The sequence below is a fragment of the Hordeum vulgare genome, chromosome 3H (genome assembly GCF_904849725.1).
Source record: "Hordeum vulgare subsp. vulgare chromosome 3H, MorexV3_pseudomolecules_assembly, whole genome shotgun sequence".
NCBI classification, from domain to species: domain Eukaryota; kingdom Viridiplantae; phylum Streptophyta; class Magnoliopsida; order Poales; family Poaceae; genus Hordeum; species Hordeum vulgare.
Window position 1 is genome coordinate 9,375,501 of NC_058520.1, and position 71,295 is coordinate 9,446,795.

General features: G+C 45.6%; 6 protein-coding genes and 2 non-coding genes across 8 annotated transcripts in view; 5 read left to right on the plus strand and 3 right to left on the minus strand.

The window, feature by feature from the left end:
• Positions 1-1,221, minus strand: part of LOC123442471 (cytochrome c oxidase subunit 2-like) — a 3,227-nt gene extending 2,006 nt beyond the window's left edge. The window contains exon 1 of the mRNA XM_045118520.1: positions 663-1,221. Coding sequence (XP_044974455.1) covers positions 663-1,050 — 388 coding nt within the window. The 5' untranslated portion in view covers positions 1,051-1,221. The remainder of the gene's footprint in view (positions 1-662) is intronic.
• A 14,814-nt stretch (positions 1,222-16,035) lies between these two features.
• LOC123442472 (NADH-ubiquinone oxidoreductase chain 2-like) lies at positions 16,036-19,795 on the minus strand. Its single transcript, XM_045118521.1, has one exon. It carries the CDS (start codon positions 16,833-16,835, stop codon positions 16,242-16,244), a length of 594 nt encoding a protein of 197 aa, XP_044974456.1. The 5' UTR covers positions 16,836-19,795; the 3' UTR covers positions 16,036-16,241.
• Positions 19,796-21,229: 1,434 nt separating this feature from the next.
• On the plus strand, positions 21,230-22,345 carry LOC123442474 (NADH-ubiquinone oxidoreductase chain 3). The gene has a single exon (XM_045118525.1). The coding sequence runs from the start codon at positions 21,989-21,991 to the stop codon at positions 22,343-22,345; it is 357 nt and encodes a 118-aa protein (XP_044974460.1). The 5' UTR covers positions 21,230-21,988.
• A 44-nt stretch (positions 22,346-22,389) lies between these two features.
• On the plus strand, positions 22,390-22,794 carry LOC123442473 (ribosomal protein S12, mitochondrial). Its single transcript, XM_045118522.1, has one exon. The coding sequence runs from the start codon at positions 22,390-22,392 to the stop codon at positions 22,765-22,767; it is 378 nt and encodes a 125-aa protein (XP_044974457.1). The 3' UTR covers positions 22,768-22,794.
• A 5,499-nt stretch (positions 22,795-28,293) lies between these two features.
• On the plus strand, positions 28,294-32,983 carry LOC123441283 (uncharacterized tatC-like protein ymf16). The gene is made up of 2 exons (XM_045117766.1): positions 28,294-28,440; positions 32,369-32,983. The coding sequence occupies exons 1-2, from the start codon at positions 28,294-28,296 to the stop codon at positions 32,981-32,983; spliced, it is 762 nt and encodes a 253-aa protein (XP_044973701.1).
• Positions 32,984-52,340: 19,357 nt separating this feature from the next.
• Positions 52,341-52,411, plus strand: TRNAC-GCA. The gene has a single exon. It is a non-coding gene; the product is annotated as a tRNA-Cys (tRNA).
• Positions 52,412-53,548: 1,137 nt separating this feature from the next.
• On the plus strand, positions 53,549-55,877 carry LOC123441284 (NADH dehydrogenase [ubiquinone] iron-sulfur protein 2-like; the record flags this gene model as incomplete). The annotated part of the gene is made up of 2 exons (XM_045117767.1): positions 53,549-53,849; positions 55,549-55,877. Coding segments are annotated over 2 exons (564 nt in total), but the record flags the coding sequence as incomplete, so codon positions are not given.
• A 1,782-nt stretch (positions 55,878-57,659) lies between these two features.
• TRNAL-CAA lies at positions 57,660-57,740 on the minus strand. The gene has a single exon. It is a non-coding gene; the product is annotated as a tRNA-Leu (tRNA).
• Positions 57,741-71,295: the final 13,555 nt, after the last annotated feature.

The following is a 71,295-nucleotide window of genomic DNA, read 5'->3' on the forward strand; positions in this document are numbered from 1 at the left end:
CTTATCTAAAAAAAAAGGACGGAGTCTATCTAGATCATAGGATCACTGTATTCAGAGGTCAATTCTCTTTCTTTGACCTCCCACCGTTCATGACATCCCTTGCTTCTCGCAAGAACGGCTCCTCGGTGGAGGAGTAGAAGCGCTGGTCCCCTTCGGTCAAGTGCTTGTGCGTGCTCTTACCTACCGTAGGACCTCCGTCCCCGAAGCGAAGAAGGAGGAGCAGGAACAACAGGTTGTCCTCTCTTGGCCCAGTAGTTCCGCAACTACTACCGTGGTTGTTGCCAACGGGGATCCCCCATTCCGAAAGGTAACGGGACCAGCCCTTAGGTCCAAAGTTGTATGCCACTGCTGTGGTGCCGATAGATTCACTACTGAAGCGTCGTTATCGGACATTGCAGGCTTAGCATCTATTTTTCGTATATCGCTCCACCACACCGAGAAGAGGTATGTGTACCTCCAGCAATAACAAGAATGGAACCATAGGCTCCTATGCTGGGAGCATTTCGGGGTATAGGTCTAACCACCTCAACTCCCCGTTTCTGGCATGCTATAGTTCTTTTAGTCTCTCGACGACGGGAATGGGAGATGACCGGTAAGCCAGATGCTTCGCGAACCACCGGTACATTTCGTTGCACTTAAATCACCCTCGTTAAGAGGCGCACTCCGATACCATTGATGTCCAATAGCTTTGATAGTAATGGCTGGATCTACTAATACCCCGTCCATTGAGTATAACAGAGCAAACGATGGTATAGCAATGAACAAAAGAATGACACTTGGAAATATGGTCCGAATAATTTCGATAGTAGTTCCATGAACAATCCTTTGTGGGATTGGATTAGTTTGCTCGTTGAAATGCCATAAAGCGCGAACCAACATCCGTGATACGAAAACCAAAATAAGAATGAGGAAGAAAAAGATATCGTGATGTAAGTCAATGATTCCTTGCATCATAGGTGTTGCTGCGTCTTGAGATCCTAATTGCCATGGTTCCGCAGCATCACAAAGAGCGATTGTGAGGAATCGACATTCTAATGAACGAAGAATCATTGGAATTTCCCATCTTTTTCAGCTCTGCTCCCGAAAAGAGAAAGGAGACTGATCTTGACGTCGGCGTTGGTTTTTCCAACGAAACATTCTTTCACGAACTAAATGCTAGTTGCCTTGTAACGCATACACTGGATTGTCCCATCGACGAGGGCCAATGAGACTATTCTACGCGTTTTCTGAGGAGCAACATGAGACTTTCTTTTCCGTTGGTTTTTCTATTTTCTAACGAAAGTAAACTTGTTTTTAAAGTTTAGTTTCATGTAAGTTCGTGTCCCGCGGGAATAACTAGTTCTCTAATTGTTTCGGTTGAGGAATGCCCAGTTCTAGTTAAAGTTCCAGGCATCATAAGTAAGAAGACCTACCAGATGAAAACTATATAACGATCCCTCACAGGACAGACCCGGTAACCGAGTCGACTTCCCCTGGCATCACACTCCTCTTCAACGCCGGTTCTTACGAAAAGAAAGCAAGAAGCATGCCAGGTCAAAAACATGCAAGGATGACAAGACTTATTGAAATCTGGATAGCTTTTTTGCAAACAGCAAGAGGTCAATAAAAGTATCCGACCAGGGGTCTTGGTCTAGCCATTAGAGATAGAGACTAAGTTGAGCCAAGCAAAGCTTTGCTAAGAAAGCAGTCTCATGTTTTGGATAATCAGTTGTTCTCAGGTAGCCTAATTCTCCTTTCGAACTACGGAATTCGGGTTGGATATGGTGATAAGCCAAGCCTAAAACTACCATCGCTTAACCCGGTGAAGAAGAGCTTCCAATCGAATATGCTTAACAAACCCAGCCGTCGGGCTACGAGTGGGGATTTCTAGGGAGATTCAAGCTGTGGCTCCGCTAGCTTTAGTCGGCATAAGAACAAAGAACTAAATGGGTGTCCTTAGCCTTTTGTTAGCTTCGGTGGCCTGGAGTCTTCTACGGGGCATCTCTTCTTTATAGATGAGAAGTCGATTCAGAACACGCAAGAAAAGGGTTGATGGAACCATGCAAAGAGTGCTCATTAACTCACTAGCGTCCCAATAAAATCATTCCAAAGTACTTCTCCATTTCGGAACAAGCTCTTGGTGAAAAAGACTGGCGTGTAGTCCGAAAAGCGCCTATGGAAGATCTACTATTTTCCTTCGCACCAAGTCAATCTCCATGCATATATTCTGCCAGTTCTCATTCAATCTCTTTTCATCCGGGAAGCTTCCCCGCAACTCCAACTACCGGAAACATTAGCTCGAACATTCGAGTTAGAGATGAAAAGGACCGCCCTTCAGCTAGAACCCTCCCTTAAAGAAATGAAATTGAGTCAGTGACCCTATGAGAGAGGAAGAGTTCCGTTGTGTCCAGTCATCGTCTATTCAACTCAAAGAACTTCTAGTTTGATTAGCATAAAGAAAGTGCCAGCTAGGCCAGCCATTAGTACCATAGCTTTCCCAAGAAGGATAGGAGATGGATCAGACTCTTCAGCGGGAAAGAATGCGATCAAAGGACCCTATGAATACTACTAGCCGTAGCTGTGGTTGTGGCCAAGAAGCAGGCAGGGAAGGAGATGTCCTTCTTTAAAGGAATTTCGTCAGGGATCTATTCCTTGAATCAATAAAGAAAACTAAAAGTCTGGCAGTGCGAGAGGCCAATATGACTATCTATATCAGTTCTTCGCCTTGGTCTACTCCATCATGTAGTGAGTCGAGGTCTGTCCCTAAGGAGAAAGACGAAGCAAAACCCCAACGATTAGATTATAGGGTTGGACCCCATTTTTTCAAGAAGGAGCATGAAGGTGCCGAAAATAGGGCTTTTATCACGTTTGAGAGTTGTTCCCTCTTAGGGCTGAAAGTGGAAAGTCTTCGAGTATCGTCGTCCTTCTATTGATAGATTAAGGATTCGGATAGATTCAGAGAAGGCCAACTTATCTCGATCTGGTCATTCACCCGATATGGGAATACCTTTTAGGAAGGCAAGACTAGAAAAAAGTCCGATTGACCGAAGATGTGAAGAAATCGACTGCATTAGCCCTTCATAAGGGAATACCTGACTCAGTCAATTCTTTAGTTGACATCGAGACCAAGTCCCATTGACTCTCTTGGAGGAAGATCCGCCAAGGGGCGAAGCGGTCCAATTCAATGTTTTACTGTTACGCTAAGTAACTCTCCTGTTAGGAAATCGATCTAGCTGCTTATCCTATAGATAGAGAGTGTCGGCAATCACCTCCGCTATTTCAGCTGTTGTCGGCATAACAGCTTCGGTAGTATACCTACCTAAACAGATAATTCGTACCATGATTAGCAGACCCTTCTCAACTCCAGCGATTTCAAGCGGACCAGTCTCCAATTACCTTGCAAAGCGTTAGCGCTAGCCAGGTCAATAGTTCAAGTATCAATGAAAGTCTCTATTTCAGTAAAGTAGAAATGACAGCTGTTTAGGTAACAGAAAATGCCTGCTAGAGGTATGATTCCGATCTTTGCGCAAGCAATAATATATGCTATGGCACTTTTTGGCACAGCTCCTCTTTAATGCCAATTGGTGTGAGGGAGTTCGCTGGGGATGTGAACTGTTGAATCATGAGTCAAGATATCCATGCACAGTAAAGATCAATAGGTTGAAATCAGATAAAGGCAAATATGGCTTTGAGGAAGAATACGAACGGGATTCCACATTCATAGGCTATTAGGCAGGTTTGGATTCTCCTGGCAAAGGCAGATATTTCTATGCATTCCTCTGCCAAGTCCAGTTCCTCTCAGTCTCTCAATTGCATCGGCCAGGTCCTTCCGATAAAAGCTCATCCCTTCCTCCAAGAGCTATCCGTCTATTCGAAGGAATGAAAGCTCAACCGGAACAAACGCTAGATTCAAGTCCTTTGGTTGCCACCCACCACCAGTGGGAGAGGCAGAACAATGAATCAATTTCCTAGATCCAATGGTTTCTCGGGCGATCCCATTCCCATTTCCACCTATCGAAGCCCAACCAAGTGAGGCACTTCCACCGGATTCGTTCAAAGCTTTCCATCGGGTCAAACAAGCGACTCTCGTTCCTATGATTCACCCGGTACTCTCCACCTGTTGTGGATCCGAAGCTAGCCCACCTCATGTTCCCATCCATGGATCCAAGCTTTAAACTACTCATTCATCTTAGGCAAAGCACTAGTTGGAAGTGAAGAGGGACTATTAGCTAGCTTCTCTTGTTTCTTTACTTGTGGAATTCATCAGATGTAGCAGGAAATAATTACCAAGTGTGTACGCTTAATCCGTAGCTTGTTTTGGTTAGCTTTATCCTTGAAAGAATAAGCAGCTTCTTGTTTAGGGCGGGCTATCTTGACTCTTGAGCCTGAGAGGGAGAAGGCTTCCCGCGTGGACGGATTAGCAATCCCTAGTCTTCCATAACGCGTATTGGACTTATGTTTCCTCCTCCTCGAAGATGATGGATCTATGGTTACGACCATTCTTTATGGCTCTGTACCAATAGTACAGATTCGATTTAGGCTCTTTAAAGAATCACCCAACTGGTTTGATTTCTTTTTTGCAGTAATCAGAAAGTTAGCTCTTTTTCCAGACCTGTGGCCTTGGAGTTCATCCCCGTCCTCTGCCAGGTGAGAAGGAAGATGAGAGATACGTTCCTCTTCTTCAACTTTCTTCCAGGAAAGCCTTTCACCGAGCGAGCAGCTAAGCGAGTTCATCCGCATATGTTGTCGTTCAAGTAGGTCTTTGGTTGTAGTAGTGTAGGCATAGGAGAAGACTGATTCCTAGCCTTTCTATTTACTAAGGTCAGGAAGGGGGTAAAGGGGGATCGGGGGAAGGTGAAAAGTTCAAGTTCATTCCTCCCTCTAATTCCATCTCAGCCTATCCGCCACAGAACAGGGGCGAGCTCTTTCTTCTTGTTCTTGCGTGACATCTCGGTAAGGCTTTAGATATATAGGAACTAGGGAAAAGAACCTCTTGTCGTCCTTGTCGATCGAAAAAAAGTAGTAAAATAGAAAAAAGGATTCAAATCTGCGTACTACTCCCTAGCTTCTTGAAACCACCAATCCATTACGATGCCAGCAAAGAAAACCAACGCTTAAGACGCTATTGGAGACTCGCGTAGCTATTATTCGAAGCTTATTAATTTCTTTACTGCGTTCAAGGCATGACCGCGTGATAGGTGTCCTTTTCCCCCTACTCAAGAAGAAGAGTTACATGTGAGTTCCGATCGTGATATGACAAACAAATCTTACTTTTTCTTTCCCAAGCTGGCGCATAACCTCTGGACCGATAGGAAGATCGATGACCCGCATCCTACAACTTCAAAGAAGTATTTTTATCACACCCGAGCAATGGACCGGGGAAGGAGTTTCATTCATTTACGGAGTTTGGAAGCGAGGACGATCCAGGATCGACTGCTATCTGAAGAAGTGGAGTGGAATGGATCTGATTACCCATTGGCGTCTGCATTGACGCTTCTGACTAGCCCTACTCTGTGTCTTTTGCGTTTCCTTATTCATGTACTCATGTCTATTTCTATTTGTATGATACTGATATTGCAATCGATCTATCCCTTGGTCCTGCCAATCGAATTGTTAAGTATGTTTTTTCCCTTTCGAGAAATGGTGACAGTACCAAATGCCGAATTAGCGGCTGTACCAAATGGTCAATGCCTCTAGGGTTTCCCTTCTCTTCAGCTCTCTCCGGTTTCACCGATGTGTTGTGGCATGAAAAACAGTGTACATGCACGCTTAGACGCCCTTGCTTAAGGCATTCATCTATACTCTCCCCCGGGGGAAGCGAGCTATTCCTTCAATAATGCTTGATCCATCCTTTAGGGCACAAGTCATTCCCCGGAATAGATCCCTTCGGATAAATCTCTAAACTAGAATCCAGCAATAGTAGTTAAACTCGGAGACCCGTCCTGTAACCCTACTCCAGTCTCGCACATCCCATCCAGGCAAAGCAGTCTTGCCAAACGTTCTAATTGTTGAATTACTACTTGTAAATATGTATTTCCTTTAGCTCTACTCATTGAAGATTTCCTTCGTTATAGTAACTGACAGGTCCAGGTCAAGAAGGAGGTAAACAAGTATGTGTTCAAAATCCAGTTCAACTAAGCGCTACTCACTCATTGAAGTAAGAATTTATTTCTATGGAAAGGCAGAGGTAAACTCATGTAAGTCTGTCTGCCAGGCTAGAGCACCCAATGCTGTCTCCACCAACGGATGGCTTGGGAAAAGAAGTACAAGCGGCGATGGAAGTTGAGTAACTGTCTTGGAAATAGGTAAGTCGGGCACATATTCTAGTTCCGATTCTAGGCTATCTATAGAAGAATGGAGTGTTAGAAATTCTACTATTTAAGCTGTTGGTGCAGAGGTAAGCAAGTCAGTCTCGGGTGGGAAGTAAGCACTATCAACTCAGGCGGGTCTTCAGTCCAAAGAAAAAGAAAGCGGTGGTCTGTACTTGAAAATAGGACTCTACTTTTTGATTGAAATAGGACTGTACTAGCATCTGCAAAAGGCAAAGCATGACCTATCGTGTAGTACTTCGGGTGTCGATCCACAGGGAAAAAATGGGAGAACTGGTTGGTTTGCACAAGTTCAAATATCTTGGCCTAACCTAATTTGTAGAAACCTGCGGCCTAAATTAAAGACTAATTCTAAACTAAAGAAAATAGAAATCGCCTAAGGCGCGTGCGGCCAAGGTCTTCCATAGGAGCTCGAAGGAAGAGGTTCTGAATAACTATACAATTTATAAGATGCAGTGGATTAGCTAGACATTGAAAAGCTGCCACTCTGAGGGAATTTGTTTGCATAAGCTACAGGTGCTATAAAGCAATCATGTACTGAGTACAAAGCTATTCCATTATAGTGAGCAGTATCAAATACGTAACAAGCAATAGAAGCATCCTGGCAGGTGTATAGAACTAGCAAAGTGGTTTAGGAAAGGGCATATGAATAGGCAGTTTGGCAAGTGAGTAGTTTAGGTCCTTTAGACCAAAGAAAAGGCCGGGAGCATTTAGGTAGGCCTATCACTCAACCGGCGGCAGCCGATCGACTTATACTAACCGCGTTGGCAGAGCTACTCAATGACTCATTAGATCCACGAATTTCCCCATCTGCGCAGGGCTTCCGCAAGGTTCTCGGCCCTTCTTCCGTGCATTAACTCAATGGCCGTCTATGGATTATATGGTTCAGGTGGACGTGGTCAAGTGTTTCGATAGCATAGACCATCGGTTACTACTTGAACATTTGTCTAAGCTCTTAGGTACAGATAACGCTCCTCTCATTGACCTCATCAATTGCTTTCTCAAGACACCGATACTTTCTAAGAAAGGGAATGACTACTCAAACAGTGAAGTCGGCCTTCCACAAGGATCACCGATCTCGCCTGTTTTGATTCAATCATTCCTGCATCAACTCGACTTGCAATTCGATGCTATGGCCCAAGAGGAGAATGGGGATTCTACCAAGTACGTCTATTTCGCTCGCTACGCAGACGATATACTATTCGGCATTCCTATCGTAGGTGTTGGCGTCATGTCTAAAGTCTTCTTTCGAAGGCTGCAAGAAGTTCTTGACCGTATGTCCAGTAAGCTACGCTTGAAATTAACGTCTATTGTACTGCAACGATGGAGGGCTCCCGCAGTCGAGGAGGGCAAAGATAGGTTTGCAAACCAGATTATTGGCTGTTACATTCAGACACATGAAATGCTAGATGTTATATGCAGCAAGGTCAAAACTGGGCTTTTATTTGTCCCTATAGAAAGATTATTCACCAAGCGCCAGGAAAGCTTTAGCTTTGCCATAGAGTGACAGTCGGGGGGGAGCAGGAGAGAGGGAAAGAGGCAAATGAGAAAGAAGAAGGAGCAGGGTCGAGTGAAAGAATTGGTACATTGGGTTCCCCCCACCGAGCGGAGCCAAAGGAAAGACAAGGGTTGAGGTAATCGCTATGAGTGTTCAGGCTATTCCGCTTATGCTCGCGGATGCGGATAAGAAGCTATCAAAAGGGGATGATAGCAGCCACCCATATGGGCAGCTAGAAAGAGAACGAGGAAATGTGAATCACGATCCTTATTCGGTAGAGGAGTCGGGGGACATTGGTTCGAATCCAATTCGTGAATATCAGAAAGCATTGTTTCTCATTGAACTATATACGATACGCGCGCACGAGGAAGGGAGAAATTGATTGCGTTGCAGTCATTTTCCATCAGATTCTTACGGATGTAGTGAAAAGTAAATGTTTCAGTCAAAAGTAAGCTGCCGACTATGATGAATGCCAGCCCGATCTGTAGCTGATCTTTGATCCCGAGCTTGAGCTTCTCTTTGATGTCGGGTGAATTGAATTTCATATATGGAGAAATGTGTCGCTAGTCCAAGTCCGCTATAGAATTGTTTGTCTATCACTTCGGCAACGAAGGTCATTTCTTTAGAAGATCGATACTGGTAGTTGCTTGCGGTGTCTGAACAAGTTTCGAAAAAACTACTGTGTCTGCATTTTCCTAAAGATTGCTGTGAGGCTGCTAGTGATATCTTTCCAATAACTGACTCAGCAGGTTCAATTGAGGTATCATTCGATTGATATTTCGAACCGTGTAGTGGTTAGGATCCTCTTATTGCCGTCAAGGGCTATTTTGGTCGATTCCAACCAGAGAGTTATGAATAGAAATAGCAGACCTGATTCGAGACAACAGGAAGTTCCCGTTTGCAGATCTACATTTCTCAGGTTCAGGCTATTCGTGGAGTCGATCACCACCACTTGAGATAGACGATCAACTTCATTAAAGAAGCAGTCATCTCTATACAGGAAGCAGCATGTTTTCTATGGTCCTATGAAAAGGTTCCAGTGGGTTTCTCTTGCTGAATGGTGGTAAAACACCAGCTTTCATTCCTCACTGCAAGCTACTCCTTTTGCTGCTTTTTCTCACTCTTTGCCTGGGCCAACGATAGATTAGTCTCTGGGTCGGTCAAGTGATAAATTGGCGAGATTAGTTAAGGAAACTGGGACTTCTGATTGTTCGCGAGGGATGGCTGAATAACCTACTTTGCTTTCCATTTAGGGTAATAGGATGCCACTACTTGACCTTGCTTGCCCAGACACAAGATAACCTATAGTTTGGGTACTGCCCTTCGTGGTGCTTGCTTTCCTATAATCTGTAAAGCTTTAGCTTTCAGAGAAGAGATTTCAGTATCCGATTGCTTTTCTGACTAGAATTCTCTAGTTCACTTCACTTCTACGCAATGTCATTTCTTGATTCAAAGTACTTATTTTCTGATTGGAATTTCGATCTCTTGGCAACAGGTTTCGCTTCTGCTGAGGACAAATTGAACAAGCTACTTCTCAAACCAAGTCCGGGTGGGCTTTTGAATTCAGAGAAGGGAATTCCAGTTCTGATTCTAGTCTCTGTGCTCTGTTCAGTTCAGTTCAAGATGGGAAAGTATTGCTTGTTTCCTAGAATCCTAAAAGGGGTGCTTGTTTTCCTCGTCCGGGCTCTCCTCTCCCCTTTCTGTCCCAACCTTCATTCCTGCTTTTCCGCCAATTCACTAATTTCAATAGTTCAGATCCAGCACTTTGATGATATGAATGAAAACAAGAGATTTCATTCTTCATGGCATATTTCAAGACTAGGGTACCTGCATTCTAGGTCTAGGACTTGTTGCTTCGGATCAGTTCCCTTTAGAAGCTGTTTTCCTCTTCTTCAATCTCGAATCCCGAAGGGGAGGCTCTAGTTGCCAAGTAAGAAAAGATCTCGGTAGTTCAATTCATGCATGTGAAAGCTTATCTGCCAGATACAGATGATACTTGCCACTACTTGACCGAAACTGGGACTTGAGGAGGAATGAAATTCTAAGGGAAATCAATCAACTAATTGAAATAGTGATATCGGTATCGGAACTCTGGAGAAGGGCCCGGCCTAAGCGCCCTCTTGAGACTTGGACTCGAAAGAGGGAAAGATTAGTGGGTCAATAACCAAGTTCCCCGATTGGATTCCAGTATCTGATCAAGCCGAAGTAAGCAAGTTCCGGATTCGAGTTTCCTTTTCTGACTGGAATTCAAGTAGGATTCCACATCCACTCGGTATTCTAGCTGTACCAAGTCTTTTTCTTCACTCTTTAGAGGGAAAGTATGCTTTGGATTTGCTCAGTGATACAGGTATGCTTGCCAACCCTGCTGCATTGTCTTGATCTCTCCCTGGGATTCGGAACTTGGATCTGGGAAAGGAGGCTTAAGAAGAATATGACTCCATATTAGTAGTAGTATGTTGCACTAGACTCATATGATTAGGAAGCGATAGAAGTTATCGAAAGCAAAAAGGATAGGGGCAAGAAAAGGGTTTGAAAGTTCATTCTCACCCCTACAAACTTTCTTTTCTTCTTGGCGTACAGAATTCTCTGCCTTTAGTCACCCTTAGCGCGAACCATCTTCTTTTCGAAGGACGGAGTCGAGACTCCTATCTATTCGTAACACTTGCACGATGAACTATTCGTCCCACTATCTCCCTTTCCATGAGACCTACTATACCCCTTTTCTACCTATACCTGGCTAGACTCGTGTACCTCGATTTACGTACATTCACCTAATTTACTAACGTTATTGCCTGCAATCGAGCAAATACCAATAAGACATTGATCTCTAAGGAGCTGTTACGAAGTGTCGCAGTCGCTGCTAACGGTAGGATTTTCTATCACGTTTTTTTTCATTAACGTGCTTGCACCCACTAGTTTACTGCTTGCTTTAGCTTAGCTTTCCCGAAACCATCAACTCTTGCTTTTTGAGCAGGTTTTTACCAATCTGGTATCCGCTGCTGATCCATATTCTAAGATACCCGCTTTCTTTACGACAGTATCCTGTATGCTGACAAGATCCATGAAGTAAAAAGGAGGGATATGGACTCCATCCTATAAACTCAATATATAGAGGCTACTCCGGAAACAGGAAGAAACCACACTCAGCATACAACACCGACTCGTCTTAGACAGGCTTTTCTAAATACTCAATTATACTATTATGTACTTGACTTGCTAGGAATTGGATGAAACTATTAATGCATCCCATTATCTATTTCTTCATTCAGCTATGAGAGCTAGAAATTGATAGAATTTATCCATTCTACTTCCTCCACTTCTTTAAAAGCTTCTCCAATCACACTTATTACAATCTCACACACTTCTTCTTCTTCCTGACCTTGAGCGCAGCGCTGAAAATCCAGTATAGATTTCGTGATATATCAGGTATAGTGGTTTGAACCAGCTCATGCTTCAGTCCAAGTGTTTGCCGTACGCCTTCCTTAAAGGGCTTAGTTTAATCAGTAGTGGTCCTATCACGGGTGTCACATTCATTTTGACCTATCCGGGAGACCCTATTTGATTAAGAGATCCATGCGATGCCAGAATCCGTCACTAAAGCACCGTATTGAGAAATAGATACCCAGCTGAGGAGTAGATGAGGGGCAGTGAAATCCATCTAAAGAATGCCGTGGAAATGCTACTTGTTGAATATCAAAAATATAGGATATCGAAAGGTGATGCGAGCGCTAGCTCATCTTAGAAGTGAGGTGAAAGATTTCTTTGATTTCGCGATCGATCCTATTTTGCTGGTGAGAAATCAGAAAGGATTGGAAAAAGTACCAACTTCTTGTAATTCTGTATGCCAGCTCCTATCATATGTGCTAAGAGGACGTTAAGCGGCCTGGGACTCTTATTTATGATCTTGTTTAGGATTGGAAGAGCGGAAAAGCTAAGGTACATCAGCATGGGTTCTATTCTCGTCTTTCAAGTACCTACCCTGGTATCACCTATGTAGATTGGTGGGGCTTTAGGACGGACTCCAAAGTTGACTGTTGAATCTCAGTATGTATGGCCAAGGCTCACTCATTCAACCCGCGAGAAAAGCGAGTCTTGAACGAAGGAAGAATAGTTGCAGGATCCTGGGTTCGGTATGATCGTTCTTCCAATTCATACTAGCTACGATCTTTCCCTGCTTAGAGGATCCAGCAGTAAGGGACCTACCTATGGCCAGTAAAGAACCCACCTATGGCTGGCTCCTCGGACAGCTTTCGGAGCTTCTGCTTCACCGGTGTAACACAAGTGGTTCCTGGGCTTTAACTAACTAAGTGCTGGCAGTGATTTTAGGTTGGTTTCATGGTTTCTTCATTCTTGTAGCCTGTGTTGCATGTGTTTGCAGTAGCTTTGCAGATTCAGGACTATTGGCAACAGCCGCTGACCGTCTATCATCTTCCCAGTTCCCAGATACAAGATTCTAGGCTTTGAGCAATGCAAAATGCTTGATAGCCAGGAAGGCATTTCACTAGGGTTCCTTTGGTGGAACTAATTCTTTCTCTCTTTTCTTCATATCATAATTGAATTGATACCTGAATTCAAAGAAGAAATCAAGAGACAACGTTCCTGTTCCAGTTGGGGTCCAGACGGCTTTCATACACACGGATCTTTCCTTTCTTTTGGTCATGCGCAGGATTCAACTCAACTGAATACATTACATAACATATTTTTGATAGATCGATTCTTCTTGTCCGCAAGGGCAATAACGTTCTAAAGATGGGTACGATCGGTTGCACAACCATAACTCAAAATGGAGTATTTCTTGACTACTTATACAACTCTTTGGGGTCCAAAGATACTCTAAAATACTCATCAGGTTCGATACGATATTAATAGTGCTTAGCACTAACTTCCTTCGACCGGACACCACCACTGGCTTGTACTTAAGAATGGGTCTTGGCTGAAGGTATCGATATCCGGTGCGAATCAACTTGACACCATGGTTACGGTGAGGAAGGATCAAGTTTTATGCTCGCGCTTAGTGGGAAACCGTACAATTATCAACTCTGCCTCCGTTCCCCCTCTTTACCCCTATCTGAGCCCAATCGCGAAACCCACTCCTCAAATGATGGATTAGGTGAAATGAAACATGTACACGTCGTTCTTCAAATCCTTAGAAATCATATTAGAGTCTTGCTGGATCCATTAACACAAACAAGTGCAAGCGTTGGTCAAGTGAGTCCTTCTACAAAACAAATTACCCAAATCTTACAGAAATAGCATTCCCCTACCCTGTGTTAAGCATATAGCTAGCGTTTCTGGTGAACTTCACTTCACACCTAAAAAATCCCGATTGGAAAGAGAGAAACTTGACACGCTATAGTGACAGGCGAGGGCGAGCGAACCCTGTTAGCTACAATTCTATATCTTCTTTTTTGACCCCTTTGATTTGCCTTATCACTACAGCCACGGATTGAGCGAAAGCCGCCCAAATGAAGATCAGATCACGAAATCATTCTACGATCGATCGAGTTATTCTCTATATCTTTATATAAAATAAGAAGACAGAGAGACTCGGCTTCAAGATGGAGATTGACCATCTGCACCTGCTCATTCAATTATTCTATTCCGAGAAATCTGGACTACAATCTTCAGACAGAGGGTCCCTTCGATAAACTACTTGTCTCATTGGGAATACCCTCTTATGGAGAGCTAGATTCCGTAGTGGAGTTGACTTAGCTAAATTAGCAACTTATCGATCTGCTGTAGCTTTTCAAATCCACTCTAACCGAACTATGTTAATTATGGAATACCGCCTATCCTTAGAAAATAAGATTGTCCTTGTACTTGCTCTCTCATTCCTGGGAGTCCTTCAAGGGTATCAGATCTTGCTTGAAACTGGTTTTTCTTTCGCGCTTCCCCTAGCGCAGGCAGTAGTTTGATAGCGAGTTCACCTTCCTAGTAACGTTTGCTCATTTCATTCATTCTCATTCAAATCTACTTCTAAGGCATGTGAAGTACCAGTTGTGGACAGATCCCTTGGCAGAGTATCAACTTGAGATTCTTCTTTCACCCTCCAGGAGTTCGGTTCTTTTCTTTCTATATCAGAATACGACGTAGAGGCTGAGCCTGCCGATTGATCAGACTAGCCAACTAAGGGGCCATTCACTTCTATAGAAAAATAGGTGTACTGCGCGAAAGCTTCTCTTTATGAAAACCCCTCTGAGTCGTCTATAGCCGCCAAATCCCTTTTGATTCTGTTGTCAGAGGTGCCTTTCAATTTCATTGACCTTGGTACTGCATTTCATAGATACCTTCGCTATTACAGTAACGCAATTCTCCACTGAACCCATTGACCTAGGTACCGAGTCTGTTATGCGTACGTCTTTTCGGACTCTTTATTTGTTTGTGGACAACAAAAATGCAAACATGAGAAAAGGGGATCATTCCATTTTGAACACACCCATCTATCTCATCTGACCTCTCCGAATTCCCGAGTAACGAACCATGGGCTATAGATGGTTGGGACATATCATCATCCGGAGGGAGTGGTCTTAATACCGATGTCTTTCTTTAACCTTTGGGAGGTCGAACCACTGAACCTATTTCTTTGACCTTGGGACCGATAGGAAGAAGAAAAAAAAGCAAGGACGAGTGGAACGAAGGAGACTAGACTAGCGTTAGGAAGGACAAAGGAGACAGACAGAATTTACATCAGAAAAAGACAAAAGGACTTTTTGAAGTTTGAGTGAGGATAATTGTCTTAAATTTCGGAGAATCGGCTGAAAAAACGCGGAATTGTCTTCGCCTTTGTAAGCGAAAATGTCCAGTAAAGCCTATCTCGCTTTTAGCCTTCATGGTGAATGGCCCACCCTTTCTTTGAACCTTGTCAATGATCGAACGAACTTACAGATATGAACTGAGTGCCATTTGATGAGTAAGATCGAACAAGGGAGAGGGATATGGAAAGGATGAAGTAATGAAAGAGGAAGTCATTGCTAGTAGTAACGACTTGTCACGATCCATTCGTTCATATAGAATCCATGTCCTAGGTCTATCAAAAAACATTCTTTTCGCTAAGCGTATATAATAAAATATGATTTCTAAGGGGGTACTAACTAACAGCTGAGTCCTCTCCGAACCGCAGGAGATAGTTGCCCATCATACGGCTCACCAACTTCACTTGCCTCTAAGGGGGGCTCGCTCCGGGCAGGTTCGGATCACTTACTATACACGGCCCTACGAAGGGGTTAGGAGCGTTTTCAAGATGATTCTATCTTTGTCGAGACGAAAAAGGAACCCATCTTTTCGATTGAAAAATGTGAGTCTGTTTTGCCCACTTTATCCATCCCCCTCTATCAAAATGATCAAAAAGGCATTTCAAATGCTTCTTATTCCCGTGTTTGATCTTATCCATCTCTGCCCCGCTTCCATGTGGGCAGAGACCCCTGTAGAGAATGAAGAGGAGCCAAGGATCTTACTCTCAAGGGTGCTTCGATAGGCTCCACTCTCTCCCCTGAATAAGTCAGGCTCCGTTAGCCTCGGCTGAGATGGGGATAACTAGTCGACGATTGAAGCCCCCAACGTTCTGCCAGACACTGGACAGGGGTAAGCTCTGTAAATGTGTAGAGCCAAGTGTAGTGTGGTGTAGTAGTAGGCACTTCTAGGCCCCTTCCCGGCTACTGGATCACTCCAGTGCTTCGGGTACTACGGACCCTCTGCCATCCATTGCAGCAGAGCCGTTTCATGAGCGGGGGGGCTAAGCGCAGTTCTTTGAATCAAAGGTTTCATGAAATCGAAATCGATTCTTTTTTAGATATCTGGATAGATGGATGGATCTATCTTTCTATTCAGATATCTTTTGCAATCAGCCCCAAATCCTTGATTTGGCCAGGAAACAAAGCACTGCTTTGGGCCCAGGAAGCGAAGGGAATGAGCTCGGCTGCTTCTCCCCCACACTTCTTTATTTCTCCGTGCCCCTTCCGCATGCGCTTCGCGCGCCATTGGCGCTTTGCTCTCCTCTTATTTCTTCATTGGAGGGTTCGGATGGACTTCGCCGTTCTTTCCCAACGAAAATGGAAAGGGCTGTATCACATCGAGATGTCGATTCGTTTTCCGCCCCAAATGAGATGGGGAATTAGTCACCTCTGTCCCTTCATCTTTTTCAAAGGAATCGAGGCCCGGCCCGGCTCGCGTCGTTCCAACAACCAACGGGGAGCACCTCAGTATACGATCGCACGCAGTAACTGGGAGTCCTATTACACCTAAGGCCAACTTCCATTCACCAAACCCAGGTTCATCTCGTGTAGTGATTGTGGACTCGTACAAGGATATGGAGTCGACGGTTGATGTATCAGACTCGACCCTGTCTTTCGTAGCATGCATTCCCATCTGTGTTGCAACTGATTCGGTAAGCTACGTGTCCGGTGCACGGAAAACTGCCTTCGGTCTCCCAACCTTACTCATGGCAACCTTCCGGCCGCCCAACGACCTATAACGCTAGTCACTACTCCCACTGGGGCTAGGAAGTAAGCCCCACAACCCAAAGCGGCGAAGAACAAATAGAATTTGCTACAAAAGCCGGCTAACGGGGGTATTCCTGCGTATGAGAACATTGTAATGGAGAAGGTCATAGCCGAAATAGGATTCGTTTTGGCTAGAGCGCCCAAATCCGCTATATATTTGACACGGGTTTGCCGTAATGCTGGAACTATGGCGAATGCATCTATCGTCATTGATGCATAAATAAATATACCAATTAGTAGTGATTGAATTCCTTCTATGGTTCCACATGAGAAACCAGTACGAATATAACCTACATGTCCAATCGAACTATGAGCTAGAGGTCTTTTGACTTTCGTTTGGGCCATGGCGGCCAGTGCTCCTAAGATCATAGAAGCAATGCTGCAGAAAAAGAAGATTTGTTGTAATGTACCCCCATAGGAAGCAACAATAGAAACACGTGACATATTTGCAGAAATAGAGATTTTAGGCGCAATAGAAAGGAATGCTGTCACCGGGGTGGGTGAACCCTCATAGATATCAGGTGCCCACATATATAGAGTCAAAAGAGAGATTGAGTCCGAGGGAGAGGGGGGTTTTCTTGGGGCTCGAGAGATTGAATAGATAGGGCCCCACAAGTTGTTAATTCGCCGCTGGGGAATTCACACAAAAGGGAAGGACTTATTCTCAACGAAAAAAGTGCTCTCTGAACCGAACGTGAAAGTTGTTTTCCATCAGACGGCTGTTCACGTAACTCCACTCTCGGCTTGGATTATATATCCATTTGGTCCGCTCTCGGCCATTCCACACGCTGCCTAGCAGAGACGTGGTTATCTGAAGTGGATTCTATCTTTTGTAGTAGATGCCGAACCTGCTGCTCAGTGGGCGGGCGCAGCAGCTACATGGACCCCTTTCTTTATGTTGTTGCCAGCGCTTTCCCGGGCCGAGCCGGAATTCTTTATTAGAACGTCGGCAGGCAAAGCCCGAAGGAAGGCTGCTATCCCCTCGGCCTTCTTCCTTTTCGATGAAAAACAAATCGACATCTCAATCTCCGAAAGCGTTTTCCTTACCCAGCTAATATCCCCCCCTTCGTCGAGCCTTTCCTTTAGTGGTAAGGGATATGCACCTTATCTGAACGTCGGCAGGCATTCCGGAATTCTCCTTTTTTGGCCCCGGGTGAACATAGGCTCAAACATGATTGGAGGGGTCCTAGCTACGCCATGCGTTCAATAAAAAAAAAGCAAGCCTCTGGGAAGCTGCAGGGATTACAAAAAGAGGGTGCTTTCCTGTGTTGCACTGAAAAAAGGACAAAGGAGAAGACGCTCTTCGACTTTCTTTCTTCCTCCGCGCCCGCCTAAGCCCGGCCCGCGTTAGAGGGGAAGATTAGCAAAGCGGAAAAAGACAGAGGGAGGGGGAGCTGCATCTTATTCTCTTCGCGAGAACTTCAGGATCGGAGAAGCATTCGGAAGGGGCGAGGCCTTCATTTCGTTGGCAGAAGCAGAAACGATCCAATCCATTCGGGGCTTCGGGGAACCCAAAAACGAACTCTGTTTACTTTTTTCATAGATAGATGATATATATAGGAATAATATATACATCCCTTTACTTTAGATGTCTATGTATCTATTTTGGAATCATCTCCCGATTCTCTTTTTTTTCTAATTCGCACTGCTCTTTCTCTCTAAATTGCATCAAAGAAAATAGAGAGAGAGAGAGCAGATGGATCCTATCCCCTATAACGAACACTCATTCCTATCTATTGATAGAAAAGAAAGATCTTCGTCACGGACTTTGTCTTTGTTCTTTTTTTTTAGATTTGAGGAATTCCTCATATCCAAGGCAGCTCCCCACAAACACCCCACCCATATGACTATGCCCCCTTTTGAATCGACAGTAGATTGGGCTTCATAGCTACTTTCATTCTAAAGACGAATATTAGTCAATAGGCAGGCTTCTTTCAGTAGCAAACATATTCATTTTCACCGGGCTCCGCGCACCTTTGGTACTTCTGGAGGGCAAGCAGTTTTATAGTGACTTCTTTCTTAGGGTAGGGCGACGAATACTTCCAATTCCGGAAAGGTCATTGGGTCGCCTTTGGAAGCTAAAGCGAAAGTTGTAGAAAGCCGGGAGAAAAAGCGAAAGCTTGCTCGAAACGGCCTATACCCTAACCCTCGGAAGCGAAGACGCAAAGCGTCACTTTTTTGAAAAGGAAGGAGTTTTTTCTGACTGAATCCATCCATAAAGCCGCCAAGGAAACGAAGTTCGTTCCCTTTCATCAAGTGGGTAAGGTAGGCAAACCACTTAAGCTTTGCCTTAGACTGACGGAACAAAGCTAAGAAGTAGGCTGAATGGAAAAAGGAAAGGGACAAGGGCGGTCGTCGCTTGGCGCGAAGGCTGCTGGTTCGGTACGGTACTAAAGGTCCTCGGACTTCCAGGCGGTTTTTCTTTTGGGCTGCTGTGAACCCTTGGATCTCGCCAATACAGCCTCCTATGGTTTTCGTTACCGAGATATCTTTTCTTTTTTCCCAGGGATTTTTTGGGTAATCAGCTCCCATGCTGCAAACAGTCAAATCTGAACCTTGTCGCTCTTCTTTCCTCGTGGGCAGGAAGCACACCAGCAGCGTGCGTTGCGTGATTCCACTGTGTTTTTTGCACTTGACTGGGTGGACAGTTGACCGGAAGATAACTTCGATTCGCCCGGCCAGCAGGCGGGCGGCGTGCTTATCTTGTGTGACAACACTACAGAGCGAGTAGCTCTTCTAGTCGGGCAGCTGTGTGACAACACTCCTGAGAAAGCGGCGCTTTTGTGTAACATGCTATGGTCTCAACGCCCTTACGAGGTAGTGATGAGTTTCACGCGCTCTAAGCCCGGCCCGCGCGCAGTTAGGAGGATTGGCCGCTATCTGAGCGGTACCACCCACCCTACCCTACTACCTATAGGGGGCCGTCCGTCCTACAGCCGCCCGAAAAGGAACTGCAGTAATCTTGAATAGGGATCCTACAACGATAAAAAGAATCCCCATAAAAATACCACTAGATCGAGCACCAGTGATTTCGTATCCGGTCAAAATCTTGGCTAATTGATCGAAGTGGGTAGCTCCAGTAGACCCATAGATCATGGAACAAATAGGGTGGGTAGGCCCAACCACCACACTACACGTATAGACGCGAACCCCCCTCCTTACCGTACGTGCGACTCTCACCGCATACGGCTCGCACAAAGACTCCAAAATCCATCCCGAGCTTTTTATTCCACCTCTCCCTCCTCTCCAATCCTCGATCAAACTAGCCTTCCCCAGCAAGAAAACGTATCCGCTTTAGCAACAAAGCGCTCATCCCTTGCTTGTTCTTGAGCGCGCAAGGCGCTCAAGACGGTGATTCTTGCTTAAAAAAGGGCTAAAGCACTCCAGCTTCGAAGCTGGAGTTTGCAACTTCAAAACTACAGGTTTTAGCCCTCCTGCTGGGTGGGCGCTTCCTTCGTCTATCGTATGTCTCGCTTGGCTTCGTCCCGAACCAAGGAGGCATGATGACGGGCGCGTGCGTGTGCCGACTGCAGAGACTACAAGCCGACGCCGGAAGCGACTCGCTTCTATTCTCGATTGGATATAGATGGGGAATCTCTATAGATCGTCTTTTTTCGACAACCTCTCTAAAACGCATACGATAAAATTGCACTTCACGGCACGGCAAAAAAAAAAGAGCTTCGCTCGATTGGCCCTCCTAGGCTTCCGCCTACTTTCTCTTCTCTTAAGTCTACAACAAGTGGGAGAGGCAGGATTCGAACCTACGTAATTAATCGTGAAGAGAGTGCTAAAGGAGTCATTCAGAAGTGAGTGAAGGGGCGCAGAAAAAAGCTCATTTCTTTCATTCAGGAATGGACACTGGACCAGAATGAAATGTGGGAATATCGGGATTGGCAGATTTGTTATATTGAAATAAAAAAAAACTCAACACGACTAGTGAATTCAAATTAGAGTCACTTGCGGATTTCTTCAAATTGTTGTAGTGTAGTATTGTGGTTTTTCAGTAAAGACCCCGACCTATAAATATTCACAGCCCGGCTCATACGGGCGGACAATATTCACCCAGAGCCCCGTTGCGACCGCAATGCTGTTCTTGAAGGACCTTACCTTAGAGCAAAAAAAAGGGAATAGAAGTTAGGAAGACTACTGACGTAGGGCGGCGGGTGAGCTCAACCTCGAACCAAACAAGCAACGGATTGAGCAACTAGCGCGAAAGCCGTTGCGCGTTAGCGCATCCGTTTTCTTGCTCCATCGTTATTAGTTTCTATTCTCTCCCTGCACGAACCTCGGTCCAATCAATTTGTTTGGAATTGGGGTTAGGACCGGTTAGAACTCCCATTTCCCGATCGGAGGTTTGAGCTGCTATGGCAAGCTTTTTTTCCGAATAGTGGGTATGGGGAACCCACCGTACCAACACGATTGGCTGGTGTTGCTGATACCGGACCCGTTATAACCCCGATTGGAAGGGCAGGCCAGTCTGAGGCTCTGGGGATGCGAGGCCATTGAAAGTGAGTATCCCATATTCTATGACGGAGATAGAGCATTAATTGCAGTTTTCACCCCACCTTAACGACCGAGCGAGGGATGAAATCTTTCGACGACTAGGGAGGCGTCACCCGAGGCCGATTCCAGTGGATCACTATAGAATCTTCTAGAAGCAGGTTCTCCGGGCACTATGGTAGGACGTGGATCGATCATGACGAGAATGGACTTCTCCGTCATGTAATGGTTTAGAAGAGTCACGGTCCTGTTCCCCGCCGGGCTTTTTCCCTTCTCGACTAGACGAAGGAGATATTCATTCCATTCAGGCAGGTGAGGAAGGGCGGCGTCGGCTTGACCCTGTCTTCTCTCTTGGTCGGGTCGGAGGCTAAGTTTCTCATTCAGTGGTGAGGTGTTCATAGAAAGCAAGGTCTCGCCCAACGAGTGGAGGATTTGGTTTGGATGGGGTCTCGCTTGGACGCTGGGGAGATCCATAGATCTGGATAGAGTCTTTCTCGCTCAGTAAAGAAGAGTACGCGCGCTACGGCTTACGCAGTGGATCTTCGGGCAACCAACCCGGCACATCCAATTCCGATCAACAACTTGGAGGTATGGCTGAGTGGCTTAAGGCATTGGTTTGCTAAATCGACATACAAGAAGATTGTATCATGGGTTCGAATCCCATTTCCTCCGGCACGGAAGTAGAACGGGCGGGCGAAATTACGTGAGAGAAAGAACCTCAGATTGATGGAGTCCACCGTCGGACAGAATAGCTGCTTAGTGACTAGGAGCGGAGCGCCCCTTTCTTGTTCTTGGTGGCGTCTATAGCGAAGAAGACCTTCCCGAACGAGGGCCGTCCAGTCCCTGGCCGGCTCTCGGTTCTTGAGCAAGCTCCTCCACTGCAGGTAGGATGCTCATAGATGAAGAAAAGAGACTTTAGGCAAGTGGTTCTGGTAGCTCAGCTGGTTAGAGCAAAACAAGCAACGGATTGAGCAACTAGCGCGAAAGCCGTTGCGCGTTAGCGCATCCGTTTTCTTGCTGGACTGCAAATCCTTTTTTTCTTGTTTCAGTGGGAAGAGCAAGGGGCATTGCCCTTGAAATCCTTCAGTGGTTCGAATCCACATCTGAGCGTATTTTTTTCGGTATGCCGCTCCGCGAGCAAGGAGCGCCGCGAGGAGAGCGAGAGAACGAAGTGGGCTTTGGTGATGTCGGAATTTGCACCTATTTGTATCTATTTAGTGATCAGTCCGCTAGTTTCTTTGATTCCACTCGGTGTTCCTTTTCCATTTGCTTCCAATAGTTCGACCTATCCAGAAAAATTGTCGGCCTACGAATGTGGTTCCGATCCCTCCGGTGATGCCAGAAGTCGTTTCGATATACGATTTTATCCGGTTCCTATTTTATTTATTATCCCTGATCCGGAAGTCACCTTTTCTTTTCCTTGGGCAGTACCTCCTAACAAGATTGATCTGTTTGGATCTTGGTCCATGATGGCCTTTTTATTGATTTTGACGATTGGATCTCTCTATGAATGGAAAAGGGGTGCTTCGGATCGGGAGTAACCACTTTTGAAAGGGCAAAGGGGGGAAGGACATAGGAAAGAGGGATGCCTACAAAAAATCAATTGATTCGTCATGGTAGAGAAGAAAAACGGCGCACGGACCGTACTCGAGCTTCGGATCAATGTCCCCAGAAGCAAGGAGTATGCCTGCGTGTTTCGACGAGAACACCGAAAAAACCTAATTCAGCTCTACGTAAGATAGCAAAAGTACGGTTGAGCAATCGACATGATATATTTGCTCACATTCCAGGCGAAGGTCATAATTCGCAGGAACATTCTATAGTCTTAGTCAGAGGAGGTAGAGTGAAAGATTCGCCAGGTGTGAAATCCCATCGTATTCGAGGAGTCAAGGATTTGCTGGGAATTCCGGATCGTAGAAAGGGAAGATCTAAATATGGTGCAGAAAGACCTAAATCGAAATGAATGGAAGATGCCTCTGGAACTTTTTGGTTCTTTTTTGGGGGCGATATGGAAGCAGCTAGCTCCCTTTCCCTTATTACGTTACCATTTCTCTCCGCTATTCTTCGCTTAGAAGGGCTTGACTTACTTAACTTACCGCTTTCCCGAAACTAGCTAAAAAAGGGTCAGGTATACCTGCCTGATGAGATAGGGTTTTTTCTAAAGCGGGAGCTGCTGTCGGTATGGGCAATTTCTTAAGTTCTTTGATTGATTCCGTCCCCGAGTGCTACCAAAGTTCCTCTAATTCCTCAGCCAGATATTCCCCTTGCCAGACTTTCCCGATAGCGGAATCGATAGATGTTACCACGGAGCGGTACCTAGCAACCTTCATTCCTGCTTTTCCGTCTTGCCTTTGCTACTTGAGAGAATGCCTTTGACCGAGCAGCTCTTCCACTCATTTTATTAGCAATCAAACCTCTTCCCTTCAACTCGTACCGAAGGCTATGTCCCAGTAAGCATTTCCTCTGTTTCCTTGTTTCCCACCTCTGACCTTCCGCTATGACATGACCAGTCCACTAATAAGTCAGGTATCTCTGAAAAGTAAGACCGTCCTCTTCCCTTCGTCAATAGAAGAACTCCAACCATGCTTTCTTGAAATAGCAGTTATTGTCTTCCTGGTCAGCTTTCGACGAGTGACTCTTGGTTGCGGGGCCAGGGGGGGACCTACTATCTACTTAACCGCTAGGCAAAGAGGGAGGAGCCAGGAAGCGGGCGTTTAGTGAGGAAGAGACAAAAAAGCATTTAGTCGATAAAGATGAGTGCTTTCGATCGGCTTGTTGCACTAAAGCTGCGAGGGCCATTGCAGTTAGGATTGCAGCAGAAGACATTTTATCCATTCCTGCTTGAGTGCTTTCCTAAAGCAGCCTAAACAGGATCAATAGAATATCACACATGCGCCATTACTATGCCTCACGTTCTAGTTCTAAACGCAAGGAACTTACACATATTAGTATAAGAATAGGAAAGGACCTGGAGCGGTAGATCCGCTCATCCTGGCTTCGAATCCTAGTTCAGTTGCCACGGGAACCTTAGCGCCGCGTGTGTGTTGTCCTCCAAGAAAAAGAAAGAGGCATAGAAAGAGTGACAAAGCTCAATCCAAAACATGAAAGCGGAATCACAACTGTCTCACGAAAGAAGGGTCTCAAGCAGTGTGTTCATGGTCACTCCAAACATAGGATTTTCGGCATATACTCTTGAAGAGTAGCTTTCCCTTTCCGTGCGCAGAGGGGATAGATTAAGTATTCATCTGCTGGTAAAAGGCTTGAAGGTTTAGCGTAACCCAGAATAACCTGTTGGAGGAATAACCGCTGTTAGGTGCCTAGCCTTTAATGCTTGCAAAGTCGCTAGGCGGGGTGATAAGATGAAAAGTTATATGCATCTCAATAGGCCTACTTGCCTTAAAACTAGACCCCCTGGGGAAAAGCCCACTCCGTCCGTAAGACAAACTCAAGGAGGCTGACTTGACCAGGAAGCCAGTCTTGTAATAGTAAAAGCAACCTATCGCGCTGGGTCACCACTCCTTCCAGAGTAGCCCACAACCCATGATATGGTATATGGCTAGACTGTCTAGGGCTCCAGCTATACCTATATATAACTACCAACTGGGACAAACTTCGCCCTACGCGGAGTATATAATCGGCTACCGTATATTTAGCCCTTGACATATGACATATAAATGATATTGAACAAACCTAGAAAGACTCTGGTGATGGATAGAGGCGGATGCGCCGCCACTCTGCTTTAAACAACCGCTTATGTTCTTCGGCATCGCCTTTGCATAAAGGCGTGGTTAATCCTCTAAGATAGAAAACACCACAATTTTCCGGGGTCAAGTGCAGGTAGAAAGACATCCTTCGTTACCGCGCTGAAACAACAACAATTCCTGCAAAAAAAATTTGCTTTCCTATCAAGTAACGCCTTCTCCACTTGACTCCACTGGTCAAGAACTCTGGAGCTTCATCCGAGATCCTTCCCAAATGAACATCCTAGCCCAGTAACAATATTTATTTTATCTCTTCCGCCTAGAAAATAGAAAAAATTGCTAAATATCTTCTTGATGAAGACGATTTTCCTCATGTTTCTATCGTTGTGCTGTTCTACCCACAGCTTATCGATAATGAATTCCTTTCATTTCCTAGATCTCTTGTTTTTAGAAAACGAAAAGCAAGTAGAAAAGATAGGTGTAAAGCCTCCGATTCTCCTTTCGAGAACTTAAATGCAAAGATAAGGAGAAAAGCCTTTGCTTCTTCTTTCGATTGGATAGAATAGAAGCTCATACTCGACTTCAACAACAGGTTTGGTGCTGATGTGTCCAAATCCCATGCTCCTACGCCGGGTTGATTGATGTGTCAAAGACTAATGCTCCTTCTAAGGTTGATAAAGGTAAAGCAGTGGCCCAAGAACCCACTACATCTAAGCCCAAGTCCAAACAAAACTAGACCTGAATCAAGTTGTTTGCCTACCCGCCGTTATGTCTTAGCTAGGAATGAGCTGTGAACAAAATCGAAATAGTTGTTACTTGAGTCGATAATGACTTTGTGTCGGTTTGCTATTTTCTATAAATTGGACTGGTACCATGTATTGTAACATAAGCTTTTGTATAAGAGCTGAGATGTAGTTAAGATTACACTTGATCCTCTCTCTGTTTTGTTGCTTCCTTCCATTATCTACAACAACTGGTATCAACACTAGGAACCTTCACGGTCAGGGTTTATTTTATTAGACCACTATGAACACTTGTAATTGGTTCTTTCTACTTCAGGCATGGTTCTCTCTAGTTAGTGGAAGAGTGTACAACATAGGGATTGGTATCAGTCACACATTTAGGAAAGAAAGTGAAAGGGGTGGGCAAGAGCGGACAAGAAGGGAGAAGTGAACTACTGACTAAACCAGAACTCATACTAGCCCATTCCTTCCCAGAACTGCACCGACTACAAGATGTATGAACCTATCGATCCACTTGTAGGGCGGAGATTGTATTTCTCTTTCGAGCGTTCAAAGCTCCAAGTGCTAGAATCAATGGATGCATGCCCAGCTCCAAATACAGATGCAAAGCCTCCAGACGGTGTTGATTCGGGAAGTAGTTGCGGTCACGTTTTCTTCTGGTGGATGGTATCGATCAGCGTTTGAAGGAAGCTCTGTTTTCCTATCAGCATTAGTCAGCTTTCGAGTCCTTCAAGCGAGTGCCGCAGGGAAAGGAAGAGTATTTCATCATGGCTATTTATTTGGATAAGTTAGGACAGTTTCTCTAAGGCCAGCTGTTGAGTTAGTCGGTTCATAGGTTGTCGTAAAATATGGCTTTTGGAAGCCTGGACTCTGATTACCGATTATGAAAGCGAGGACTCTTTTTCTCTCTCCCCATTAACGGAAAACTATCTTAACCTCCTTCAGCAAGTTCGTTATCTACAAGTAAGTTAGAGAATTCCTGTTGTCAAGCTAGTTATCTTATACAAGACTTTTCTATAAGGCCTGCAAGCAGGTTCAGGTGGAAGCAGGAAAGTAACACCACCTGGTTTTCTCACGGGGATGCCCCTTCCTTTCTATTCTATATTTGGCTGGGAGCCTTCTTTTACGAATAAGCCATTCTCTACCTTTCATCTCCCTGAGTCACAATTGGTGGTAAATCTACGGTTTATGGTTCACATATTTGCCATCTGGAAGACTATTTCCTTTTGATCAGCTTCTCTACATGTCGAGAGACAGAAGTCAACCATAGCCATAGCACAGAAAGAGAAATGAAAATGCCCATTGTACAGAATGCAATTCCACTCCTGAATAGTAACCCTTGTTTGTGGCTTTTGAGTCACAATGAAAAGGAAGAAAGAAGACTTTTCTAAGCGGCATCGTCCTGATTCAAGCTATTGATCAACCTTCACTTTCACTTCCCGAAGGGCGTTCGAAGCACCCAATCAAGGGTACTTCTCTCTAGCTTACAGAAACAATCACTTAGGCTGACGATGAGAAGTTTCGCCCCATGGCGAGTAAGATGTTTTCCAATCCATGGGAATGAAAGACATAGATAGCGAGCGGGCTACCCACTCTAAACCCACGCCAATCCTTACCATTGGTAACTCTAATTACAAGCCTAATTTGGAACAGAATACCGGTATTTTCTTTTGATTCAAGCACACGAGTCCGATCTCCGGTTAGTCAGATCCATGCATCGAAGATGGGAGCTAGCCAGGAACTAGATATGGTATTCTCTTTACTGCGCGCGATAGCTTAGTAAACTCTTTCCTGATCTGTTCTATTGGGCTCACTTCTGCTTATTCGCGTAGAGAGGCATATTTCATTCGATTTGGCTTTAGTTAGTACTTTTTTAGGGCAAGAGTAGGATTCAGGGAAGGAAGTGCTTGCCTTTCACCTGCTGATTGATTCTTATCTAAAACGATTATGCTTGGTCCTATGTAAATAAATGTCACATGCTATGTTTTTCTATGGCCTAGAAACGGCTTTATCCACCTGTTGTAGGGAATGCCTCAACGCATGTGTCTACCCACTCTTTTGTCTAATATGCTGGAACTCTCTCTCACCTCGAAATGCCATTTATAGATAGTTAGAATGTGCTTGCTGATATCGAAACACTCCTGGGGACGCCTGACCAACTTGAGATGCTCTTGTAGAAAGAACTCTATTTTGATCTAATCACCGGAACAGCAGCTTTAGGGCAGTATCCCACAGCTGGCTAATAAATATGCCTTTGCAGTCGTTATGAGCGATATCTTGGCGTACCATTAAAGGGAGTCAGTGGGCACCGTAAGTAGTAATCGAGAACTTGATGAACATACCAACCAGTATGTGAATCCGTAAGTGGAGGTTTTTTAGGCTATATCTAGCTTTCCCTGCCTGGTGAGCCTAGTCTTTCCATGATTTTAGTTCAGAAGGACTATCTGAATGCCATATACCAATCTCAATCCTCCAGCTAATAACCTATCACACACAGTGTGATATCTCCCTTTTCTCCATCTGCAGAAACTCCCTTCCCTATGTGACTTCAGCTTTCACCGGATGCGGAATTCTCGTTTTGTCCTTGGCTTATTCTTTCTCATGTCTCTATATAGGTATTCTTGTCTCTCTGCTCTGTTGAGCCTTGTTGCCATTTCTTATCTCCGGCTATGTGCCCAGCCCACCCGATCCTATTGACCAGTGTTGTCTGACCGAAAGGGAAAGATTGGGGAGAATACCTTGAGCTTGCCTTTTCCTTGGATACTCAATGGATTTCCCACGGCATTAAGGATTTCCTGTTTCCCCGAGTCAATCTTCCAGTTCCGGTTTCCTTTCAACCAATTCCAATCAGAGGAAGGAAGTCGGCTTTAGTTGCTCGCCCGCGCCTCCTGGGCTAATTCAAATCCTATGCTCCATGCTCTTGCGGGTTTGCTCCATTTGAACTTGTCCACACTGGCATAACCAGTATCTCCCCGGAACTAAGAGGCATGGATACCCATCTTTATCGATTCAAAGAAATGAATAAGTATCAGCGAGGCGGGGAATATGGGCCCGGTAGAGATAGGGATGATCGGCAAGCGCTACGAGCGGGGCCGATGTTTCGTGTTGTGGGTGGCCATCGGATTGTTCAGCGTGCCCATGCGGATCCCTACCAATGTCCTAGACTACAAGTTCGACAAACTTCCGGCTTGGGTCAGGATACAAAGTTACCCGGGATGGGCTTGCCCTCTGGATCACGCTGGGTCCTTGCTTGTTCCAACGTCATGCTAGGAATGTATCACGTGCCCATGCAAACCAAAGGAAAGCAGATACAACTATTACAGATCCTAGTCCTATTTCCCATCAGAACATAAGGGAGTGGGCTTCCTTTGTAACAGCTCTGTTCTGGTCGTGGCTCACCTCACTGGACCAACGCTTCTGGTCGGAAGCTGGTCGATCGCCTGGTCGGCAACCGGCACAACACCTTTGCCAGTGGGATTTCTGTTGGTTTTCGTACTATGCGCAATGAAAGTTTCCAAAAAAGGAGAGCTCTAAAAACAGCGTTCTACGGGGAGAATGTGATTTTTGTATACTTTGACCCCATACTGGCATGAAACTGATCGGAAAAAGGACCTCAAAAACACCCATTTATTAGGGGAATGTGAAAATTGATGGTTTTCGCCCATACTGGCATGAAACTTTCTCTTTTATTGAGCTCAAAAACAGGCAGAGGCAGAGCCGCGTCGGGCAACGAACAAGTAGAGAGTCGGAAGATAGTTGCAGCTAAAGCTAGCAGTAGTTGGAGCTAAAGCAAGCAATAGGTGTTCGGATAGTTGTGTTGATAGAGGTTGCTATAAGCCCTTGATTGGGGAGACCGAGGGATAGCAACGCTGAACCACACTATTCTTTTCTATTTAGATTTTGCCAGTGCCTCCCTTTGTGGCAGAGCGAGCGCCTTGACTAAGATAGATTGACTCTTTCATTCTTTTTTTTATTTTATTCTGGTTCCAATCGTTTGAGGAAAACCCCCTTTGGCATCAATGAAACTCTGTTATATAGGAGTTCAAAAACCTCATTTCGTTTGAGAGATAGTGGAATTTCTTCTTTCAACACATACATCGACGAGGGTGTCGATGACTTGAGTGAGGAATGGTCATGTGCTAGAGGCCGTACCTTTGGAGTAAGACCTCAACAAGGGGGTGTGCAGTTTAAATGTAAATGACGAGCATGGAGAGGCCAAGGTCATTTGTAATTAGGTGTGGCTGATGCAAGAAGACTGGCGAGCTGTCCATGGTGAGAAAAGTTGTGATGCTACTGCAGGGGGCATCCTGGTGTAGTTGAGGGCGCAGAACTTCTGTGCGGGTACAACTGGCACTTAAAAGACCTTCCGTGTAGATGAGTTCTCTTGAGTGAGACTAATCGAGTTACGAAGAAACCTTTGCGATGGTGCTGTGCAGTTGGGTTCTCTATGGAGGAACTTCGTTGTGGGGACCAAGGGGTCTTCTTAAGAAGAGTTGCTTTGATGAAAAGAGTGTAGCCATGATGGCAAGTCAAGGTGGGGCCCTGTGAAGGCAAGCCTTGTGTATGTTAGCGTGATGACGAGAGAAAGGAAATGCCCTGGAACAATAGCTGTCCGTAGCACACCCTGCAATGACTTCGACCAGCGGACCAGCCTATCCAATACCCTACGCCATGACCTTAGAAGTTCGTACCCCATGATATTCAATGACACCCGTAGACATTTGATCATTCATACCTCACAGTACGCTTTCTTTCTTTTTTTTGGACTTTGAATTCCAAGCGAAGGAAGCTCAGTGAAAGATAGACTGGGATTTGACAGCAAGAAGAAAGCAATCATAGTACGCGGCACACACCGCTGACGAATGAGATTGACGTCCCAAACCAACACAGGTTCAAGACTAAGTGCAGAACCAAGAATGCCGTGGATAGAAAAGTGAGTGCTTCCTCAAGCTTCATGAAGGAAGGGTCCAAGGACCTAAGCGACAACCTCTACGAAAAAGAAAAACCTATATATAGATAGTGGTATGTGTTCGCTGACACTAAATAGACTTGGCTCGGGGCAGAACTGAGTGGCTAGGCTAAGTTCCCTAGTCTTCTATTGGCCTACCCACCCCTACGACATGGAGGCGCTTACCCTTCTCCAACAAGCGTTCCACCACGCGGCGATTGATTACCGCTTTCCGTCTCAATCCGTTCCAGACCAAGCCCCTTCTCTGATCGGGGGAAGGTCATTCTAAAACATCAGATCTCCCATTGATGCTGATCAAAAATAAGTTTATCCACCTAGAATATATTCTAGGTACCGAAAGATTGGATGTCATTTCTCAACACCAGGCGGGACGAGCAGCCCTATACCACGTGTAGCCACACTCTAGTGTCCTTTTCTACTTAGTTGGACAGATCACTTCAGAAAATCGTATAAAAATCAAGCAAGAAAACGGATGCGCTAACGCGCAACGGCTTTCGCGCTAGTTGCTCAAAAAATCGTATAAAAATCAAGCAAGAAAAAGGTTCTGGCAGGCTGCGTGGGACTGTAAATCCTCTTTCGCTGGCTGGGCCCTTTGGACTCGAAATCCAAACGGAGTGAGTGGTTCGATTCCACTCTCAGAACGAGATTGAACGAAAGAAAATGCAAGTGAAACGAGACGAGAATCAAATTGTAGGCTTCTTTCCTAAAAGCGGTGGTTCTCGCCTCCCCGTGCCCAAAGCGGGGTGGGCGACAGCGCTGCGGTTCTTTTCTTTATCGATCGGTCGTGACGCCTTTTCCTTTTGTATGAGAAAGCGCTACAAAACATCCTTCTCGCGGGTTATCTTCTACTCAAGCAAGCTCTCTCCTATTCTTCATCCACCAACTAGCAGGAACGTAGGAGCACAAGAGGGTCATCATCTTCTGAAACGATTGGCTTTCGATCTGCTTTCCAAGAGGTGGTTTCTGACATGACCAGAAAGAGTGGAATTCTTGATAGGATTGGCATGTCAAGTTGCTTTCTCGGACCCTAACATAAACCACCTTATCCTCACTCAGATTGTTCTTTTGGACTGAGCAGAAGCACGACCTCTATCTGACGTTTTCTCTATCCCTTCTAATCTCTCAATGGCATTTCCATCTCTCGATTCAATCAATCAAGTAAGTCCGGATGACACTTGTCTTTATTTAGTGTTTCCCCGGCTATTCAGCCATTACTTGCATCTCAGGTTCTTTGTACCCTTTTTTAGTGCCATGCACACTAAGGTTTCTGGCATGACCGAATCTTTTGAGAATATCGCTTATTACGTTAATTTCTTCATCTTGATGTACTCAATCCATTCAAATTCCATAATTCCAATGCTATAGTGCCGTTTTTGAGTTCCTGTTTAACGACGATGCAAGTGTATTTCAGCAGTGGATGTTCCCTTCTTTTGTTTTTTGATTTACATGTTTTGGCTCGCTTTCGTCTTTTTCTGCGGCTAACTAGTATAGAAAATCCAAGTGGACGTTGTTCTTAAACTCCATAAGGATTAGAAGGTGGTTCTACCTCGTTGGATGGCATTCGTAAGCAGCTATGATATTTCTTATCTTTGATTAAGCGAAGCGACCTGGGATCTTTCAAGGAATGAGATCCGGGTATATAGTCATGATCTAGTGTTTAAGGATTTTATGACTGACCTCCTTATGAGTCATTTTCTTTACAATGAAATTCCGTTAGCTCTGTTTCCTCGCTTCCTCCGGCAAAAAGAGGATAATCGGTACCCCGCTGCTTGATCATTAAACCTGAAAGGGGATTTTTTCTAAGAAAAAGGTATCCATCTATAAAAGGCCAGAAGGAATATTTCCCTGGATTGACTAGTAGTGAAGATTATACATCATAGGTGCGCCCCTTGACCCGAGGAATTGATCGACAAATCATAGGCACCAACTGGACCAGGGCATCTAAATTCTTGTTAATATCTTCTTCGGCGATTGGCACCTGGTTATATCCTGAGTGGGCATCCAAGAGGCTCAATACAAGCTGCCGAATCTACCAGTAGGTCAGCTATCGGCATTGGATACTCGTCCTTTGGTGTGGCAAGATTCCTGTTTCTGAAGTCAACACATAACCGCTGACTTGCCATTCTTTTGAATCACTGGTTCAATATTTAGATATCCCCGGAAGTTAAAGAGCTACCATACGAGACTTCAATAGCATGCTCTTACTTCGTCTTTCCCTTAATAAGTCATCAAATTTGGTGCTTTTCGATCCCCAGTTGCTATGGGGAACAAAGGCAGAAATACAATAGAATCCTCCATTTAAGTGGTTCTCGCTTCTCCTTGTTCCTGCTCCTAACTCCTCCCCGGGTAGTTCCCAATGTTTGGCACTTTCCATACTTCGTGGGTGCAACATTAACAAATTCGCTCATGATCAAGTTACAACCTAAGATCTATGACTATATTATGTTAACTGTTCGTATTTTGTTCATTCCATCGGTATGCTCCCAGGTACCTGTAATTGTGATCTATTTGCCAGAACCAAGGGGTCTTTCTGTGGAAACCTTCACGAGCAATCGTCGTTTTTTGATGGTTTTTCCGCTTTTCACAGCTGCTCTTTCCACACCCCTGGATATCTGGTGCCAAACCGTCGCCCCTTTCCTTATATATTCGATAATCGAGTTTTGCTTTCTGCTGCTTCTTGTTCTGCTTTGCCGAGAGAATTTCACCTCTGTGGAATGCCCTATAGCTATATTTAGCTATATTACTCCTCTAGCTATATTTAGCTAGTTCACCGCTGTATATGACCAAGGTTTACACCTGAGAGTCGTAGTAAATCCTTGCATTCGTGAAACTGACCAGATGAGAACGAAACTGGTGGGAACAATCAACTATACGGCAGCTGCGAAGTTCTAGTTGGCTTCTGAAAATCAACTATGCTGAAATAGATTCTCTTTTGAGAGCCCTACATATACCGATCAAACATTCCATTTCAGACTTGTCTGCTTTACTATCTAATAAGTTTGATAGAAATCAAGGCGGGTATAGCTTCCTTTGATCCATACCGTAATATTCAAGCTGACTTTGTCAACTTATTCCCCTTTTTTCAGGTTGAATTGACAACGCTGTACTTTCTTCAACCATAGGAATCAGAATTTCGTAGGTAGAGGGGGCCAAGGTGCCAGAAACATGGATTTCATGGAAACAAGGTAATCCGTAGTTGGTAGCAGATGTTCCGCGGGATCAGATATCCTCCGTCTTGTCTCTGCATTCGAGGAATTCTTGTAGCTGTGCTAGGCGTGAGAAGAACTCTACAATACGATTTCTACGATTGGTACCAGATTGGAATTCATTCTCGGAACTCTCCTCTAGAGAATGGCCTGGCTAAAGAGAGTGATAGATCCATCGTGTCGTGTGGAAACTAAAGCTAGGCGCCGCTATTCGTCCTCAGCCGTATTCTCATTCTGGGAAAAGGTATGGCTCGTTCTGGGAAACGATCAGTACTAGTGGTGGATGGCAGGTATGGAAGGATCCCGGCAAGTTCCTATCTGAGATTACCACCGGCCCTGCCCTGAGCTGACTTCTTTGCTAGTAGTGAAGTGCGTTTTCACTTAGCTGGAAAAGTCCATAATCCGATTTGACCTCGGGAGCCTGTCCACGGATCTGATCAAAGTATGATTCCCTAGTGCCAAAAGTCCTAAAGCCTATGGCGCCAAGCATGGGGAGTCCGCGGAGAAGAAAAACTCTATTTCGCTATGGGCCAAAACTAGTGTTTTTTTGGATTTCTAGTCTAGTTTAAGTGCAGGGCTAGAGAGTTCTCTTCCAGTATTCTTAGCTGACTGTCCGCTTGCTTGACTCGAACAAATAGCTTTTGTTTCCACAAGGCAGATCCCATTCCTCGAATGCAAAGGACAAGAAAGACGGATTCTGGCTGGAAGGAAGGGTTCTCGTATTGGTTCTTCTGGTGCGCTACTTCCTTGTGCTGTGCCAGATTGGAATTGGTATCGGAATCCTGGTTGGTAGAAGGAAGCTCGGGTATTGCTTATTGTTGAAAGCACTCGTTTGTTCCGGCTCGTGAGTTGAAAGCACTCGTTTGTTCCGGCTCGTGATGTGTCTGACGCATGCATAGAATCAAGATCTATTGAGACCAGGATGTTTGTTTCTTCCTCGAAACAAGAGATACGCTCTGGCTTATTTGCATTCGACCGGAGAACCTCACTTATCAACTGCCCTGGATTGGATCTACTTACGATTTGAGAAACTGGCTCCAGAACCCCTGTTTTTGATGCAGAATCGGTGGTTCCTTCTCTTTTTCATGATTTCATCCATAAATCAATGGAAAGAGCACTTTATTCAGTGAATTGACACGTTCCTGATGCTTTTACAGTAGCAGCAGTCTCGGTAGCAGAAGTAGATCCGAGTGTAGATACCGGGATCATATCACCACTATTGACTATTTCAATTCATTCACATCTGCTCGTATCAATCAAAGTTTCCTATCAAGCAATCCCAGCAGCAATCAAGTTGGCACCCACTATATAAGATGCACTATTTCCTGATCTTGTCCCAAACCCAACTCGGCACTTTTAGACCTGGCCTGGATCCCTCCCTTCTCCTACAATATATGCAACCTTAAAGAAAAGAGACCACTCTCAGAACGACCCTTCGGAAAGCCCCACAACAAGCTATCCCAGAAGAAATTGTATAACTTGGCCAAAGTATTCACTTCCAGTTCCCTTTGCAATAAGATCACAGTAGATACTGTTTAGAAGGTTCACTCTCTCGTCTACAAAAAATAGATGTGTGCTTACTTCTTGGAGATTGACTCCTGCCGGTAAGTGCACACCCTCAGTAGTATCTCTATAGACTTTATAGAGTATTTCCAATTGAGAAATGATTTGTTCTTTAAGAACATCTTTGGATATATCAGTTACTTGTGTTTCAACATTAATAGCATTTATGTGATGGATCATCGCCCTAACGGCGACAAGAATAGCTATCGACAATGACAAACCCAATGAGACAATATACTCAAATATAATCGTTTCCATAAAAATCTGCCATCATTTTTTTAGTCATACTTGTCCCTTAGCGGACTCACTCTTGTCTTGCTTCATCTAAGGAGTGATAAGTGCCAGGAGTCTGCCTCTAGCATCAATACATGTCCTAGTTACGAACAAAGAAGCGGTGCTGTCTCCTTAGCGTTAGCGGCCTTATGCCTATTTCAGTATACGCCCGTGTCAATATGTCTAGACTTACCTATACCCATGCTTCCTTCTTCTTTGACTAGCTTGCTTCCCCTATCAAATAGAACGGGAATGACTGCGTGCTTGGCCATCGTTAGTAAGCCCGCGTAGGATAGGACCATCATCGAGCAAATGTTCCTTCAAAGGCGCGGAGCGTGCTATGGCAGATTTTCATCCCGCAAGAGGATGCGCCTAACTAAAACGCCGAAAGGCAGTGCAGCTCAATCCGTTGCTTTGCTTGTTGGGTCCACTTTTGGAAAGTTTCTTTGTTCGTAACATTAGTAGTTACTCACTGCATTAGTAGTTACTCACTGGGTGGGTGCACCAACGGCTTTCTAGGAATTTGAGTTGCTCAATACGGACGGAAAGATTCTTTCGTGAAATAAAAGAACGGCAGCGGCAGGTTGATGAGGGAAAGGAAACCAGATCTTTTTTCTATGGTATGGCCTGGGTGGCCTAAGCGAAATCCCGAGATATGAAGGAGCCGATCAATCTACCCGCCCGAGGTAAGCTTGCTCCTCACTTGAGTTGAAGCTGCCTCCGCTCCCTGCCGTCATACGGATTGATTTACTTTATCTTGACATACGCTACGCATATATTTGCTAGAGATATCAATCGAAATAGGAGCTTTCTGAAAATAGAAATCGATATATCCATGGTATTGAATGGACAAGAATTGAATGGGATTGTGGCACCCAGTGATACACTACGCCATGTTACGAACAAAGAAATGATCAAGAATTTCATTATGGCATGGCGCTATAGGCCATCGATTCGGTTATAGGAGTAGACGCGGGCAATGGCAAAGAGGAACATTTGGATGGACGACCTCCAAGACACGAGTCACTACTTTAGAACTACGTTATTCCCTGGCGTCAGGTACACATCCGGGGTTGAAGAAGGGACGCATATCAAATAAATGCGATCTAGATCCCTTTAACAGATTAGCAGCATCTTCGCATTCCGAGCCGAGACTATTATGATTACCTACCGAATTGGAGGAATCAAAGATCCTTACTTGAGGAACTTAACTGGCACTCTACTGATTGGACTTTACCGACTTCAGAAACCAGACAAGATTCTATACCGAGCTGACCTATCAACCAGACGGACTTGAACAACTGACCTGTCTGCTATTGTTATTGCCGGGCCTCCAGACCATACCAATTCACCGAGTTAGAAACCGGACCAGAGCTATTAACCGACTTGACGTGCTTTCCTGACTGACAGACCGGACAGACCAATCCAACGAACTGACTTTGCTAGCTTATCGAGCCGAGGAGACAAGACGGATCCATATAAGGATACCAGCAACCCGAAGAGAAGAACCCCAGTTTATTAGAGAGATCCGTTCTATTTCACTAGTTGGGTTTCTGTCTCGGCCTGGCATCTTTGGACAAGAATCATAAGTATAAGTAGCAGCTTCCTATTCCTTAGTACTTTCCTGTAGTGTAGTTTCTCAAACCAGTGCTTTTCCTGGAATGGATAGAATTCCTCAACTCTAGGAAAACCTGGTATGACAAATTCCGTATAATATGCAAAATTCCGTTTCCGTATAAAATAAATAAGTAGACTAGCTCTGGACCGGAAATCGAAACCCTGGAAACAAAAGACAGGACAGGTATGAATCACTAAACCTGAGAGCTTCCTTCTCTTCTCCCAAAGCCAACTCTGGATTTTCCTCCTTCTGGCAAAGTCAGAGTGATGCTATCTCTCCTCTCCCCGGCCCTCCGGGATGAAGAATGTCCAACATCCTCTTCTTGGATACCAGATTCCATCCTTATCCACCTGGCTAGAAGCTGGCTAGAAGATCGAATTTCTTGGAATGAGTATCTTTTAGGTGTTTACGTAACTCATCCAGTCCAGAAATAGCTTGACCTGTCCAATTTCGAACGAATCAAGATATCCTATCGTTCCGGTAGCTATAGTAGCTATCTGTTCTTCCACTGGGAGAAGGTTTGATTGGGATTGTTTAAGCAATTCCCGTCATAAAAACAATGGATTCTGGCTAGTTTTATCGAGAGCAGAGGCGAATAATAGGCTTGTCACTCTGCGAATTGAGCTAGTTCCTATTTTGATTTGCCAGCTACTTGTTTCATTGCGGCACATTTGAGCCGCTGATCCTACTCTGGAAAGTGAAATACCCACATGAATAGCAGGTCGAATTCCGGCATGGAATAGATCCGCAGATAAGAAGATTTGTCCATCTTGGAGATGACATTAGTTGGAATATAGGCGGAAACCACTCCAGTTGGGCATACTCTCTTCGCCTAAAAGAGAATTGCATTGAGTGGCTCTTTCTAAAAGGCGTGAATGCCAATCAAATCAACCCTATCCTGATGGAGAATAGAGATCCACCCACCCACCTTCTATATTCTCCCATCCCCGAGGGAAGACCACGCAGGGCCGAGAAAGAAGTGTCTCGTATTCAGCAGCTCGCCTAAGTCCTAACGTTAGTGGAAAGAGTAAGATAAGAAAGCTTAAGCGTGGTAGCACTGGTGGAAAAAGGGCCTTTGGTCGCGGTTCGCAACTGCCATTAGTCGCGGTTGCGCAACCGCGACCAAATAGGCGCGACTAAAGGCCCCCCCCCTTTAGTCGCGGTTGCTTAAGAACCGCAACTAAAGGCCCGTCCACGTGGGCGCCAGGCGGCCGTCGGGGCGGAGGACCTTTAGTCGCGGTTCTTCTGCCCAACCGCGACTAAAGGCCCCCCCCCTAAACCTGTTTTCTGTTTAATTTGTATTGTTTTATTTCTTTTGTGCTTTATTTTAATTTTGAAGGAGTTTCACATATTCTACGGTACTACATACATGCATATGAATGTACAATTTCAAACAAATTTGAAATTAGAACCAAAAAGAATTCAAGAGGAATATACAATATATATTCAATATCATCGGATGACCATATACAATTTTGAACAAGTTTCCATACATAATTTAATGCATATGAAGTTCTACGTCCTCGTAATGGTGTTCTCCTTTACGATGGAGGACTTCCCTCCTGAACCATCCAGCTAGTTCCTCTTGAAGTGGTCGGAAGCGAGCTTCTGGACTAAGCATCACCCGGAGGTTATTCCGCTGAGCATTGGTATCACTCGGAACCCGCTCAGAGGTGTATCTCCGGATCATCTCACAGACATAGTATCCACATAGATTGGTCCCCGCTGGCTGAATATCCCCACCATTCTTAGCCTTTGACCTTTTGAATTCTAGCTCTTTTTTGAATTCACCGACCTTTGTATCTACGAACCGTCTCCAAACCCTACGAGGCAAAGAAAATTAAATGAACAAGAGAGTTATTAGTTACTTGATATTAGGAAATGAACGAAATAGGCCGATCGATATAGAGCGCAAATGAATGAAAATAATTACTTCTGCAGCATTCTTCTCATGCCGCCCCAAAGCTTTGGATCCATATTCAGAGAGTCGTGGACGAGACATTCTGAGGTGTCAACTTTAATTACTAGCAGAATCCAGTGGAACCTGCGGACACGATACATGCACAGTACGTCATGCATAACTCATCGATTAGCCGGCCACATATCATGCATGGAGTAAACAAAAGAGAATGTGCTCAAGACAGAAACACTCACCCAAAATGGTAAGGAAATAGAATATCACTTTTGAGTTCCTGCTTTGTAAGAAACTGCCACAGGTCTGCCTCCATGTAGGCGGGGTGATGCTCCAACACATATCCATTAACGATGTGTGGGTCAATGAACCCAACATCATGGATGTTCCTTACTCTGCATTCCTTAATCTTCATTCTGCATGTATAATAGCGGACACAACAATATAGTTACGACATATATATAGTGCAGGCAATATGAACGAGATGGGGTATAAATAAATCACTTACAGAACGTAGCAACTGATGATAGATTTGTCGAGCTCGCGCAGATTGAAAAGCTGGAACAATTCACTCAGATGAATTTGTACATAGTAATGTTTGAAGTGATGCTCATATCTAACTTCCGCATAAATATAATCTTTGGCGTTTTTATTTTTTATGTAACCCTTGTACCATTTCAGCAGACCTTTCATTTGTGGAGGTAGATCCTCTTCCTGCGCAGGCTCGACGAGAGGCCCATTCTTCACATATGTAATTACTACCTCCTTCACTGGCGCCTCATCAAGGCCTAACATTTCACGAAGAGTAATACCTAAGTTGGCCGCTTGTTCTCTGGCACTCGTTACAGTCAATCCATGTGCTGCCGCAGCTGCTATGATATCGGGGTCATCCGGACCGGCGGCTTTCACTATAAGCGGGGCAATCGATTGTTTACTTTGTTCCCCGAGCTGGGCAACTCGTTTCCCGCTTTTTTTACTTTCTAATTCCGTTTTCTCGGCCTCCTCCAAGGCTTTGTTCTCCTGGTTCTCCGCCCGCTCTTTCTTCTCCTTCAACATGAGTGCCTGCCTACGAAGTTCACGTGCATAGTCGTCAGGCAGATTCTTCGCGGCTTGGGACGGTGTGCTCAAAAATGACTTAGCCCACTTCTTTTGCTCATCAGAAAATACTGGCTTGGGCTCGGGCTCTCTTTTCTTCTTGCAGTTCGCCTTCCATTTCTCATGATCAGCAGCCGCCCTCGCGGCAGTTTCCTCGGCACTACGTTCCCAAGGCCTTGTGGGGAGAGGCTTCAGTGATGGCTCCGGTACCTTTGTGGTCTTAGGTACATAAGGGTCCGGGTTAATAATCCAGGACTGCTTCTGCTTCTTTGCCGGAGGTGGATTGGGGGGTGGCGTCTGATCACCCGCCGGACGAGGACTGGGGGGCGGCGTCTGATCACCCGCCGGACGTTGTGGACTGGGGGGCGTCGGCTGACGTGACGGAGGTGTAGGTGAACCGTCACCACCACCACCACCACCACCACCGCCACCGCCACCACCACCACCGTAGGGGGGTGGACTTGTTGTCCTTGGCGCCTCGCCTGGAAACTTGATAAACTTCTTTTGCCATAGAATGAAATGGCGCTTGACATCTCCAAGTCTTTTCTCCCCTTCAGGTGTAGCAATGTCAATCTCCAGGTCCTCAAACCCTTGGACTATGTCCTCCACCGTGACACGAGCATAGCCATCTTGAATGGGGTTGTTGTGGTGGAGTGCTCCAGGTAAACATGGTAAAGCACTGCCGATGGCTACCTTCATGGACATGTTCCCGATAGGATAATACAGATGACATTCTTTCATCTCCTTTATATCGTCCACGGGGTAGCGAGGAGGCTCCGGTGCAGTAATTTCGACCACCAGAGGCTCCGGTGCAGTAATTTCGTTCGTCGGTGCATCTGCACCAGCTGGTGGGGCCTCCGTGGAAGCCACGCTGCTTCTCCGCTGCTGGCTTCCGAGATCCGCTGGATGATCTTCATGCTGCGCCCGAACATCTCTTTCGGCTAATAGTACACTCACGGTTTTCTTCATCACATCCATTTCCGATGCCAACCGTGCCACAACATCTGCTTCCCGATCCATCTTTCTCTTACGGCTTCTGTAACCGTACGGGTCATCGTTCTGGGGGAACCCTATTTTCCACGGAATGTTCCCCATGCCTCGTACACGTCCTCCGTGTTCAGGATTCCCGAGGGCTTTTGTCAGCGCGTCGTTCTCTCTGTTGAACTTGATCTTCCCCTCTTGAGCATCCCTCATTGCGTCAATAAGGGCTTGGGTGGGTTTAATTAATTTGCCCCGGTAAACACACTCCCCTGTCTCCGGGTTCAGCGTTCCCCCATGCCCGTACCACCAGCTTTTGGCCCTTTGGTCCCATCCCTCCGTACCTGGACGGATTCCTCGCGCCCTCAGCTCGTTCTCCATCTTCTCCAACCTAGGCACCCAAATGCGATACCCTCCTGGCCCCATAATATGATTGTACTCCTTCTTAGCCGCATTTTCCTTATTTCTTTTCGATATTTGAATGAACTGCTCCGATTTCTTTTGCTTCACAAATTCTGGCCAATCATGTTTCAGTTTCTCATATTGTCCTTTGAAATCCGGAGTCTTGTTCTGCTTGACAAAGTCATGGGCTAGATTTTGCTTGAATTTCCGGAATGCGTCGGCCATCTTATGAAGAGCGAACTGTTTGACTAGCCTCCTCCTCTCCTTGTTTTCCTCAATCTTGTTACCCTCCTCATCGAATTTGTTGTATTCCGGAGGTAGAACGAAATGTTCCATAAGCTTCTTGAAGCAATCTTTTTTTGTTCTCTTATCGACAAAAGTGAAACCAGCATTTCGTGCCTTCTTTGGCTCATTCCACTCCTGGACGGTGATCGAGACGTTGTCTCTAACAACGGCTCCGCATTGGCTGACAAACTTGGTGGCGTTCTTGCGGGGCTCCAGCGGCCTGCCGGTTGCACTGTCGACAACCTCGATGGTGCATGTTTCTCCTTGTTTCATCGTCTTGGTTGCGCCACGCTTTGACGACGTACTCGATTGTTTCGACGATCCGGCCGAGGGCTAAAATAAGAAAGAGAGTCGCGCGCGTTAGTACACACGTATTTATTCAAATCAGTTAGTTTGTATCACCAGAGGCTCAATGTATATATATACCTCGGCGCCGGAGGTGGTTGCTACTTCCATTTGAAGATCGTCGTTTATCGACGTTTGTTCGGCATCATCTTGCTGACGGCGCCCTTCATCTTCACCGTCAAGGTTCAGATAAGAAGAGATATCATCTTCTTGATCTTGTCCGGTCGGCACATATAGAATATCGCCGTTTATGATGCCGAACATATGTGCTTCACCGTCCGGATCATAGTTGTCCATAATCGGGTCAGCTCTATCGTCCGCCATTATGTCAGTCCTGAAAACATGTAGTAAAAACAAATTAATTAAGTGAAGAAGGGGGGCGGTGGCGGTGGCGGTGGCGAAAGGGCGGTGGCAAAAGGAGGGGGTGAGGAAGGGGTCAAACACTCATGCCCGTCTATTGACAAGTACCCCCTCTTGTTTGGTTTTACTCCGTGTATAAAATTTGACTGATGTTGAACTTCGTCAAGTTCGATCGAATGCGTGTTAAGAAACATCAATATCCACAACACTAAAGTTTAACTTCAAACGAATCATGTAAAAAAAGGAACGAAGGGAGTACTGCATCGCCTGTCGCTAGAAAGGATAAGCGTTAAACCTTGAGCTTTGATCTCTGTTAGGCTAGGATGCAATCACCATCGGTCGGGTGCCATGCTACTGATTGAAACAACAGCCTATAACGGTCTCGGATCCAACTTGGGCTCATGTTCTGAGATCACTTTACATTTTTTGACAAAACAAATTGACATCAGATGATTATACATTTTTATTGTCTGTTTGTTTGCCATATTGTGTGTTTTTTCATCTTAATAATGTTAATTTTACGAACTTGTCTAAACAAGACTAATACGGTTTTATTCAACTATTACTTATCCATTAACTCATTTTTATGCCTGACGTGCAAAGTGATATTAGCGTGTTATAGCCCACCAGAGGTAAACAACCCACACCATTTTCTAAAATATTTTTTCAGAATAGATTGTTGTTAGATTCTAGAGTGGTGGGTTTAGTGCCAAATAGTCAACGTCATTGTGGAAAATAAGAAAAATGCACAATATTCATCATCTATTTCTTAATCAATGGAATGTGACACCATGACACATTTAGTCGCGCGCCCAAGTTGGATCCGAGACCGTTATAGACATACTTTAGAACGTAGATTCACTCATTTTGCTTCGTATATACTCATCTAATGAAATCTATAAAAAAAAACTTAGAACGTAGATTCACTCATTTTAGGAACGGAGGGAGTATACTAAGTGAATCAAGTATCCAACGGTGCATCAAGGTTAACGGCAATCAAGATTCATAGTGCAATTCTTCAATCCTTCTTGCACTTGCACATAGGTTAACGGCGCCGTACGTGGGCGAGAAGGCCGGCGGCGAGGGCGAGGGGCGACGGCGGGCGGCGTACGTGGCCGGGCAAGGGTGACGGCGGGCGGCGAGGGCGGCGTCGAGGGCGAGGGCGACGGCGGGCGGCGAGGGCGGCGTCGAGGGCGAGGGCGACGGCGGGCGGCGAGGGCGGCGTCGAGGGCGAGGATCGGAGAAGACGAGAATCGGAGAAGACGGCGGCAGGCCTTGTATTTATAACCCCCACCTTTAGTCGCGGTTGGGGAGGCGACCCGCGACTAAAGGTTACCTTTAGTCGCGGGTCGCCTCCCCCACCGCGACTAAAGGGTTTTTGGCGGGTTTTTGCGTTCCCGCGCCCCCCCCCCTTTAGTCGCGGTTGGGGAGGCGACCCGCGACTAAAGGTAACCTTTAGTCGCGGTTGGATAAACCAACCGCGACTAAAGGGTTTTTTCGTTCCGGCGCGCAACGACCTTTAGTCGCGGTTGGTCTGGCCAACCGCGACTAAAGGTATTTTTCAAAATACTTTTCTTTTTCAATATCTTAAAAATACAAATAATATATCAAAAAATTCAGAAAAATAAAACTAATTCAATTCAATATGTTAAAAACACAAAAATTATATCAAAAAATTAAGAAAAATAAAACTAATTCAATTCAAAATGTTAAAAATACAAATAATATATCAAAAAATTCAGAAAAATAACACTAATTCAATTCAAACGTCCTTATCCCACCGACAGTTTTCTTAGATGACACAAAAACCACATTTAGTCCCGGTTGCACCAACCAGCCGGGACTAAAGGTTAGATGACCAGCTCTGGATTCCTCTTCTTCCCGCCATTTCTTCCCTGTCTTCCCGCCTCTTTCTTCCCGCCACTTTCTTCCCGCCTCCTGTCTTTCCGCTCCCATTTTTCCCGCCATTTCTCACTACATATATGTAGCCCGGCTTGGCCAGCATTATCACATCTCTACAATCTCTCATCACTCTCTCATGGCTTCCACCGCACCCACTCTAACCTACCAGCAGGTGGAGGAGCTTTGCGCCTCGAACTACCCTTGTCCACCGGGCTACCGCGTCCCCACCGGCTGGAGCCTAAGCGCCGGCGGCGTGCCGGTCCCTCCCGTCCCTCAGGGTACTGCGCGTCGGGCGGCCATCACGAACCACTACTACCTCGACCTCACGCCGGAGCAGCGGATGAATCCCCGCTGGCATCCCGATAACCAGCATACTTGGGACGCCTTCTTCATCAATCGGCGTGAAAGGGCGCTCGCCAGGTATGAGGAGGACGGTCTGCCTCCTGGGAACTTCCACGAGGCCGGCCGTCGGCTATGGTGGTACGGCCGGACTCTGCAGAGCGTCATGGACTACATCACGGCCGGCGATATCCCCCGCCTGCGCTACCCTCAGTTCGAGCCACGAGCGCCGCCCGACGACAGCAGCGACGACGACGGCGGCAACTTAGAAGGCGACGACTACCAGTACAACGACGACAGCAGCTATGAAGACTACGAGTATGCATATTATACGCCTAGGCAGGAGTATGACTAAATCACTCCAAATTTCATGTATCATCATTGGTATCTCGAATCATTCGAAAATGGACACCAAACACATCACGGGTAATATAATTCACATGATCCATTCAACAAAGTTTGGTACAATAAATTATTACACATCATTTCTTCCCTTGTGTCCCTGCTTGCTTACGATTGTGCCGTATCCATGGAGCATCCTCATCATTTAACTTAATGCTTGGGTCGGTGTTCACTTTGAAGGGCGGAATTTCAGCAAACATATTATAATCTTCTGACATGTCTGTCTTGTCCTCCACTCCCACGATGTTTCTTTTCCCTGAAAGAACAATGTGGCGCTTTGGATCATCGCATGATGTACTGATCGTTTTCTTATCTTTCTGTTTCCTCGGTTTGCTACTCATGTCCTTCACATAGAAAACCTGAGCGACATCTTTCGCTAGGACGAATGGTTCGTCAAGGTAAACAAGATTGTTGAAATCCACCATTGTCATTCCGTATTGCTGGTCCACCTTTACCCCACCTCCTGTTAGCTTGAACCATTTGCACCGGAACAAAGGGACCTTAAAGGAGGGTCCATAGTCAAGTTCCCATATCTCCTCTATGTAACCATAATATGTGACCTCTTGCCCATTCTCGGTTGCTGCATCAAAGCGGACACCACTGTTTTGGTTGGTGCTCTTTTTATCTTGGGCGATCGTGTAAAATGTATTCCCATTTATCTCGTACCCTTGGAAAGTCGTTATAGTCGAAGATGGTGTCTTGGCCAACATGTACAGCTGATCTACAACATCATTGTCATTCATTAAATGTTTTCTCAACCAACTGCCGAAAGTCTCCATGTGGGCCTTCCTAATCCAGGATTCAGGCTTCCCCGGGTTGTCCGAGCGTAAAATATTCTTGTGTTTCTCAAAGTACGGAGCCACCAAGCTGGAATTGGTCAGTACAGTGTGGTGTGCTTCAGTCAGAGAATGGCCGTCCATACATATCGTTGATTTCCTTCCGATCGTGCCTTTTCCACTTAGTCTCCCCTCGTGCCGCGATCGAGGAAGACCAATCGGCTTAAGGTCAGGAACAAAGTCAACATAAAACTCAATTACCTCCTCATTTCCATAGCCCTTGGCGATGCTTCCTTCTGGCCTAGCACGGTTACGAACATATTTCTTTAATACTCCCATGAACCTCTCGAAGGGGAACATATTGTGTAGAAATACAGGACCGAGAACGAAAATCTCTTCGACTAGGTGAACCAGGAGGTGCGTCATAATATTGAAGAAGGATGGCGGGAACACCAGCTCGAAACTGACAAGACATTGGATCACATCGTTCTGTAACCGTGGTAGAACTTCTGGATTGATTACCTTCTGAGAGATTGCATTGAGGAATGCACATAGCTTCACAATGGCTACTCGAACATTTTGCGGCAGGAGCCCCCTCAAAGCAATCGGAAGCAATTGCGTCATAATCACGTGGCAGTCGTGAGACTTCAGGTTTTGGAACTTTTTCTCCGCCATGTTTATTATTCCCTTTATATTGGACGAGAATCCAGACGGGACCTTCATACTGCTCAGGCATTCAAAAAAGATGACCTTCTCTTCTTTGGTCAGAGCGTAGCTGGCACGACCTTGAAACCATTCCGGATGCCGGTCATCAGGGTCTTTCAAACGTTGCTGGTCCTGCCGTGCTTCCTTTGTATAATTTGTCTTCCCATACACGCCCAAGAAGCTTAGGAGGTTCACGCAAATATTCTTCGTAACGTGCATCACGTCGATTGCAGAGCGGACTTCTAGGACTTTCCAATATTCTAGCTCCCAGAATATAGATTTCTTCTTCCACATGGCTGCGTGCCCGTCAGCTCCCTTCGGAACTGATTGTCCGCCAGGACCCTTTCCAAAGATGACTTTCAAATCCTTGACCATATCAAATAACTCAGCACCAGTGCGTTCCGCAGGCTTCGGCCGGTGATCTGCCTTGCCGTTGTAATGCTTGCCTTTCTTTCTTACTAGATGAATTTTCGGAAGAAATCGACGATGCCCAAGGTACACGTTCTTCTTACAATTTGGCAAATGTACACTTTCAGTCTCATGTAAGCAGTGCGTGCATGCATTGTATCCCTTATTTGACAGTCCCGAAAGGTTACTAAGAGCAGGCCAATCGTTGATGGTTACGAAAAGCAACGCTCGTAGGTCAAATTCCTCTTCTTTGTGCTCATCCCACACACGGACACCAGGTCTGCCCCACAGCTGTAAAAGTTCATCAACTAATGGCCTTAGGTACACATCGATGTCGTTGCCGGGTTGCTTCGGACCTTGGATGAGCACTGGCATCATAATGAACTTCCGCTTCATGCACAACCAAGGAGGAAGGTTGTAGATGCATAGAGTCACGGGCCAGGTGCTATGGCTGGAGCTCTGCTCGCCAAAAGGATTCATGCCATCTGTACTTAGACCAAATCTTATGTTCCTTGCGTCAGCTGCAAAATCTTTGAACTCTCTGTCGATCTTTCTCCATTGCGTTCCATCTGCGGTGTGTCTCAACTCCCCGTCCGACTTACGGTCCTCTTTGTGCCATCGCAACAACTTGGCATGCTCTTTGTTCCTGAACAAACGTTTCAACCGTGGTATTATAGGAGCATACCACATCACCTTGGCGGGAACCCTCTTCCTGGGTTTCTCGCCCTCAACATCGTCACCAGGGTCATCGCCTCTGATCTTATAACGCAATGCAGTGCATACCGGGCATTCATTCAAATTCTCGTATTCACTGCGGTAGAGGATGCAGTCGTTGATGCATGCATGTATCTTCAGAACCTCTAAACCTAGAGGGCATACAACCTTCTTTGCTTCGTACGTACTGGCGGGCAACTCGTTATTCTTTGGAAACATATTCTTCAACATTTTCAGCAAGTTTTCAAATGCCGAGTCAGCTACACCTGCCTGTGCCTTCCATTTCAGCAAATCCAGTGTGCAGCCCAGCTTTTTCAGACCATCATCGCATCCGGGGTACAACGACTTTCTGTGATCCTCTAACATGCGATCCAAATTCTCCCTCTCCTTTTCAGTTTCGCAGCGTCTCCGTGCATCAGCAATGGTCCGACCAAGATCATCAACGGTCTCATCACGTGCCTCTTCTTCACCTTCACCTTCCCCTTCACCTTCCCCTTCACCTTCAGCATCCTCCATGAAAGTATCACCGAAATGAGCAAGATAGCTTTCATCCATGAAATCATCCCCTTCTTCATCTTCTTCCATTATAACCCCTCTTTCTCCATGCTTGGTCCAACAATTATAGCTTGGCATGAAACCGTGCCGAAGCAGGTGCAGGTGAACTTGTCTTGAGGAAGAGTAACCCTTCTGATTCTTACAGTCAACACATGGACAAATAACAAAACCCTTCTGCTTGTTCGCATTAGCCACTACGAGGAAATCTTTCAAACCCGTAGTGAATTCGCGGGAGAGTCGGTTACCGTACATCCATTGCCGATTCATCTGCATTATTATAATATAAAATATATAATTAACCATCATGCATTTGTTAAACTAACTAGCTATAAACAATAGAAATTAAACAATGAACAACACACATGCATATATATTTTATCAATGACACACATGCATGAAAGGTTCAAGTTGCTAACCGCGATCGAGGAGGAAAAAATAAATGAGGAACCTCAAGTGTGGCTCCAACACTTCATATCATGTTTGTTTCACGCTCTTGGGGCATTTCATCAAACACCTTGTGTGCATAAGAGGAACCAAAAGCAAACCTACACCCCCTTGTGAAGCTTGTGAAGAGAAGTGGCACCAAATGGCTAAGTGAGTGTGCTGAACTGGTATCTATAGGGGAGGAGATTTAGTCGCGGTTGGCATGGCAAACCGCGACTAAAGGCCTTTGGGCACCTTTAGTCGCGGTTGGCCTGGCCAACCGCGACTAAAGCCCCTCACGTGCACCAGCTGGCCACCGAGCGCCCTGGCCCAGGCCTTTGGTCGCGGTTCGTCTGCCGAACCGCGACTAAAGAAATCATTAGTCGCGGTTCCTACAGTGTCGCGACTTATGGGGCTGGACGGAAGCCTCTTTTTCTACCAGTGTAGCCCACAGACCAAATATGAGAAGTGATGTTTTGAAAGCTTCTTATTGAGTCTAATACTATCCTTTTGAAATTCTTGGTCCTCAGATCTGATACCATAACCAGCATCTACATGCTCATGCTGCAAACTATCACATAGGTCCTATTTCAGGTTCATTTACTTTCTCAAATAAGTAACTTTGTCTAATGTTCCCCGAACGAGTAGTTAAAACAACCACCCCCTGATCCGAAAGGAATGGGTGTTCCTGAGGCTTATTCAAAGGGGTGCCAGCGCTACTACTTGATTGAGTGCCAGCACGTAGCTGTGCTTTCAGCAAGAATTTCACCATTGGGAGCCGGTGCCTTTCGAAGCACTTTCACGTGTGAACCGAAGTCGTCTTGCCCAAGACCCACGGAGACCTACCTATAGTGACGTCAAAGTACCAGTGAGCATGGAGGTTTGGTTGAAATTGGTTACGACGACGTCGAGTTGGCGGCGGAGGAAGACTCGGCATGAAGGCCAGCCGCCCGGTGGTGTGGTACGTAGTGGTAATAGTACGCGCCCCGCTCCGAAACAAAGAAAAAGGTGCGTGCCGCACTCACGAGGGACTGCCAGTGAGATACTGGAGGAAGGTGGGGATGACGTCAAGTCCGCATGGCCCTTATGGGCTGGGCCACACACGTGCTACAATGGCAATGACAATGGGAAGCAAGGCTGTAAGGCGGAGCGAATCCGGAAAGATTGCCTCAGTTCGGATTGTTCTCTGCAACTCGGGAACATGAAGTTGAAATCGCTAGTAATCGCGGATCAGCATGCCGCGGTGAATATGTACCCGGGCCCTGTACACACCGCCCGTCACACCCTGGGAATTGGTTTCGCCCGAAGCATCGGACCAATGATCACCCATGACTTCTGTGTACCACTAGTGCCACAAAGGCCTTTGGTGGTCTTATTGGCGCATACCACGGTGGGGTCTTCGACTGGGGTGAAGTCGTAACAAGGTAGCCGTAGGGGAACCTGTGGCTGGATTGAATCCTTCGCGATGGAAATGCCCTCGCCTACTTGACTAAACTAAGGACCTCAACGGTATAAACATGTAGATTTTCTACTTTTCCATTTTTAATTGGCGACTATCAAATAGATCAGAAAATGTTACGAGATTTAGATTAATTGAATTCAGTATAAGTTCAAGACATATTAGAGCTCTAACCATGTTTCGGCTTGTGATCAATCCATAGATACCAATCGAAAATAAATAGACACTCAAAAAAAGTACATGCTCAAACATCATTAACTAACTCCTTATCAATCTCGATTCATTTCAATATGAGGGCAAAGAATTGAACCGATTCAATTAATTACAATAGAACAATTACACAACAAAAGAGAAAAGAAAGGAGGTATTTGTTGGCAGTAGATGGGTTTTACTGAAATTGGCTGATATCATGACGATATTAGGTAGTATAGATATCATTATGGGGGAAGTTGATCGTTGAAATGATAATAGATAGGGTAGAGGTAGAAACTATCAATTCTTTTTCGAAATCAGAATTATTAAAAGAAGTCTATGGACATGGACGATAGTTGGAGTCGGCGGCTCTCCTAGGCTTCCCTCATCTGGGATCCCTGGGGAAGAGGATCAAGTTGGCCCTTGCGAATAACTTGATGCACTATCTCCCTTCAACCCTTTGAGCGAAATGTAGCAAAAGGAAGGAAAATCCATGGACCGACCCCATTGTCTCCACCCCGTAGGAACTACGAGATCACCCCAAGGATGCCGAACCTCTTATGGAGAGCTAGATTCCGTAGTGGAGTTGACTTAGCTAAATTAGCAACTTATCGATCTGCTGTAGCTTTTCAAATCCACTCTAACCGAACTATGTTAATTATGGAATACCGCCTATCCTTAGAAAATAAGATTGTCCTTGTACTTGCTCTCTCATTCCTGGGAGTCCTTCAAGGGTATCAGATCTTGCTTGAAACTGGTGATTGTACATGAAGGTTGGTGAAAAGCAAAAGAAGCAATTGGTTCTCAAATGCCGTGACGTCACCTAGCTTTATTCTATATTTCTCATTCTATTGGTATGTATAGTGTCTTTCATCTGCTTTTTCCGCAAATAATTGAAATGCAATTTCGTGATCTGGATCTTTAATTGTTGGAAACTTGTCAAGTTCTTCTGCCAAGGCTTGATTAATGAACCTAAAAAATCCCTCGAATTGGATCTGACTAAATCCGGGTATTGTGGACATTCCCTCGTTTCCATTCCGGAGCATCTTAATCTTAAGTTTCCTGTTTATCAAAGAAAAATTCCATTATCAGCTCACTCTTCATCAATCCCTACGGATTGATCTAGCAATCATGGAATCTATATTCTGTTTACTGAATCACATGAAATTCTAGGGAACTCCACATACGTATTTCATATATGTATTTCATACATATGAATAGAGACCATTTCGACGAAAATTCTAGTTTACCAGGGGTACAAATGAAATGAAAATGAATTGCTAAAATATTCCTACAAAAAAATTTATGCCACTTATACTTTATAATATTCTAATCAGATTGAATGGCAAAGATTTCTCATTTTATCCCCTTTCTATGAATGTAATAAAGCCGTAATATAATACACTAGAAAGTTTTACTTTACTTCGATTTAGAATAGCGTGCTTACTTTAATTTCTAAAAATAATTTGAGGGTTCTTTTTTATTTCGGATCGGAGTAGTATAATTGCTAGAAAATTAAGTATTTCATTGTGGAATTCTAAAATAAAGTAAGTCCCTTTTTTAAGTACATGCCAATCTAATTATCCACCTCTCCCCATATCCATGCTTTTCTTTTATCGTAATTTCACTTGGATAGGCCAAGATAGTCAGGTTATACTCTAATATCAGAGCAAATTTCCTTTTTTTATTCAAGATATTTAATTTAATACTTTGAAAAATTAAAGCACGATTCCCCATAGAGATATGTACATAAAGGGGATCTTTGGATAATAATGCTGCTCGGACCTAAAGTTCACCTATACACGGATTAAGCATAAAGCCATAATATTTTATTATGCCATTGAAATTGAAGGGGGGGAGATAATACCGATTTAAGAGTAGTTCACTACTGCAATTCAAAAAAGAAAGAGAATTCTAGTTAATGGTTCCAATTTGTTCTGAATTTTGCAGCCTGTGACTAGAAATCCACTTTTCTTCTTTTTCATCTCAATAGAAAGAAATGGGAAGTTTTATTGTGTTAGCAATGTATGTTTTAAGATAGAATCTATCGAGGAGAATAATCGAAACTGGATCAAAAAAAGCAGGAGTATCTTTTTTGAAAAAGATTGGAAAAAAGTAAGTTTAATTATATTCAAAATAAAAGAAAGGGGCTTTTCGTAAGAAAACGTGGATGAATACTTGCTGTTTTCTAGATTTTTGATCGGATTTTTTGGCGGCATGGCCAAGCGGTAAGGCAGGGGACTGCAAATCCTTTATCCCCAGTTCAAATCTGGGTGCCGCCTGATCAATAAAATACTTAGGTTTTCTAGTACTGATCGAATTCAATCAATTTTTACTTCGCATAAGTTCGGGCAAGAGAGTAACTAAGCCTGCCGATACTGGGTTTAGAGAAACCATACCATAGTTCTATCCTTAAACTAGGGTTAGGGTTTGTTTTGGCGGTAGTGGCCAAAATGGTTATCAATAGGGGTGAGGTAGTGTTTCCTTATTCTTTTATTATATGAATTTGAATTGGTTCTTAATTGATTCGATTTGACAATTTTTAAATATGAGGATAAGATGTCAGAAATCTTGGTATCCAAAGAAAGGTCCCTAAGGGGCATTCTTCTCTTTTTCAATCTAAGATTCCAGAAGGGACTCCACGAAAGAATATCAAGACTTCCTAATTATCATACATTTTTTTATCGTACATCTTATGTGACCTACATACACTAGAGTAACAAAAGGAATAAAAAATCTTCCTATTCCCGCTTCTTCTATTCAGGACATCATTCCCGTACTCTTTCTTTTTTAAGGTAAGGAAAAAAGGGCTTATAGTATAGTATCGTATTTTTTATACATGGTAAGCCCATCTTTCTCCATATGAAAGTGCTGCGGGCACATAGAGATGTGGGTAGAGGAAGTCTCAAAAAGCGAAGGCCGAGCTGTAGGTCACGTGACCTGCACCGAAAAGGTGGCTGACTGGGCTTTCTCCTGGATCAAAGCGGATCAGCTCGCCAAATTCGTCGATCGAATCGGGCGCCCCGGAACGTCGAATGAAAGTGGTCTTTCTACAACCCTATTTATATGATTTTTAGGGCCCCTTTCCCCCTATCCCTCCCTTATGTTTAGGAGCGGGATCTGCCCAAGAACGACCTGTGGTGGTACGGAAGGCACGGACTCCGCAAGCGTCCCGCACCCTCTGAGAAAGAAACTCCTCAACCATCACAAGATAAAGAAGTATGACGCTCTGTGTCTGACTCTATTGGTCATAGTTCCTTGCTGTTGCGGCCGGTGCTCGTTTGCGCGCGTGTGAACCACCAGATCATAAGGAAAGATGCCTCTTGGGGCATCTGAGAATGATTCGAGCCGTATGAAGGGAAACTCCCACGTACAGTTTGTTTTGGGGGGGAAGGAGCCCGACAGGGTCCCCCCACTGACTTGGCCCGGTCCTAAGTGAAAGTGCAAAAGTGAAGTGGTGGGCCTACCCATCCCAACCTGGGGTATGCTGGGATTCGCGAAGAGCAGCACCTTACGATGTTCATGACCAATCGGATCTTGACGTACCAGTAGGTACCAGAGGAGATCGCTATGATCGTTACTGTATCCGTATCGAAGAGATGCGACAAAGTGTTCGGATCATTGTGCAATGTCCTAATCAAATGCCTAGTGGCATGATCAAAGCTGATGATCGTAAGCTATGTCCTCCATCACGATCTCGAATGAAACTATCCATGGAATCGTGCGCCGTGTGAAACGTAGATCATCGCCGTTCTTAACCGAGACTCAGGTTAAGCTCCGTCTCGGAACCGCCGTGGGGTTAGGAGTAAAGCATCCCGAGGTTGGCGCATCTCGTTGGGCGTGGAGAAGCATTGGGAACCCCAATATCTTTCTTCGGAGCAGTTTCTTTTCCCGTCCCCTCGCCCCGGCATAGCGCTTCGCTTCCGGTTCTTCGGAAGAATCAACTGACTTCTCCCTTCTTCATTGATCCGGGGGAAAGGGAACCGTCTACCAGTTGGGAAGCTAGACATCAAGGTTGTGGCTTGATGAGGATAACTAAGCTGACACGCCGGAGTTGGCTGCTGGCACAACAGGGTGGTGCCTTACCGCACCGTAGGCGCACGCGCGGTAGCGTTCGTGGTGGTGCTTCAGGATTCCAATGTACTGCGTCCAGGATCAGAACGAGCTTGCCGGCGGACCACTGCCGTCCCATTCTTTAGTGAGCTAGAGCGCTGCCATCTTATCCACGGAAAACGCGTCAAGCTATCGCTTCGGGTCGAAGCACTAAAAGAAAAGGACCGGGAAACGCGGCGGCATAGGAACCACGGGAACCCAGGAGGGAGAAAGACGATGTACGGGATACGGGATCCTCGCAGTAGGCTGGACCAAAATCCAGCCGAGAGAGGGCAGCCTTTAGAAGCAACAGGTTGGGAAACCAAGAGAAGGCTTCGCCTTTTCTTATCTTCTTCCCGGCACAAAAAGAGGGATTAGCATTATTGACCCCATGAGAAAGCACTAACACCTTCCTCATTGGGGCTCCGCGCACTGGGAAAAGGCTTCCGCGACAGGAAACCGGCTACTAGTTAGGAAGTGAACATAAGGTATCAAGAGGTCCCTCACAGTCAGGTGCAATGCAATTGCCCCCTATTAGTCAAGTACCCCTCTTCCTATTTAGTTTAGGGGTTAAGGCAAGAAATGGCTTGATGAACCCTTCCGTTCACCACGCACCGGCCCCATTCACTTGCAACTCGTAGAGGCTGTAAGTAAACAGTGCCCCACTAAATTCAAAGTGACGGTGGGGTTGAAAGACGAGAGTGCCTACCTCCGAGCCGAGAGTGCCCGCCCTTTCTGTCAAGTAGGCTATTTTTTCCGGAACGCAGTCCGGAATAAGCGTTCCTGTGTATATAGATATCTTCGATGCTGTCATTTCGACATGTCCGCTTCAACCCCTCTTTCGCCTCCCAAAAAGCAAAGTTGGCTTGACGAGCGCAGATGAGGAAGCGGGAGCAATAAAACCAAGAATCTCTTTCTTTTCTTTCCAAATACTTTATGAAGTTAAGGGGAAAAGAGAAGCGCTTTTGCTACTGAGAAAGCGAATGGTCAGCGCGAGGGTTCGACGACTTAGCCGAGCGTTAGCGACGCGTCATTCTCATAGCGAGGCGCTTCGAGTTAGCGAAGCGCTGTAGTAGCGTCGGAGACTATGTGCTATAATGCTGAACTAAGGACGTTCCGCCTTATCTATAGAAGCAGTCGACTGAGTTCTGAACGAATGGGATCCTTGGTGGGTAATGGCTCAATCTATAGATGGAAAGCCTTATGATGGGAAACTACCACGTTAGGTTTGGAGAGAGATGGGACCCGTTATAGTTTAGGGGGAGCAGATGCAAGCTTTTTCTTTCCATAGCCGGCCAAATGACTACCGGATCATCGGTCTACTCTACCTCAATTCACCATTTCGAACTTTATACAGAAGGTTTTTCCGTACCAGCTCCTTCTACCTATACCGCAGTTGAAGCACCTAAAGGTGAATTTGGTGTCTTTCTTGTCAGTAATGGGAGTAATCGTCCCTACCGTTGTAAAATAAGAGCACCTGGCTTTGCCCATTCACAAGGACTCGATTCTATGTCCAAACATCACATGCCAGCAGATGTAGTCACCATCATAGGTACTCAAGATATTGTGTTTGGAGAGGTAGATAGATAGGACGTAGTCTTGCTCGATCAGGACCCTAGCTTTATTGCGAGCCAAAACTGCCTGAAAGAAGAAAAATGGAAAAGGATGAAAAATGCAATGGGATTCCTGATCCAATAAGAAATCCCAATTCGGAGTTTGTTTGGATCAAATTCCTATGTTATACTATTCCATTCTCGATGATGAATCGATTTGATAGATCAGATATTGTTATTCCAAATATTGATCCGATTCAGTATCATCAGAATGACAAAAGCTGACATAGTTACTAGTGGTTCGAGGAGAAATCCTTTCAATCATCAACGCCCTTTTCTACTAAAACTGCTATTCGTGATACCGGTCAAATCGACTATTCTCATCAACTTTGAGTCTCTTCCCTCTCGTATGACTGTCAAAGTGGAGTTCCTTCTCTATAAGAAGAGCTGGTCTAGAGTGTGATTCGGATCAAAACAAATGGATGAGCCTCGTTTTGCTGAAGCAAGTGTACGCTGCACTAAGGAGTCGAGTCGACTTATCCGAACTTTCCTACCAAGTTCGAGCTCTTGCTCGCTCTATTTCGTGAGCTGAGCTATTTATACCGATATATACGAGTGAGATGGAGAAAGACAATGGTGGTATTCCATAGGGAGATCCTGTGTTGGATGATAAAGAGGGTTTGCCTTTCGAGAAAGGGGCTTGGCTATCTCCATCTCCATGTTATAGGACGTATCAAATATATCTATCGATCTATACCATATGGTGAGCCAACTAACCCCCACTCCAATCCAATACTTGCTAGCGCAGGGAATCGATCATCTGTGGATGTTCAGCCAAAGACTCTAGCCCCGGATTCCGATAACTTCTACGATTCTCTCATTATTCAGTGTCCAGATGGAAGGGATGTTTGTTATTCACTTCGGTCAGAAGAGGAATTGACACTCAAGAGCACGCGTTTTATGTTTGCATTCCTATTTGAGAGTGCCCCTCCCTCCTATTTGGTTGGAAGTTTCCTGCTCAAGTTGAGAAAGCAAGGGCTGACCGGACTGCTGCTCACTCTTGCGCTTCAACGGCAGTATTGTCTCCATCTTTCGCCCACCCAGGGGTTAGGGGTAAGGGTTATCTTTTGAAAGAATCTCTTGTATCAGCAGATACGAGAATCGGTCGTGCATATTATCATATAGAAATGTGAATCGAGATGCATCTGGATGAGAGTTTGGCTTTCTTTTGGCAAAAGCTGGATTGTTTTCAGCAAACTAGCAATCTGTGGAGATGGCTGATCTGTCCCACCTTGATTGATAGCGATATAGCCACTCTCATTTCAATGCGGCACATTGATACCATCATTCCAATCTTCTATCGTCCGTGCTAAATACCATGAAATTAAGTAGCTAAGGTCTAGTGGACCTATTTAAACAAGGATATGCTGATCCTTCTCTGTCGACTTTTCCACTATCAACCCCCAAAACCCAACTCTGCCTTACGTAAAGGAAATTAGTACGATTCACTTCTAGATTTGAAATCACTGCATTGGTGTGGATTCGCTGGCTCTGTTTGAAGCTTCGAACCTGTATTGAGCTTTCTTCCTTCGTATCGTATTTCAGCGGATCGGGTAGTTCCGGTTGCAGTCCCAGGGCTTTCAATTACTACTACTTACGAGGTTTTTCGTTCTATTGAAAACCTGCGACCATTCTGAGCCATTTACGAACATTACAGCGAATATGATCAAGACATTTATGGCTCCCACATAAATAAGAAGTTGTGCGACAGCTACAAAGTAGGAATTTAATAAAAAATAGAATAAGGATATACAAACAAGAACTAATCCCAGCGAAAAGGCAGAATAAATGGGGTTGGTAAGTAGAATGAGCATTCTCCATATTATGCCTTGAAGAGGACTCGAACCTCCACGCTCTTCAGCACGAGATTTTGAGTCTCGCGTGTCTACCATTTCACCATCAAGGCATCTTGAAAGTGAATTGTATTCCATGAATATGATATCTATCTAATGTGATATATGGAATATATTCGACTCGATCATCAGATTATAAGTTCATTCCATACCGGACCAGACCGTGCACATTCTTATTATGAGAAGGGGTCATTCGAGCCTATGGAAATAGGATACTCTGTTTACATAGAAATCCCTACGTCCTTACATTCTATTTAGGATTAGGAATAGGTGTAATCAGACCTGCTTTTGACATATCTATCCTATTCTTATTTGGGTACCATATGCACCTCTTTGGGCTTCTATTGAATCGAGAAATTGGATTGTACATCTTTCATCTTTTTGATTGTGATATCGATTTTGATACATATAAGGTGTCCTACGGATAATGCAAATCGAAGCTATTTGATGTCTGACTCGGGCCTATATGACCGATCGATCGAAATACTCCAAGACTCCACCTTTGTCATATATTCCATATATCACATTAGATAGATATCATATTCTTAAATCTCGTCGTTAACTGAATTCTGAATAGAAAGATTAAGAAGAAAAAAAAGATTCAAAATACCCAATATCTTGCTAGAACAAGATATTGGGTATTTTTGTCTTTTCTTTCTTCAAAAATTCTTATATGTTAGCAGAAAAACCTTATCCATTAATAGCTGGAACTTCAACAGCAGCTAAGTCTAGAGGGAAGTTGTGAGCATTACGTTCGTGCATTACTTCCATACCAAGGTTAGCACGGTTGATGATATCAGCCCAAGTATTAATAACGCGACCTTGACTATCAACTACAGATTGGTTGAAATTGAAAACCTAAACCTTACAAACAATCTGGTAAGCTTGAGTGGACCGACTGAGATCTAAAATACTATGGTTAGGAACAGCTTGACTTATCTCAACAAGTGCAATTTCTTTCAGGCTTATGATCGAGTCGATTCCATGATTATAAGTTCATAACCCTAGCGCCCATTCCCATTTTGGGCGGAACAGATCTACTAATTCTTTTATTCCAGTTAGTAAGAGGGATCTTGAACTAAGAAATAGACCTAGCAGCTAAAAGAGGGTATCCTGAGCAATTGCAAGAATGGGGTTCATTGATATTCCTGCCTCTTTCGATGTGAGGCAAGCGATGAACGAGTAGATGCTGCCCTTAGACCAATTTCCTCTTTCGGTAGCTGACACCGAGATGGGCTAGGCTAGGAAACCTTATTCGAGACGATAGGGATGGTAAACAAAGCGATGGGGTATACGTACGAATTGGAATACAAATGATTTGTATTCCAATTCGTACGTATACCCCATCGCTTTGTTTACCATCCCTATCGTCTCGAATAAGGTTTCCTAGCCTAGCCCATCTCGGTGTCAGCTACCGAAATTCCATCCATATTGGATCAATTTTCTATACCACTTTGCAATGAAAAGAGGAATGTTTGTTATGGTAAAACTTCGTTTAAAACGATGTGGTAGAAAGCAACGTGCGACTTGAAGGACATGATCGAATATCATTAGATTAGTGAATTCCCACGCGCCAAACAGGCGTCACCACACTGCCTCCCAAAGGCTTCTTTTAGGCTTCCCCGCCACATCACACGCTTGCTTGCTTTTGCTAATCCGATCCAGAAAAAACGAACATTCTCCCACGTGCTTCGGGCCTTGCAATAGCAGTAGATGCTACAGACGTGGTGTCATTATCAGTGATTCCTCAATCGATCAGAAGAAAGGGAATATAACCTGCCCCTCATTGTCCAGGTTTTCTTTGAACAACATCGGCCGGACGAGAACAAAGGTTTTCACCTGCTTCGTCCTGGGAATTGTTCGAGCTACATTCCGTTCAGACTAGATATCCGGAATCTAGTCCTCTCTGTCCTAGCTTAACAACCGTTTTTTTTGTCTTAAGACAATAAACCACTTCGTTTAGCCTGCCAAGAGTCGCATTCCTAACAACAGGAACATCTGAGTTTATCTCACTATTTGCATTCTTAGGTCCGGACAAGAACAAGAGGTTTTCACCATCGTCTTTGCGCTTTTTCCAAAATAAATACTAGCTAGGGTTTCCAATTTTGCTCCCAATGTATCCATACATGAGACATTTGTTCAAGGAGGAACCCTTCCGGGAATGTAATTACGAAAAAATGGTCTATTTCAAAATTCTCTTGAGGGGATCAATGTGATAGATAGGGTACTCGCAAACACTCCACCTAGCCAAAGTAATGCCTCTAGAACCTCTAGAACAAACCTACCATCAACAGGCGACAATCCGATAGGCAACAGAGAGAAAGTGGAAGAATAGCTACTTTTCTTACTTATGTTTCTGATCAATAGAAAAGAGTTGCAGTCCTCAAGTTCAAGGCCTTAGAGTTATAAGGGAATTACGTGGAACCTCTCTTTTCAATAAGCATTCTACCACTAACTATGCGCCTGACTATGGTTTATCAACTCTTACCTTTTGGTACGAGAACGGATGGTCGGAGGTTTAAGGATACACAGGTAGTGCCAGACTTCTCTGATTTCACTGGTAGAGGGTCTGATTTTAGCTTATTAACGTACAAAGACTATGTTAAGATTAGTATAAAGAAGGGGTTTTTCTATAAGCTTCACCAGAGAAAGCCTGTCTTCTCGGACATCCTGTAATCAATTTGGATCAGGCAAAAAAATCGTTTGATAACCAAGGTCATTCTTTGCTAAAGAGAAATGATCACTATGAGTCAGACTCAATAGAATTGGATCCATTCCAAATAGCGAGAATTAGGATTCTTGATCCCTCTCAATCTCTCTTTCAATTCGAGGATCCAGAGAGGTGTTTTCATAGTCATCTCCGAATATTTGCCATCTCGGAATATTTTCGATTTCATTTTTCTATGATATGTCTTTCTATATGAAAATTGGTTATTTACGATGTACGATGATCCCTGTTAAGCATCCATGGCTGAATGGTTAAAGCGCCCAACTCATAATTGGTAAATTTGCGGGTTCAATTCCTGCTGGATGCACACGAACGGGAACATTCCATATGGAATAATGGTCCCTAAAACATAGGCATTTATACTACGGCATCCGAGCAATCTGGACCGCAAGAAAAATAAATCCGAGACGTTCCCCTATTGAGACAGCACGCTAAACTAGGCGTTTGGCACATCAAACAACTTTAAATAAACATGCAAGTTGTGAAATCGTGTTCTACTCGCCAAACTACCACAAAACCATATAAAATACGCCTCGTTCCGACTTACGGATAAAAAGTTACGACGTTTTTAATATACGGTTTATTTTTTTCTGGCATTTATTAAATTTCGAAAAAAATTCCTAAATAGCTAACGGGCCTAAATCCACCAATCAGGCCTACAAAACACGGGCGTGAGATAGCTATCAACTACCTGGGCGCAACAAAGGGGGCCAGGGGACTCTCACCTTCGCGGGCCAAGGCCCAAGTCGGAGGAGAGGCTTCTGCAGGGCGAAGGAGGGGCGAGGCAGGCCGGCGAAGGGCCATCGGGCCGCTGGGCCGTCTGCGGGGCCAGGCGGGAGGAGGCCGAGGCGGCTGAAGCTCCTGCTGGGCCGGGGCGAAGCTGAGGCCCACGCGAGGCGACGGGGCAGCCCGAGGCGATGCAGTCAACGGGAGCTGCGCACCTTGGCGATCCCGATCGGGATGAAGACGCTGGCGATGACGGCGGTCTTCGAGGCGCCGGAGACGGCGGCATGGCGCAGGGGAAGCGCAGGAATGAGGCGGACCTGGCCGGAGGGGACCGGATCCAGGGGTTGTTGGCCCGGATCTGGCGACGGGAGGCGGCGGCAGTTCCAGCGACCAGGGGAGCTGCGGCGGCTCCGGCTGCTCGGGGCCTGTGGCGAACGGCGACGAGGAAGGCAGAGCTCGGCTCTCCGGCGAGCTGTTGCCGGCGGCGGGGCACGGGGCAGCTTGGGGCGGCGCGAGCAGGTGCTCGTGTTGGCTGGCGGCGGCGCAAGGGGAGCCACGGGAGGCGCAAGGGGAGGCCTTGGGCCAGGCGGCGGCGGCGGATGGGCTCGGCCGGGCCCGATCTGGGTTCGGCGGGCCCTGGCGGCGGATGAGGGAGGACCTGCGGGCACGGAAAAATGATGGGGGGGGGGGGGGGGTTAGGGTTTTCCTAAAAATTACGGGGAGGCCTATTTATAACAAATGAGGGGCTAGGTTTATCCGAATCCGGCCCCGTTTTCGCCACGCGATCGTAAACGAACGAACTCGAACGCGGGGTCGGCTAAATGACCGCGTAGAGTAGGCTAGCCGGGGAAGAAAGGGAGACGGCGCGGCGCGGCAACGAATTTTAAAACACCGACAGACGTCCGACGGTAGCCCGAATATGGTGCCGCTACGGTCGACCGTTCGGGTACCAGACGGTCTCCGATTGCGACGAAACTTGACAGGCGGCCTACCTATATTAAAATAACACCGCGTCAAATCTCAACCCAATCAGAGAAAGTTTTACGCACACTTTAAAAACATGGTTTCGACGGTGCCACGGGTGCGTGCGTGTGTGGTCGGACTCAGAACGGACAACGACGAGAACCGGCAACTACTAGCGGATGCAAGTTTTGAAAACTGGCGGCAACGGAGATGCCGATGCAATGCAGACGATGCGAATGATGCGATGATGATGCGACAAAAGAAAATAGACACACGTCGAAAACGGAAAGAAAGGAAAATCTTCTGGAACGTCGGCATCGGGCTGTTACAGTTGGGGAGGTGGACGTCGCTCCACGGAACCGACGTCCTCGTCTCCCAGTAGCTTGCGGACGTGGTTCCAGAGCCCCATGGCTGCGAGGTGGCCGACCGGCGAGTTCGAGGAGGCTAGGGTTTGGCTGTCGGGTTTCGAGGAGGCCACGGGGTGGCGATGGGAAGTGTGGACGATGACCGGTCCACGGCTTCCCCATTTAAGAAGGACCGCGACCGCGGGCACGGCCGCTCGTGCGCATTGATGTGGGCGGGTGGGAGGTAGGTGGCCGCGTGCCACGCGGCCCCGGCGCGGACGAGCGAGTGTCCGTTTGATGTCCGTCGCGACCCAAACCCCGCGCAAGTTTGTGCTCGAAATGTGTCGTCCCGAACACAAAACGGAAAAGATGGGTCCGAGCTGTCTCGCGCTGGGCCGACCTGCTTGTTCCTTTCACGCCAAACGGACGGGGCCGGCCAGAATAGGGTCGTCCGATGGAGTTGGCCTGAAGTCGAGACTCTCGTTATTGACAAGCACATGGGTGCCTTTTCTGATAGATATTGATGTTGCGTGTGCTAATACTCTCTTCGTAAACTAAAGCTGGTCATAGTGGGAAGTATCATATTGTAGTATCATGCATATGATACTATTGTATGATACTACCTTTATAATGCATAGTATCATAAACTAGTAGCATAGATGACCTTATTTATTGGCATGCATGACACATAGTGGCATAACATTTAACATGTTATGGTATCTACCTATGTTATTCTAACCTTCTTCTTTTTTTAATTATCTGCCACATCAGCATGTTTGCTAGTCCCAAGTATATGTTACCACCTAAGTTACTCCTACTATAACCAGCCTAATATAAAAATATTTAAAACACTCCAGAGGGAGTAGTATTTACTGAAGCATAAGATAGTTGGCGGTAACAAACTGACAAAGCTTCATCTCTGTTGTTGGTTGGCTTTGCAGATTCCGTCCATCTGCTGCTGGTGCTCCAGAACACGACTGCATCGTTTTAATATCTCACTGGACTTCTCGCTCGCCTAGCAATTCGACATGGAAGGAGGGTGGAGTGTCCAAGCAGATTGATCAGAGATCAGAGGGAGAAAAGGAAGCAAGCGAAGCAGTGTGCATCTGTCCTGTTGAGAAAACCAAACAGTGTAGCCTACCTACCGGGAGGCACGTAGGTATAGAATTTATATCTGGCGGTCCATTGCTGCAGCTCTGTCCATGGTGTAGTCCATGCCTGCCGTTCAAGATCTCAAGTAGATGTGATGGATTTGTAAAGGCGTTTCAGGGAGTAGTACGTGCTTGGATTTTGGATATCTATCTATCTATGCAACTCCCGGTTTTGGCGTGATGGGATGTGTTTCTCACTCGGAGAGCATGCATGGTTCTCGCTTGACGTACAACCTCGGATTTGCTCATGTTCTTCATGCTTGCAATGGTCGTTGTCGTCCCGAATTAATCCATTAGTATGTTGTACTATGATCCTGCTGTCTTGTGCTAACAGATTAGCATGCATGCATGGATCCGTGCGTGCGTGCGGTCAGGATTAGGAGACTACGTACGTGCACCTCTGAATAAGGCAGGCGCCCCAAAACGTCCGGCTGTGTCTGTTTAAACCTAAACGGGCGGTTCAACGCGCAGCCGGATCAGTATTTATTGTTCGTTTCATGGTCGGGTTGCTGTATTTTTAAAGCAAAAAAATTATCCTGTTTTGCGTCCAGACGGACAGCGAATGAATGTGCCCGTCGAAAGCCGTGAGGATGCATGGCGGGCGTACACCTACGTTCGATCGTCCAAATTAACTGCGCGTGCATGGGCAGCCCGAGCTGCCAGTCTACCAGCCACACGGTTGTCGTCTTTCTAATGTGGACCGGTAGTCCGTAGTTCCTATTCCTCACCTCACTTTGTCCTCATCTTGCCTCCCCGAACCCCCGCATGAGCAAACCCTAGCCCTCGTTCCTCCTCCTCCTCCTTCTCCTCGCGCGGGTGGCCTTGGGGAAGCGGCTGCTCTTCGAAAAGGGAAAGCACGACCACGAGGCTGACTCCTCCTTCGGCCGCCGTAGCTCATCGCCGGTACTGGGAGCATAGTTTTAAATAGCCGGCTATAGCCCCGCTATAGCCTTTCTATCAGGATGCCGCTAAATGATATCATGTACAAATAAGCCGTTATAGCCCGCTATAGCTGATTTACATGTCCGCCGCTATTTTTCATAGCCCGCTATTTAAAACATTGACTGGGAGACGGCGATGCCGCTCCCGTGGACATATGTCCACCTCCCGAACAACTAGCACCTGACTGCAGACAGGGTGCCCATCCCGTCAATCCCGACGAGCGGTCACGCCCGTCGTGAGGAGATCGAGCGACGCCGCCGTCGCCTGCCGCCAGATCTCATCTACGACCACAGGTACACGGTGAATTCACCACCTTGGGATACATGGCTTCGCGATGAGCACGATCTTCGGTGGCTATCCTTTTTTGCAGGTCGGCATCCGAGCCCGCTTCGGCCACGCCCTCCCGTAGAGCGTGCGCTCCCAGTCCGCCCCAGGTACGCGGGCACACGCATGTGCGCGGGCTCACTCCGACGCTGTCCCCCTCCCCCTCCCCGCCGCCACCACCTCCCATTACCGACGATGTGGAGCCTGAGCTCATCAGGCATGTCATGAAAGACTCCATGAACACCCACGATGAACGTCAGTTGCCGGGCCTCGAGACACACCTAGCCCTCTCTGTGGCCGGCGATGTCGCTATCCTGCAGTTCGAGATGGCCATCAAGGAGGAGGTGCGGGAGGAGGAGCTCATCAAGGAGCCGCCATAACCGTGTGGAACCCGCGGCTTGTGGGCCAGCGCTGGATGTGGTCATCCACGACGGGTGAGATTTCAGACTGGGTGGGTATGGAGCCATGGACACCCACGCCGCCACGGTCACCGGACCATTCTCCGCCCCATGCAGCCACCGCATGCGCCACCGGCCCACCTCTGGCAGCCACCACCATACGATTGACCACACCATGAACGACGACGCCTCAAGACAACGACGATATCCAAGACAACCACGACGATGACATCTACTATTTTTAAAGTTTTTTTATCCTTTATGTTACGTTTAAACGTACACCCATGACTTCTTAAATTTGTGTTAATGTTTAATTATGTTTATATGTGTGTTTTTTAATCTCTGTGTCCGTCTTTACAACAAATCATACGAATGCGACCGACATTTTACGATGTGGATGTGGCCGTGCGTTGGTTACACTAACCGGTCCAATAAAAAAACCGGACACAGGTGTCCAGATTAACGGCCCAAACAGATGAAATCCGGAAAAACCAAACCTCTCGGATTGGCGTTGGAGTTAACCTAGTGTCTCTCGTTGAGTGGTCATATCTGGAGGCGTGTACAATGGATTTTTATACAGTCATGGATCGAGCCTGCCATCAAAACGTACGTAAGTGTGTGCGTAGCCGTGTAGTATTTGCAAGGAAAAAGTCCAAAACAACCTTGAAGTCATAGACGAAAGCTAAATCAATCCTTAAACTTTGAATCCCTGAAATTGGCACTCCGAACTTGTAATCCCGGTCTTTTTTAAACCCTAGGCCCGTTTGGCACACCGGGATTCTGGCAATACCACAATCCCGATCGGGATAACCTGCTAGGCTGCTACTCTCATAGACAGAAATTGGACCGGTCACTAACAATTTTTTTTTACGAAGTTTAAAGAAAGTTCGCACATTTTTAAAATTGTTCAGAAGTTAAAAATATTTATGTTTTCTATTTTTGTCACAAATTCTATGTCTTTTTTGTTTCAAAAAAATGTTTGGTTTTTTTAATTCTATTCGTATTTTTAATTCTATTCATATTTTTAGTTCTATTCGTATTTTTAATTCTATTCGTATTTTTAGTTCTATTCATATTTTTAATTCTATTTGTATTGGTCCAACATGCATTTTATAAATTTGTAGGAGAATAATCCTAGCGCCAAACATTCAACGTTTATTGTTATTTATACCTCAAAAAAATATCAATTTTATAAAATGTTTATTGTTATTTATAAAATATAAAATATTTATTTAGAAAAATATTACCATGTATATTTTTTGTAAGATGTACTTTTAAAATGTACATAATGTGTTGAAAATATTGGAAGTTTATCAAAAAATATACATATGTGTGTTAAAAAATATTGGAAGTTTAGCAAAAAAGAAAATGAAAAAACAAAAAAAACCCGGAGCAGAGGGTGCGCGCGTGCGCAACTGCGCTAATGGGCCCAACCCAATTCAGCAAATCCCGGCTAAGTTCTGTCAAGGTTTAAAATAGACCAGGATCAGTGAGTTCGGTGTGCCGATTTCAGGGATTTAAAGTTTAGGGTTTGGTTTATGTTTCGTCTACAAGTTTAAGGTTTGTTTTAGACTTTTTCCGTATTTGCAATGTCCGGTTATAGATGTGTGCGTGAACGTGGCAGGCAGCAAGGTGAGACGACAATGCCGTGCAGTGTGCACGCACACGTCAAATTGAAAAAGTTGCCATGCACGTACGCCCTGCCTAATGCCTATACCAGTACCTATATAAGTAGTAGCACTCGTAGTATGTGGCTAGCAAGCTAGGCACTGTTGCACTGTTGCTTGTTTCTTGCTGGCTGCTTTGCTCTGCATGAGATTGTCCCGGCCATGATGCATCACCGGCCATGCCATGGAGCAAGGCCACCGCTTGCACTGCTACCTCTTTTACAATGGCGGACCATGCACCTGCACAAACAACAACAAACGCATGCTTTTGGCGCCATGGCTGGCCGTGAGTGAGCTTGGAAAGGCGCCAACCTCAGGCCACGACAGGGTACTCTCTAGTCTCTACCACATGCATTGGGCGAAGCTGAATGAGCCTTGCTGCATGCATGCATGGCCGCTGAGAAAGATCCAAACACAAATGCTGCACCTGCACCTGCACCCACAGTCATCTGATGGCTGTTAATTTGTATCTCATGGCCAGGACCAACTGTTCCCGTTGTAAGGCCAACTCATAAGCACGATCTCAAACGTCCGGCCGTTGGGCTGAACTGACACACATTGCGACCCAAACGCGTTGGGTTTGTTCGTTTCTTTTTCCGTCATTGATCCATTTTTGATTTAAATTTAGGCAACAATTGCATTAAAACGGAAGGTATGTGGATGGGCGCGACACACATCCTTGTTGTGGACATAACCCCCCTTTGCATAGCCATCGCCACCCATTTTCCGACCGCCTTCTAGCTGTCTAGCCCGACCGGCCCAGACCATCGCCAGTTCGCCACCACACGCCCGCGTTTTAAAGGAGTTCTTGCTGGTGCTTTGTCACCGCATCCGGTGGCAGGGAAGTTACGACCGCTGATGAGGCCCATCGACCTCAACACTTTCAGACAATCGCTACCAAAGCTGTCGGTCGCAAGTCGTCAAGGCCAACCTTTCCTGCTGCCTGTGTAGTGCTCTTTCCGGCCGTGTCTCTACGACGATCGCAAGGTGTTCGAGACTTTGCTCACAAGGTATCATGGATAGCGGGGACGTGTTTTTTTTTTCACAACTTCATTTGTTCGCTAGATGATTCATCTTCGGATGACGAAGAGCTTGTGGTTGTTGCCTTGGTCATCCATAACCATATTTCTAGGCATGCCCCGATGTTGGGTACCAATTCCTGGCCCTACTCCTGTCTTGAACCGCAATAGGGAGTGCTGCCACACCCTGCTATTTGCTGATTATTTTGAGAATTCCCTGCTCTTCAAACCACATCAATTTCGTTGCCGCTCCCGAATTATGAGACACATATTCAATCGTATTTGGGAGGGAATGGTAACGTATGACCCATACTTTGAGTGCAAGGAATAATGTGGATCGTGCTTTTGGTGTGCTTCAGTCTGGATGGGAGATAATTCGACACCTGCATTAACATGGAGCATCGAGAAGTATTAGGAAATGATGATTGATTGTGTGATCATGCACAACATGACCATGGAGGACGGGCATGATGAAAACATCTACAACCAAGGATTTGAATATCAGGATGAAAATGTTGTGCATGAGCACCAAGAATCGACAATGTTTGAACAATTCATTCAATTCCATCAAAAAATGCATGCTTGGCATACTCATTAGTAGCTCCAAGATAATTTGGTTGAGCAAACGTGAAATGACATTGGCACCAATAGACATACCGATTCATTTTTTATCCATGAAACAATTTGATCGTTTTGTAAAACTATTTGAATGTGTTTTTATTCAGTTGTGGAACTACTTAATTTTAGAACTATTTACAACATTGGTTTATTTGGTTTTGTATAACGTGTGTTGTTCAAAATTATATACATAGGACCTCCAGCCAGTCGTGAAGGACCAGATGCGGGCATGCGTTCGCTCGTTGGACGCACGGCCAGCTCAACACATCAAAACGGCCGGACGCTGCCTCTTTGTCTGTCTAAACACATAAAATCCGAATAAAATGGCGTCCGCTTGGAGTCGTGCATTAGGAGTTGGACAAACAAGAGAGCAACTTGTCACCGGTCGATCATGTGAACGTGTGCGTCGCCTACCCCGGTGAAGCCCGGAGTTTAGCTAGCTCAAGAATTTTCATGCATGGAATTACTATTTCTTCCTGATCATCGACTGATGGTGTGCTCCTGACCACAGCCGCTGATAAACTGCTAATTGTTATCATGTCGCCTTATAGTGGTGTCTATCCTGAGGCTGAGGCCACACAGTGCACGCATGGATGCATGGATGATGGTGTTCTCGTCAGCACAAGCTTAAGGTTAGGACTCTGACACGCCAAGTTCTCATGCCCAGTGCTACTATTCCTTGATGGAGTATTACTGTTTTTTATGGGTATTCTCCTCTTGTGGTTGCCAACTTGGCAGCTGGCCAAATTCATGATGTTTCTTGGGCCATATCTAAGATTGGGATGGATTTGACACGGTGGGTTTCGTTTTTTGTTTAGGTCATCGATCAGGGTCATCGATGGCCCCGGTTTCGTGGTCGGGCATCCTAGGTGTGTACCTCCCTCTACGTGGATGACGCGGCTATCTTCATTGCCCTTATTAAAATGATATTCAGAACCTAACGACCATTCTAACCAGATTTGGGGAGGTTACAGGGTTTATGGCCAACCCTCTGAAGAGTATTGTGGCGATCATCTGTTGTGCAAACATCGATATGGATAATATCATTCAAAGCTGTCCTACCATCTAAACTGGATTTCGCTGTGTTATCTAGGCCCCCGTCTTTCCATCTGTAGCCTCACGAATTGTCAATTTTTGGTGGACAAGGTGGCCAGGAAACTTTCCCCTTGGAAAACCAGAAACATTAACATTGTTGGGCGATCCACCCAGGTTAAATCCGTGTTATCCTCCCAGGTCATCTATTTTCTCACCGCGCTCGACATTCCAGTTGGGACCACTAAGGATATAACTAATTAAGATTCAATGGGCCTTCCTACGGGCAGACGGGTGTGTGGAGGTCAACGCAAGGTCAACCGAAAGCTGGTTTATAGACCTTTGAACTTGGGTGGATTGGGAATCCTCGACCTTGATAAGTTCTCAAGAGATAGTTCTAAGGCTTCGGTGGATATGGCTTCAATGGGTGGACCCTGCCCCCGGAGAGAGAGCTTGGGTTGGTTTTGACATCCCTTGCGATAATGATGACATTTCTATGTTTTACGCTGCGATGTCTGTTACCACGGGAGATGGCACAGAGGCAAGTTTGTGGTTTGTGCCTTGATTACAAGAGCAAAAGCCAAAGGACATGGCTCCGGGTATCTTCGCTCTTTGTAAGCGCAAGAAGGCATGTGTGGCAAAGGCCCTAACAAACAGTGACCGGAACTGCCACATTGACATGTATGGTGTCCTCTCTATGGACCATAGACAATAATTCATCAATCTTTGGAGCAAGGTTCAGGAGGTACAACCCACGACAAGCATAGAGGATGCCACTCGATGGAAATTTACAGCAGATGAATGCTACTCTGCTGCCACATCATACAGAATGTAATTCGCTCGACTGATAAAGTTAGACATGTTGAAGTATAATGTCCGACCCTCTTCCATAGTTCAGACTTTTGGTTACGTTGGCTAGTGCATGAAGCTTAACATGGTATCAGAGTCTAAGGTTTTGAGTTCAAGTCCTCGCTTTCGTAGTTTTTTCAAAAATTGCCGCCGCCCCTAGTTTTTTCAAAAATTGCTGCCGCCCCCTATGTGTCCACGTATAGGCGTTTTGAGCTATACCTATGAGTCTGTCCAGGTATCGACTTTTCGCGTCACACGTGAGAGCGGGTGTTGAAGTGTATATGTAGATTGTCTTAGCCCATACTGATGGGTGAAGTGGTTAGGTGCGGTTTAGGGTTCAAAACCCAGTAAACACAATAAATAATTGCGGCCTGCCCCCACTTTCGTTGTCCATGTCATAAGCTCCAAAGAAGCATAGGCGTGAGGGGGAATGTTGGTGTATAATGTCCGACCCTCTTCCTGTTGGGAAACGTAGCATAAATTTAAAAAAAATCCTACGCCATATTCAGATCTTCCTATGGAGAGACCAACAACGAGAGAGGGGTGAGTGCATCTTCATAACTTTGAAGATCGCAAAGCGGAAGCGTTGCTAGAACGCGGTTGATGGAGTCGTACTCGCGGTGATTCAGATCACGGTGTGATTCCGATCTAGTGCCGAACCACGGCACCTCCGCGTTCAACACACGTGCAGCCCGGTGACATCTCCTGCACCTTGATCCAGCAAGGAGGAGGGAGAGGTTGGGGAAGATCTCCGGCAGCACGATGGCGTGGTGTCGATGGAGAGATGATGTCTCATGGCAGGGCTTCGCCAAGCACCGTGGGAGAGGAGGAAGAAGGAGGGCCGGGC

Bases quoted from the DNA above. Each gene is read 5' to 3' on its own strand.
- LOC123442472 (XM_045118521.1), bottom strand. From the start codon at position 16,835: ATGTGGGCACCTGATATCTATGAGGGTTCACCCACCCCGGTGACAGCA.
- LOC123442474 (XM_045118525.1), top strand. From the start codon at position 21,989: ATGTCGGAATTTGCACCTATTTGTATCTATTTAGTGATCAGTCCGCTA.
- LOC123442473 (XM_045118522.1), top strand. From the start codon at position 22,390: ATGCCTACAAAAAATCAATTGATTCGTCATGGTAGAGAAGAAAAACGG.
- LOC123441283 (XM_045117766.1), top strand. From the start codon at position 28,294: ATGGGCCCGGTAGAGATAGGGATGATCGGCAAGCGCTACGAGCGGGGC. The intron at 28,441-32,368 runs GTCAGGATACAA...TTCAATATTTAG, and splicing joins TCGACAAACTTCCGGCTTGG to ATATCCCCGGAAGTTAAAGA.